We start from the raw sequence: 71159 nt of genomic DNA on the forward strand, positions 1-71159 counted from the left end.
GAGGAGGGCAGTCAGGTTCATGAATTGGTCAATCAGTCAACGAGCATTGTTAAATGTGTGGTCCAGAAGGAATGTCTACTAAAGTCAAATAGAACTGGGGAACCCTCCATGAGGATTCTATTAGCTATTAGCCACATATTAACTGAGTTTTAAACTGTAATGTTATCTATGTTTTATTGCATTTTTATTTATCCTGTCAAATATTTTCTGATTACATTTTAATCTGGCTCAAGTTGCATTGGTAGTATTGTTTGACATCACTAAATTCCAAAGACAGGTTGGCTGGACGACTGAGGACCTCGTCACTTCAATTTTCACTCCTAACTTCTGAACCTTGCAGGATAGCAGCACCTTCTGGTTATAGTTAAATATGTGTAACACTATGTCATAGTAATTTAAAATTTCAGCACATTGAAACTACAAAATAGAGGTAAGGAAAATTTTATCACAGACAAGCCCTCAATTTGTAACAACCCGTTAACTACAATTAGTTTGTTTTAAGGTTGGGGGAAGTATAATGGCCCTAAAATTTACTTGGTACCCTATTGTTCAGTTAATTTAGGGAGTTTATATTAGATTAGGGGTAGACAAACTACCACCTGCCTACTTTCATGCTGCCCCAAGAGCTAGGAATGGGTTTTTCCTTTTTAAAATAAAGTTTCATTGTGTTTAAAAATGTAAAATTCATTCTTATCTCATGGCCCATATAAAAGCAAGCAGCAGGCTGGATTTGGCCGGGGAAGTAGTTTGCTGACCTCCGTTTTAGATGAGAATTTACGATCACCCCAAACCTTCACCAGTTAGGAAAATTCCCCAAACCTTAGGCAGAGGTTGGGCTCTCTGCCTAGCCTCGATTCATTCATTAAACCCTGGACTTTTTGGTGGTTGAGGTCAAATTCAGTTTACTGGAAACATCTCTAAATTGCCTGTAGGACCAATGACTGTCCTTGATATAACCCAAAGATAGAGATATAACCCAAAGATAGATATATAACCCTAAGATAGAATTAGACCCCTCTCAGTTTCCTCTTCGGTCAAATGAACCGGAGAACGAAATGGCAAACCTATCCCTGCCAAGAAAGCCCCAGATGAGGGTCAAGTATTAGTTCATTTTATCCTCACTACAAGGAGGTGTAATAGCCTATTTTATGGTCATTTTACAGATGACACGGAGCCCAAGTGACTTGCCCAAGTCCAGGTGACTGGTTCAACTCCTCCTGACCCCATTTGGGCAGGTCAAATTTGGACTCAGGAAGATGAGTCTTCCTCTTTCCAAGCCCAGCGCTCTATCCACTGCGCCACCTAGCATGCAGTAGGAGCTTAAACCATGCTTGTTGGATGATAATGACTGAACTTATTTGCCCATTCCCACCAGCTCCTCTCAGTCCTCCATGGCTCATCATACAAAGCTTTTTTTTAAAAGGGGGGTGCAGAGGGGACAAAAATAGACAAAGAACTTAAAGCGCTTGGTTAGTCTTGCCGTGATACGATACATAAAGTACTGGAGACATTCATTGTAAGGAAATCTGGGAACGCAGACTTCCCGCCCTTGGGAATAGCCTGCGCCTGCGCCGAAGAGTGCCCGCCCCCTTTGGAATGTTGGGACGGTTCGGAACGCAGACGCCGTTTCCCAGGCAACACCCAAGCTGGCTTGAACTTCCGGCTTTCTTTGCGTTTCCTCCCTTCTACTCCTTCTGCACACGCGCAAAACGTCCCCGACCGTTGGCAAAAGCCGAGAGTTTAAAATGCCTCCTCGCGCGGGGGCGGGACCTCCCCGGAGAGACAGCCAGGGGGGCGGGGCTGGGTGGGGAGAGAAGGGCTCAGTCTGGGAGCGCGGGCCGAGCGGTCGCTGCGACGGCTCTCCATTGGCCGGGGGTGGGACGGTCTCTAGCGTTGATTGGTCGGCCCTCTGGGGGCCCCGCCCTTCGCCTCCGACGCCGTGTTAGTGTCGGGCGGGATTCCGGCTGTGTCCGCTCCCGCCCGGCTTGGTCTCGCTTTGCCGCTTCGGTTCCCGCCGAGCCAACGGGTTGAAGCCGGGCCCCAGCCGCCGCTGGGTGATCCAGCGGCCGCCAGGCGAGCCGGGGGCGCCGGGAGGAGGGGCCCTGCAGACCAAGGGGCAAACCGAGGTACGGCGCGGAGCCCCTGGTGGCTGGCCGGAGGCGCTCAGCTCGGAGGTAAGCGGCGACGGCCCCGGGGAAAGGAGGGGCTCGCGTGAGTCTTGATCCAATCCACCACTTGGCCCTGGCTCGGGCTGAGGATACCAGGAAAAGCAGACACAGGACTACTGCTCTCCGGGGGCTCCCCGTCTAAGTGGGGGACGGGGCCAGGCGGAGACGGCCGGCTGGCCGCCTGGTCTATACGGCATAAATGGGCCATCATCTGGGAGGAAATCCGGGGAAGCCCCAGGCAGAGATGAGGGAGAGCTGTCTAGGCATGGGGGACGGCCGGGGCAAAGGCGCGGAGTTGGGAGCTTGAGCATGGTGAGGCCAGTGTCCCAGCACGGCAGAAGACCGGACGGGGAGGGGAGGGGGATAGGTTTGAAGGGCTCTGAACTCCAAATAGAAGATTTTGTATTTATTTGATCCTGGAACTGATAGGGAGTCTCTGGAACTTACTGAGTATGGGGGACGATATGGTCAGACTTGAGCCATGGACTGGAGGATGGACTGGAGTGGGGAAGGACTTGGAGGGAAAACAACCAGCAGGTTATTGCAGTGGGGGCTTGCTCTGACAGCTGATGAGGTCACTGGGGGAGAGAAGAGTCCAGGGGTCTACCCACTGTTGGCGGGGGAGGGGGGGGGATGATCTTGTGAATCCCAACGGGGCATATAAGGCCTGTAGTGAAATGGGAGAGGGGGTGGGAGGAAGAAGAGTGATAATACTTTACATATCTCTCCCACTGGATTGTGGGGAAAGCCTTTATAAAACTTTAAGGGATAAAGAAATGTGTGTCAATTAATTGGTTAGGGAACTCCCTCTGAGCAGCTTCCCTCTAGCTTCCCTGTTCTTTATCCTAGGGATTAGCCTGCTCCTCTTCCCTCCCTGCCACTTCTCTGTCTCCTCTTGGGGTTCATCTTCACCTTCCTATCCCACCGAGGCTCCATCCTCTTTTCTCTCCACACCCTTTCTCTCAGTGATCTTCTCAGTTCCTGTGAGTTCAGTTATAATTTGTGCAGGTGATTCATAAATCTCTATATCCAACCTTTTCCCTCTCTTCTCTCCTGCATCACCAGCTGCCCGGTGGACATTTCCCCCGGATGTCCTTTATCCATCTCAAACTCATCCTGTCCAAAACAGAGTCCATCTTCTTTCTCCCCAAACACTCCTCTTCTGAGCTTTGCTAGGATGCTGTCCAGGGTACCGCCAGTCCCCTACACTCTCCACCTCGGAGCCATCCTTCACTCTTTACTCTTCCTCATCCCACATATCTAGACAGTTATCAGGTCATATTAATTCTACCTCTCCAATATTTCTCTCTATCTCTTCACTACCTCAGGCACGACCCTGGTTCAGACCCTCATACCTCTCACCTGGGCCTCTATCTCCCCAGTCCATCTGCCCCTGAGCTGTTACAGTAACATTCCTAAAGCTCATGTCTGACAGGCTGTCACTGCCCTGCTCAAGAAGTTTCAGGGACCAAATTGGTATAAGAAACACTGAGGAGATGACTTCTTCAGTGTAGTCTTCATCCTTGGGGTGGGAGTGGGGACAGGTATTGTTTATAACCTTCTCCTGCTGGACCAGGACCTAATGCAGATCAACCATAGCCTTCCTGATTGCCCTTTGGAAGCTCACAACCTGAGCAGCCTCCGGTGCTGGTAGTAACAATAGCACCTACATCCCAGTCCCCTTCCAGCAGGATTGCTTATCTCTATTTTAACCGAGGACAGCAAGTGATCTGCCTGACACTCTGTGGTCAGAGCAGTGGCTCAGATTCTTTGTGCCCGTCTACTGTCAATCAATAACAAGTATTTGATGCCTGTTAAGAACATGAAGAGGAGTTTATCCTGAGAGGCAGAGGGTTTTGGGCTGACCTGTGCCATGGGGTGTCCCTAGAGCCTGCCCCTGAGTTCAGCCTGTGAATAACCTTGTGCTGCATTGGGCATGTGGATTCATTTGGGGGTTATGTTAATTAGTATTCAAGTATTTAACTTGGTGTTAGTTGGTGACATTTTTAGAGTGGGGATTCTGTCTTGTCCTGTGGATTCACCCTATAAAATGGGGTTAACACATGCACTCTCCACCTCACTAATTTGCTGTGAGGAAAGTGTTATGTAAATCTTAGAGCCCTGTGTAAAGCACATGGAAGCTCCTGTTCCTGAGATGATTCTATGAAGTGCGGCTATAAAACAAGACTTCCCTAAGTTGCCTTTATAATCACACCTTCTCTGGGACATCTGGCTCCTAATTCTCTTTAGTTGATGGCAGTTAGGGTTTAAATAGTGTCTCTTATGTAAGAAAGAACCTCCCCCCATTCCTTCAAAGAGAGGGTTATTCCATGGGTGTAGAACACTATATATTGGTGACTTTAAGGGATTCATTGGTTGATTCTGATTTTTATTCTTTAAAAAAAAATCCTTTGCTTTATAGCAAAATAATGGTTTCATGGGTGAGGGAAGAATAGATGTTAAGATACCTTAATGAAAATTGATTTTAAAATGGCTTCTCCCATTTCCCCATTTTTGTTTTTTTCTTAGTGGGCAGACCTGTCATGGAGCCTGCATACGCTCTTCCAAGGCACCAGATGAATCCCAGGTATGTTGATGTGACACAGTGGTGCTCCCTGTACATGTTGCTCCCAGACATTGTGATCGTTTGGTCATTATCTTGAGTGATGCTTCCGTTTCTGTTCGCCTGAATTTAGTTATTGCTCTATATAAGAATTGTTGATTTCCAGATTTGTTTTATAGCTTGCTACTTTACAAACACTATCAAGTATGTCAGTTAATTCACTTGCACCTTTTCTGGGGTTTCAGGAGTAAACCAAGAAACCATCTTCCAATAAGGGTTGTTTGGTTTCCTCTTTGCTTGCTTTGCGCCCGTCTTTTTTTTCCTCTTGTCTTATTACCGTCACTGGCATTTCTAGTACTAGGTCCAGCAACATTGGGTAGACAGGATGTCTTTGCCTTACTCTTAGGTTGGGAAAGTTTCTTGTGTTTTTGGAGTCAGGGCTAGGGTTTGGGCCGACTCATAGCATAGGGCTTCCCTTGAGCCTGCTCCTGAATTCAGCCTGTGTGTTCCTTGTGCTCACTTCACTGGGCATATGGAGTTGGTTGGGGAGTTACCATCTTGGTTGCCCTTCTTGGGATGTTTACCAGCTTATGGAACAGGAATTCAAAAGAGAGAGAAGGCAAGATATGTAGATCTGGTAGTTGTCTGAATATGAAACCCATGGAAGCTGAGAGGATATACATAGAGAAGAAGGGCCAGGATATAGCCTGGCATTGTATCCACGGCTGTTGTTCATCCCTGGTTTAGAAGAGGACCAATGACATGACTTGCACAGAGTTTCTACCAGAGTCATGGAAGTCCAGTGGCTGGACAAAAGTCAGGGCGGCTAACGATGGTCCAGGATGCAGTGGATGACATTGGTGTCTTCAGTGTCTGACCCAGCTCCAGGTACTCCACAGCACCTGCTTACCTGCCTTCACAGCCATTGGAACAAATTATCCTCATTTGCCCATTCTGCCAGGAAAAGTCTTCACAAAGTCTTGGAGTAGGCGGCCCCCTGACTCACGGATGGGTTTGAGGCCCGTCAGTTACTCTCAGCCTGGCTTAGCCCATCTGCCACGGTGCTTTTACTGGGGTGTAGTCACTGCTCATACTACAGCTTTTTGGAGCCACAGCTAAGAGTTGGGTAAAGGTGGACACCAAAGGTAGACGAGCGCCCTGAAAAGGGCTTGGCAGCCCTGGAACCAGAGGGGCCGTTTCTCCCTAAACACCCCATAAATCTACAGTTAAGAGCAGTCTAGGGAAGGAGGCTGAGAGGGAGTGGCTCTATTGAGTGGTAGGAGAACCAAGGGAGATCCGTGTCATAAAAACTGAGTGTCTACAAAGATAGGGTGGTCAGGAATGTCAGATGCTACAGAAGGAGTAAAAAGAATGAGGGCTTAGAAAAGGCCATTGGAGTTACCATTTGAGAGGACAATGGTGACTCTAGTGAGAGCACTTTCATTTGATTAATGAAGTTGAAAGCTACATTGCATGGGGTTGAGAAGTGAGTGAGAGGAATGGAATTGGAGGCGATGTGAGGAGACAGTTTTTCTAGGAATTTGGTTCAGAAAGGGAATTATGGAATGGTGGCTCAGAGGAATGGTAGAGTCAGTTGGAAATTTTGTCAAGGTAAGGGAGGCCCGGGCATCTATGTAGACAGGAGGGAATGAGCCAAGAGGAAGGAAGAGACTGAAGATTAGGAGGAGAGGAGAGGAAGAAGTATTGTGGGAACCATCCCTAACTGGTTTCCTTAAGGAGAAAAATTCCTTTGGTGGCGGGGTGAAGGACACAGTGTAGTTTGCCAAGCCTCATACTCCCTGTGATACTAATCAAAAACACTGAAATGTATGTCCTGGGAGAAGTGAGACGCCCCCTGACTGCAGTATGAAGGGGAGGGTTGGATTTGTAGAACCAGGCAAGGAATCTCTTTGGACCCATCCTAGAGGGACGCTGAAATTTATAGGAGGAATTTGGGGAAATTAAAGTTTGGGAACTGCAGCATGGGACAGGTAATGCCTGTTCTCAGAGAGAGTTCTAGTTCTTGGGACATTATGTTTCTGGGCCTTGTATCTTTAGTTCAGTGGTAGGAGGAAGGGGTTGTCTTTGTTTAGGAAGGTTTCTTTTTGAAAGCTCTCCCTGTGTCTAGCCTGGGGTGGGGTTTTTTCTCTGTCTTGTGGGAAGTTAGCCCCTTCCCTCTGGTGATGGGGATGGGATTGGCTCAGTCTTTCTTTTTCTGGAGGGGTTTGTTACTTGGGTTGAGGTGGCCTCTATCTCTATCCATTTAAACCAAGAGAAAATCAAGGAAATATAGACAAATTGTTCTTGTCACTTCAAAAACTTTGAATCATGTCATAGCTCAGCCCCCAGTGTTCATAAAAGAGAATTATTTCCATACATAGAAAATTTTTTTCCCTCTCCTCTTTGTGAGAATTTCTTGACCTGAGTCCACCTTTGGCTCCCTGGACCCTTCAGAGGTCCCTGGCCTTCTGGACTCTGCTGTTAGCCTTCAATGGGATGGGAGGGGAGGGAGGGGCATGCCACCTGTCTCTTGATTTTCTCAGCATGTGGGAATAGTTGGGCACCAGGCTGATCAGCTGGTTTCTATCTTCGGATTCTCTTTGTGCCAGATGTTCTTGGTGTAAGGTTGCTGAAACAAGACCCCAGAAGGCTGATCAATTTTCTTCTGTTCCCCTCAACCTCCATCTTCCTCATTAAAGTCCTAATTAGATGTTCTTGGAAGGGCATCTTTGTGCAGCCCAGTTTATACCCAACACAAGCAGCTAATTTGTAGAACTGGAAACTGGGCCAGATGATATCTAGGCTGCAGTCCCTTGAGAGGTCTAATGTGGGCTAGATAGAAGATGGCCTCCCAAGGTGTTAGGGTAGGGAGTGTTTTTTGGGTTTGGCCTTAACTGGATGGATTCTGATGGCCCTGCCATGGCTGTGTTCCTTGATTCTAGCTAGGAATCCTATGGAAGCCTCCCTGCAAGAGAACCAGAGATGCAGAAGAATTAGGAAACCTATAACATTCTATTGATGTCCCAGTGTTGAAAATGGAGATGGAAGAACTTGCTTATGGTTTTCCGTGTTTTCACCCATTGACCTCTTATTGTTTTGTGATGCCAACCAGTGAGCTGAAGTTTTATCTCACCTGAACTCTGAGTAGTGTGGTTTTTGTTAAGAGGCTTTTTAAAGGAGATCTATGGGAAAATGTCCTTCAGGCTGAGCCGCATTAGTGCTCGTATGGGGGCTAGCAAAGGACACTTCAACCAAAAATGTGTTAAAGCCTGAAACGTGAACGTGGCTTGGTCCACAGCAATTGCCCCCTTTGTTTTTATCCTCGAGGGTTTTGCCTTTTTTAAATTGTTGGAGTGGGGTTTTTAGTTCAAACAGTCCTGTTGGGACAGCTCTTCTTGGGCTTCCCACCTTGGGCTTGGCCCCTGTGGGCCCTCTCCCGCCGTGCTCCTCTGCACCTCCTGGGAGACATCTGGGAGAAGGAGTTTCTCAAGGAATTCAGGATTGTCATTGTTTAAAAATACTTATTAGGGAAGAGAAACAAGGGAAGGGAAAGGAATAGGCGTTTGTCAGGAGCTTACTATGTGCCAGGCACCTACACAACAACCCTGGGAGAGAGAGGCAGTTATTGTTGCTCTTTTACAGTTGAGGAAACTGAGGCACACAGAGCTTACATGGTTTGCCTAAGGTTACGCAGCCATTTGAACTCATAACTCCCGGCCTAGTGCTTTATCCCCTGTACCACCCAGCTGCCTACTACAAGTCTGCTGTACCTTAGGGGACTTAAGTCGTTTAATCAGCTGTTATCTTAGCAGTCCGAGAATTAGTCCTTGCTTATAGATCAAGGATTCCAGTACATTTCTTCTGCTCATTCCTCTTTGCTTTAGATTAAAGGGGCATTTAAAAAGATGTCTTAACCAAATCTACATTTATTTGTACTTTGCTTAAAAGGTTTACTTCAAGCAAAATGGTACCATTCAGCTTTCCTCCTTCCAAGAGCATGCTTTGGGATCCAACCCCGATGGGAGATGTCAAGTATTTGCATCTCAGTTACTACAGGTATGAAATATTATCCTTTGGTTCTCTTTAATGTACTTGGGAGCAAACCAGGACAAAGAGGCCTTCTAAAACTGGTGCATGCTCAGGCCACTGCTTTAGCTTCCTCCCTTTCTCTGTTTCCAAAGTTCTCAGCTCAGTTTCCACGAATTCAGTCGTCTTCCCCTCTAAGAAACCTCTACAGCATTTCTGTTGTCTCTACTGCTTGGCTTATGTCTCTCAGGCCCCTGCTAGGCTTTTAGTACTGTGTTAGGCCCTGTGGAGGCTCTAAGAGCACAACACATACTCCCTACCCTCAAGGAACCCAAGCTAGGGCAGGAGAGAAGATGAAAGCCTCCTGGAAGGCGACAGCTCACAGTCATGGGTTCAACATGCTTGTACAGACTGTGGGCTTTCTGAAAAGAGGAGTGTCTGTGAGGACCCCAAGGGAGAGATTTAGAGTCCATAGGATTTTAACGAACTCTTTATGGCACATGGCATTGGGATAGGCAAAGAGGAAGGGGAGGGCATTTCTGGCAAGTGGAACAATCTAAGCATGGTGAGCCTGGGGCAGTGAGGAGACCACTCTACTTGGAAGGAAGGGGTGGGGTGTGTTTGGTCGGGCCTAGTGGAAACCTACGTAAGATCTGGAGGGGTATGCTAGGCTGAGGAGCTTAGATTTGGGAACTGAGTTTATGAAATGGAAAGACACTGGAAGATTTGTGCAGGGGTGTGGTGAGCGATCAATGTTAGGAAGGTTTGTCCGGTCTGGAATGGGTAGGCAGGGTGGATTGGGGGATGGCAGGAAACTGGTCAGGTGATGGTTGGAGTCATTTAGGCATGAGCTGATCAGACCTGCCCCAGAGTTGAGACAATGTGGGACAGCAAAGAAGGGAAGGAAGAAGTGGTGTTAGAGGGGAATGAAGCCAAGAAATGCCTTGAGATGAGATTTTGAGCCTGAGTGGTCCAGAGTAGAGTGAGAGGGGAGGGGTGTTTTTAATATATTCTATATATATTTTGGTGAGGCAGTTGGGGTTAAGTGACTTGCCCAAGATCACACAGCTAGTAAGTGTCAAGTGTCTGAGGCTGCATTTGAACTCAGGTCCTCCTGACTCCATGGCGGCCCTCTATTCACAGTGCCACTTGGCTACCTCCCCACCTTTTTTTGCATCTTATTCTTTAATATTGGGTTTGGTATGTTGAATTTGAGGTGAGCTTTCCAAGCAGAGGCATGAACTAGGCTGTTTGAGATTTGGGACAGGAAGTAGCAGTTAGAAAATTATCAGCAGAGAAAGGAGAGTGAAAGCCACATGAGCAAGAGTAGGAGGAGAAAAGTCAAGGTCATGTCTGTTGCAGGTGGTGTTGCCTGAGATGTAGCAGGAAGGTCAACGAGGTAACATAATGGTTGGATTTGGCCACAGGGCCATTTTTGGTCTTCAAGAGAAGACTCTCGGTAATGGTGGAGCTAAAGGGAGCAGCCAGGTCAAGTGAAGGTCCTTCTACCATGGGGAGATCTGGGCTTAACAGTGCCTGAAAATACATTTCTGATTGTGAAGTTAACATAGCAGATCTTATTCAAAACCAAAAGATCAAGATGGCAAATGCATTTAAATATTTTACAGGAAACCAAAGCTTGTGGTGACTGAAAAGGCCCTGCAGCTTGCTTATCGTCATGCTAAGCAGAATGACCCAAATTTGTCCTGTTTTTTGCTTGGGACTCTCTTAATAGATGAAGGTAATACATTAAAAACAATCCAGCATTTGGGGCTATGACTGGTGTCTTTGATGGGCTCTGGGGAAGGTTCATTCTGGTTTGATGTGCTGCTGAGCTCAGCACATCCTGGCTCAATCACAGTCTTTCTCTCCTCCCGTCTTTTGCCCTCAGCACGCCTATAGATACTCCCTCGAACATGCTAACTTCTCAGCTTTTCCACTTTCTCATTCTTCATGACCCGCTTTCCACCTCAGCTCCCATAGAGAGGGTCATGCCCTTGAATTTGCCGTCATGGACAAGTGCTCCATTTCCACATTCATGAAGTCTGAGATTGAGCTCTCTTATCCTCATCTTTTATCATTCTAGTTTCCCCTCTGCCTTGTGACCCCTAACCCTGTGCTCATCTTCACTGGGAGCTCCACGCCTTCCATCCCTCAGGCCTTTCCCAGGTCATCTCTTCCACTCTGGGTCTACTCTCCTCCCTTCCCCATCTTGACCATGGGATGAAACAGTCCGGCTTTGCTGTCCTCTGCCCCAGAGTCCCAAATGTGGATTACCTTTGCCGTCTCCTGCCTTGACTCTTATTGGTTTACTGTTGAGATGGAAAAAATCACGAAAATGTGCCAACTGGTCCGCTATGATTTCTGTTAAGTAATCTCACCAGGCCCTTACTGTGGTGAGGGATCCTTTTACACACCCCTCATTGACTCTCCTCCCAGGGCTTTCCTCCCCAGCCTCTCAGCTGCCTGCTGTGAGCTCCCTTGTTTCCCCTCCTCCCCTCATCACTCAGATGCCTTTCTGGCTATCGTCTTCATCCCTGTCTTACTCGAGGTGGCCTTCTCCCTGCCAAAGCAAACTCCTCCCCAGATACTCAGGACCCATTTCATTCTGATTTCTCCAGGAGATTGCCCCTCCTTTCATCTGCACTCTCACTTATCTTCAGTGTCTCCCTGACTATGGGCTGTTTTCCTGCTGCTTCCAAACATGCCCATGTCTCCCCAGTCCTCAAAAAGACCTCACCTGCTCCATCATCCCCGCTGGCTCTTGTCTCATACCTTGCCTTCCTGGAGAAGACCATCTATACTAGGTGACTCTACTTCCCCTCTCCTCATCCTCTGCTAAACCCTCTGCAGCTTCTGACATGTTTCCACACTCTTTCCACAGTTTTCAGTAATCCCTTAGTTGCCAAATCTAATAGCCCTTTCTCAATCTTTCTCTTTACTGACCTCTCTGCAGGCTTTAAAACTGTTGATTATCTTCTCTGTATTTTTTTCCCTCAGGGTTTTGTGACGCTGCTCTCTGCAGGTTCTCTTCCTCCCAGCCTGACCTCTTCTTCTCAGTCTCCTTTGTTAGGTCTTCACCCAAACCATGCTCACAAACCCCCAAGGGTCTGTCCTTAGCCTTCTCTTCTTGCCCTAGAGTATCTTAATTGGGGATCTTATCAGCTCTCATGGAGTCAATGATCCTAGTCCTGTTGAGGCTTAGATTGATTTATCCAGACCCAGCCTCTCTCCTGAATTCCATTATTACATCGGCACTAGCCTATTGGGCATCTCAAACTGGATGACCCATAGACATCTCCAACTCAACGTGTCCAAAATGGAATTCATTATCTTTCCCCCAGACTTTGTTTTCACTGTTTGGGGCATCCATCCCCTCATCACCCAGGCTCCCGGCCTCAGTGTCCTAATTCTTAGCTCCTCATACCCACTCGTACCACATCTCCAGCCTGTCACCAGGGCCTTCATTTCTGCCTTCCCAATATTTCATGTGTCTTCTTCTGTCTGGTGTGGCCCTTCACCACTGCCTGGGCTCTGGCAGCAGTCTGCTGCTAGATCCCTTGCCTCAAGTCTCACCACATTCCACTTGGTCCTTCATTCAGCTGCCAACATGATCTTCTTAAAGCACCCTACTCAGTTAACTCCAGGGACTCCCTGCTACCTTTAGCATCACTTGGAAAGTCTTCTGTCTGTATTTTAAAAAGATATAACATGACATGATGTAGTGTGATGACATAACAACCCCCTGCCTTTCCAAAGTTCTTACACCTTACCCCCTCTCCCCAGTATTCTGTAACCCACCAACACTGGCCTTTTCACTGTCCCTTGAATACATTGCACCTCCAGCTCCATGTCTCCTGGCCCCTTGGCTGACCCCCATAGCTGAAAAGTTCTCCCTCATTTCTGCCTCCTGGCTTCCTTTCCATTTTAGCTGAGATCGGACCTTCTGAAAGAGTCCACCCCACCCCACCCCCACACACACACCCTTAGTTACTGGTACCTTCCCCCATCACCTTCCAGGTACCTTCTCTGTCTTGTTTGTATGTAACTGGTCGAGTGGTGTCTCCCTCGTTGGACTGGGAGCTCCTCGATAGCAGGGACTGTTTTTGTTTCTTTGTATCCTTGCACTTAGCTCAGTGCTTGGTATGTAGTAGGGCTTAATAAATGCTTGCTGGTGAGGCGGCACTTCTTCGGATTAGCACAGTAAACACATATTTTGCATATTTATGTTTGGATTCTTTAGGTGAGGAAGGTGTAAAGCTGAAAATAGACCGCTTTGATCCTGGTCGAGAAGTGCCTGGATGCCTCAGAAAAGTCCCAACTGCTCCTCTGCCTGGAGACTTTGTGATTCCGTGTACAGTTAACACAGAGGGACTTTGTCCCACAGACACGATCATCCACAGCGATGCTGAAGACCTTAGCTCAGTCTTCAAGGTGAGTGGCCCTTCATGACATGATTGATCTCAATTAAGAGAGAGAAAGGAGCAAAATAGAAACTGGACCCAAAACAAGCTCTCTGACAAACTCATATCTGGTTCAACTTAAAATGAGGTTAAATTTGGTTTCTTAAGTAACTTTCTAGCAAATAAATTATCTATTTTCATTGGGGGAAAAAAACCAGAGATACCTGATAGTTGAAGAGTTTTGAAAAACTGTGTTCTAGAAACCATTTTCTAGAGCATTCATGGGAGTAAGGATGAGGAAGGCCAGTACTTAGCATGGCCTCTGACCCCTGAACAATAACATGGGAGCTTAACCCTTTGAGGTGAGGACTGGAGTTATTGACAGCCAGGTGGCTGGCTTCCCATTTCAAACAAGAACCAGGGCTTTCCTTGTCCCCATCCTTGCCATGCCCATCCTGGAGCCCAGGGAAGTTTCTGAGACATTGGTAGTTGTCCGTGTGCCCTCTCTAGCACACAGAGCTGCTCTTTTAGTAGTTTGACCTTGTCCTTCCTAGCAAGACCCTTCGTTTTCAACTCAAGATGGAACCTAGGATTTCGCTAGTGTTGCTTCTCCTTCCCTGATACAGATGGCAGCTCTTCTCTCACTTAGCATATGGTCTTTGTGGGTTACTGTGGCTGAGATCTGTGGTTTTGGCCCCGTCTTGGTGATGAGCCTCTGCCCTTAGGGAGATGGCCCCTGGGACAACAAAAATGGCCTGTCTCTGATCCATCCCCAAAGCCTTGGTGGCTTGGTTGGATTCACCCCACTGTGGCATAGGAAAACTCTTGTGGAGTGAAGAATTTGCCTTTTAAAATATGTGTGTTCTCAGTCTTTAGTAACTTAGTAAGGAGAAGCTCCTCCCTTCCTCCTGGAAATTACTTTGTGTAAGCCTGCTGGTTCTATTTGTATTTGTGGTGTTATTCCTCCTTCCCCCAGAGTATAAGCTCCTTGAGGGCAGGCACTGCTTCATTTTTGTCTCTGTATCTCAGCTTGATAAACACATTCAATTAATGTGTGGAATTGGGCTAATCCTCCTAGTTCTTTTGTCATTCCAGTCTGTGTAACCTTGTAAAGCCAGAAGAATGGAAGGCACATTTGGGAAGTGGCGAATAAGGCCCAGAGGTTAAGTCCAATCTCCAGTACTGTGTAAGGAAGGATCTCCCCAGCAGCATCTCTGACCAATAATCTGCTTGAACATTTCTATTAATGGGGACCCCACTAGGTCATCAATTATTTATTATACTGACCCAAAATTGGCTTCCCTGTAACTTGTATCCATTGATCCTATTTCTTCCTGCCTTTGGGAACCACACAGAGCAAGTCTTACTTATTTTCACTTGAGTACCCCTCAGCTACTTGAAAAATGTTGTGTCCTTCTCCAGGTGGAATAGCTCCAGACCCTTCCCCATTCAGGGGATGCCTTCCAATATGTTGGTCTTATTTAAAATGTGGTGTCCATGATTAAACCTGATTCTCCAGGTATGGCCTGACTAGTGCAGAGGACAGACAGTGGGACCATTCTCTGTGGAACAAGGCCATGTAGACAGGTTGGTTTCTAAGTGATGATAGAATATCTGGTGGAGATGTCCCACTGGTGGCTGGCAGCACAGGAGCGGGTAGTGTTTGTTAACTGCAGTATTTTTTGTCCCTCCTCTCCTGATTACGAGGAAGAAATGACAGAACTGAGAGGTGGCGGGCCCAGATCCCTTCGTGTTTCTTGATTGTGCTGAAAGCCAAAGGGGAGAGCAGCTCCTAAGTGTGCCCAGCTGTTGGGGCTGATGTTGACAGTGGTGTGCTTTTTCCTAGGCTCTGCAGCACCATTTATGCAGCAAAGAATCTCTGGAGTTCTGCAAGCTGCTCCCCTTGAGAGCAAGAGTCACCTCCAGGGAGCACCTGGACAACCTGCAGTTTGACTTCCACTGGGCAGCAGTGGCTCCAGCCAATTCTTTTCGATGTACGCCTGTGAAGCCTCTCCCCATTATTCCAACAGCTCTGGCAAGAAACTTGAACAGTCACCTGAATATTGCTCAGATTCAGGGGACCTGTAAGGGGGGGTGAGTCACAAGTCTATTCAGCTGAAAGTTTGTGTTGTCACAGGCTACCCAAATAACTGAGACAGTTTTCCTATAGTCCAGGCAACTGTGAAAGGAGGTGAAGGGAAATTACCTCAGTTTGTACTGAGTTTGGTGCTTTTTAACAGCCATGTATTTCACTTTTTCTCCAAGAAAAGTCAGAGTGGTAAAAGCATTAAATTTGCTTTCAAGTAGAGGCAGCTAGGTGGCGCAGTGAGTAGATCACTAGCCCTGGAGTCAAGAGGACCTGAGTTCAAATCCGGCCTCAGACACTCAACACACTAGCTGTATGACCTTGGGTGGGTCACTTAACCCCAGTTGCCTTCCCTTCTCCCCTCCAAAAAAAAAAATTTTACTTTCAAGTAGACACCACTCATATTCTGAAAATCATAGACTTAGGATTTGACAGCAAAAGGAAGCTTGGAAGTGGATGCTGGCAGACCCTCTCCCAGAGGGTGGGAGTCGAATGAATAGACTAAAGAGCTGGAAGGATGCCCAGGTTCATTAGTCTAGCCCTTAGCACCCAGAGAGTTCTTCTGCTGTTTAGCCTATTGCCCGGGCTCTTGGTTGGTAAATTCAGAGGTGCTTGGCCTAGATTGGCACATTTATAAAGGTTTCTGGGCTCTTCGCCTGCCTCTGAATCGAACTAGCCCAGGCCTTAATATGCTTAGGCCACCCATCTTAATGGCCAAACCAACTTCAGTGTTGGGGCTTTACCTTGCTGATCTAGATAGGCACCCAGGGATGGTGATGAGTTGATGAGGAGCACACCATCTGCTTGTACCTTCTTATGGAAGTAAGTGAGTCACAGGTGATTTAGATGCCATGAATAAGCACTGGGACTGTGTTGCTAGAATTGGGAAGAAATCTTGTTCCTTCATCTTCCTCCCTGAACCTCTCCACCCTTTACAGAGGGAGAAGCTTCCCCCAACAGGGGGAAGGGACTGACCCACACAGCATTATGCAGGGAGTCGAGTAGGGATTCAGGCCCAAGTCCTCTGACTATGAACCTGGAGTTCTTTCTACTATTTCTCATCAATTTGGCTCATTCACATACTTGGATTTTTAAACCATGTGAATCTGATTTGTCAGGAAACCAAAAAAAGGAAGGTAATTGGGGGAAAAATAGAATAAGTTCTCATTTCCAAGACATATAAGGAATTGACTTAAATGTATAGGAATAAGAGCCATTACCTACTTTTTAATGGTCTAAGAAATAACAGGCAGATTTCTGTGGAAGAAATCCAAGCTCTTAATAGCCATATTAAAAAATGCCCCAAATCCCTGGAAATTAGAGAAATGCAAATTAAACCTTTTCTGGAGTTCAGCTTTGCACTGGTTGTATTGGTAAAGTTGGCAAAAAAGAAAAATGACAAATGTTGAGGAGGCTGCTAGGAAACAGCCCGGTTGGTGAAAGGGTGGATGCTTTTCCTTTTTCTTTGATCTCTTTGGGATCCAGGCCTAGTAGCACTATTGCTGGATCAGAGTATGCAGTTTTATAGCCTTTTGGGAATAGTTCTAAATTGGTCTCCAGAATAGTTGGCCCAATTCACAGTTCCACCAGTAGTCCCTATTAGTCCCTATTAGTGTCCCTACTTTTCCACATATATTCCACTATTATGATGATTGTGTTGTCTATGATACAAATTTAGAAGGACACTGACTTCAAAATGTTTACAAAAATACAGCTTGGATACAAGTTCAACTAAAATTTCTACAAGTAATGAAGTAAGAGTTTAAAAAAAAGAATTGAAAATTGATTTTATAAATGAAATGAGAGTGTTAAAGGAAAGAACTGGAAATGAGAGTTAGGAAGGAAAAACTGGGAAAAATTAAGAGCTCAGTACAAAACAGACAAAACCATACCCAAGCAATGAACTCCTTGAAGGGAAGAGAAGAGAATTAGCATAGAGTGCCTACTATGTGCCAGGCTTTGTGCTAAGCTTTTAAAAAAATATTCTCTCATTAAATTTTCACAACAAGTCTGTGAGGCGTGTGTTATTGTTATCCCTATTTTATAGTTGAAGAAACTGAGGCAGAGAGGTTAAGTGACTTGCGCAGGGTCACAGAGCTAATAAGTGTCTGAGGCAGAATTTGAACTGAGATATTCCTGACTCTCAGCCTAGTTCTCTATACACTGAACTACCTAGCTGCCTTGATAATTAGGAAAGCCCAAACAGAAGTTAATGACACCATAAGACAAAAAGAAGTTTTAAAAAAAGTTAAAAGATGGAGAAAATTGAAGAAAATATGGGTATTTAATATTTAAAACACAAAACAAAAACTGGAAAACAGATCAAGGAGAAATAATTTAAGGTTCATTAGATTGCCTGAAAGTCATGATCAAAACCTGGACATCATATTTCAGTAAATCGTAAGAGAAAATTGCTTAGGGCAAAGTGAAAATAGGGAGCACCCACTGATCAGCTCCTGAAAGGAACCCCAAAATGGGAATTCCCAAGAACAGTGGAAGGAAAAGGCCTGCATGTACGAACATGGTGGCAAAGACCACACAGTCAGAAGCAGAGCCTGGAGAGGAAGGAACTCTCCAGTGGGAGAAGGGGCCTGTAGAGAGTGAATAATATTCTAGGGTGAGAAGGTAGCTGGGGTGAAAAGGAAGCAGAGATGAGAAAGATCAAAGGAAAAAATACTGGAAGCAGTCAGAAAGAAAGAATTCAAGTACCAAGGAGCCATAGTCAGGATCACATAAGATTGAACAACTACCCCATTAAGGGATCAGAGATCTTAGAATACAAGTGGCCAGACTCTGGCCTGTTTATATGGCTCCTTACTGATAGTGGCCGTTTTATACTGTCCTTTCTTGTCTACAGTTTGTTTCTCTAGTAGGTAAAGCGTCTTTATGGATAAAAGTACGTAAATCACAGTAGCTCCTATTTAAAAATGAAACAACGGTTCTTCTTTTTCAGGTATCTTACAATGGATGAAACACGCAAACTGTTACTGTTGCTTGAATCTGACCCGAAGGTTTATTCTTTGCCATTAGTTGGAATGTAAGTGTTGCATTACTTACGGAATGCATTTTTGCCAAAACACATATAAAAAGCAGATGTACTTGCAACAAATAGTAGTTTAAGAAGTGTTCTGAACTGATTTAAAAGAAAACAAAGAGCACCAGTTTACCAAAAGGATTTAGTTAGCATTTGGATCACCTGCCAAACCCAGAGAGAGAAGTCTATCAAAGGTCACTTTAATCATCCTGGGTTTTATGCTGTAGGGCGGTGTTGGGGCAATTCTCACAGGAACATATTCATTCAGGAAAGATTTATTGAGTACTCATGTTGCAGGCTGTGTTGGCAGCTCCTGTGAGGGACATGGAGGAGTATGCAAGACACAGTCTTTACTTTCGAGTTGATTTATTATCTAGTTCAATGAGAAAATATAAAGAGAAATAGAGGAGACAACCATGGTGTAGTGGAAGAAGAGTATAGGGCTTGGAGTCAAGAGATGTGGGTTCAAATTCTGACCCAAGCACAAACTTTATCTCTCAAAGATGCAGTCTCTGAGTCTCTAATGCCACTCTCCTTTTAAACTATTCTTTTAAAATTATTATTAGCTGCTTGACAAACATCAACAAACATGAGAATTTCCAGACAAGGAAGAACAGAAAACGGGGATTGTGTATGAAATTGTGAATCTCTATTATGTACAAGTTGGGTTTTTTGAAAGTATATATTAAATTTCATGTAGTAGTTCTGCCACTACCCTGCTTGTCAGTGTGCCCTTCTGAACACCTCTGTTCCCTTCTCTGTAGTTTAAGAAATTCCAATGATGGTTTTTTTTTCCCTTTTTTTTTTTTGAAGGCTGTCACTATGGCTTTTCTCTCCTCTCCATAACTCCCCTCCTCCCAAAAAAGTCCTCCTGTATAACAAATAAGTATCATCAAGCAAAACAGGTTCCTGTATTGGCCGTGTCTGGTGATATATTTGTCCTTCTGCACCTTCCAGCCAAGAGGTGGAGAGCTCAGTTTACCACTATCAGACTTGGGGAGTTGTGGTGGGTCATTGAACTGAACAGAGCTCTTAGGTCTTTCAGAGTTCAGTCTTGTAGTCAGGGTATAAATTGTTCTTCTGCTTACTTTACTCTGTATAGTTCATACAAGAATTCCTTGGTTTTTCAGAAACCATCCCCTTCATCATGTCTGGCAGCACAATAATATTCCATCTCCTTCATAGACCATGACTTATTCAGCCTTCCCTGAGTAGATGAGCTGCCCTTAGTTGTAATAAGCAGAGCCAAGATGATCTTGTTGGGGGAGAGGCCCAGAGGGGGTGCACAGCTTAGACACTTGGAGGGCAGTTCCTTCCAGAGTGGCTGCATCACCAGTGCCCCCCTGGGCCTGTCTGCCTGCAGCCCTTAAGTGGGGATGACCCTGGCACCACAGACCTCATGGGGCTCTGGTGAGATGTGCCCTTTGTATGCCTTAATGCACTGTAGAGATGTGAATGTCTGTTACCATACCACCTGTAATGAAGGACCAACTCCATCCTAGCCACAAGCATCTCTGGCTAAAGGAGCAGTTACTGTAGGATGTTGTAGGATAGCTGGGCCTTGATCTTTGCCCTGACGGATTTGGATGGTTGAGTCAGCAGATGTTGGGAGGGGCCCCCACAACGGGATGAGCAGAGTGACTGAGGCAGGCCTGGAAAGAGGTTTGGGGTGGGGACTGTGTACACCTGCGCCCTCTGGTGGCCCCGGTGACAGCTCCCAGTTGTTGATGCCTGCATTCATCTGGTTTAGATGAAAACTTGTTCACAATGTCACATCCAAATCTGGGCTGGTAAGTCCCATTTCTCTAGTTCAGAAGTTTCTTTCTCCTCTGATCCTTGATCTCTTTCCTACTGGCAGGGGTGGCCCTTAGGGGTTCCTTCCATAGGCCCCCTGCAGTTCTCCATCCCTCCCTCCCTCTTTCATCATCAGAATGGGCAAGTCACTTAACCCCAATCGCCCTGCCAAAGAACAAAATGAAAGAAAGAATGGGCTTCCAGTATTTCCTTGTGCCGAGGACCTGTTGGGTCTTCCCTACTTCAGGGTGTGTGGTTTTGTGGCTTGGGGTATTCCATCTGTGTGTGGGGGATTTGAGAATGGCCGTGATTGAATGATTCATCCCCAGGCAGCCAGAGTGGTGAGGCAGGCAGACACCTGCAGTGTGCTTTTATTATTGTTATGTATTGCACTCTTTTTTGTATGTATGTGTGTGTGTGTGTGTGTGTGTGTGTGTGTGTGTGTGTGTGTGAGAGAGAGAGAGAGAGAGAGAAAGAGAGATATCCTTGGCCCTTCTCCCACCAAGCCATGAGGGTGGGGGGACTATAGCTGATATGTGTCCCCAAGTGCCTAGCACAGTGCTTTGAACATGTTTCCTGTGCCTGATGGAAATTCTTTTTCGCCCTTTCCCCTTTTGCAGTTGGCTGTCTGGCATCACTCACATCTGTAGCCCCCGAGTGTGGGCCTATTGCCTGCGCTATGTGTTCAGTGCTGCAGTTCAGGAAAGGTAAGTGAGGTTTTTCCTTCTATCTGTCTTTAATTACCAGATGTTTATAGACCGAATTGATGTTGGAAGTGACCTCAGATGGTCTGGTCCACCCTGTACCTGAACAGGGCCCAGGTTGCTCGTTTTGTACAAAACTGGTGCCCAGAGTCCGGAGAAGTCACACCTTGTGTTCTTCAATCTAACATGTTAATAGCATGTTAAAGAAAGTTAGGAAAGGAGTTAATTAATCTACTTAGAACTAAAGCTTTGGCTTATGTATTGGAACTAGGTGCTACATCCTTCGTGCAGCTGTGGGATGGCAAAGATGTGGATCTGCTGTAGAAAGTCATTTGCAAAAGCCTGCCAGTTCCCTTCTCAGACCTTCATCAAGCATGCCTTTGATGCATGCTTGGCAAAGAGGCCATGTTTGCTGACTGGTCTCTTTTTAGATGCTTAGTCTCCTTGCTCTGGACCATTGATTTTCACTGATTAAACTTCCATGTGAAATTATTATTGTCAACATCCGTGTCTTTTTTCCATTCACTTTCTAATTTTTGGCACAATAGCTTATTTAAATTGTTCCAGATAGGGTTGTTTTAGTTGTATACAAAATCTTTTTCTTGTTTTTATTCTTCTAATTTTCTATCAGTTTTTATCTTTGCTCTAACAAGTTAACAGTGTAACTACATAGATAAGCGAGTCAGGAATGAATCCCATGTCAGGAATAAGTTGTTTCCTTATCTGTTAATATATCAGTTTGGGGATTTTTTGTTGTGTGAGATAATAGTCACTGTTTGCCATATCCAACACCTTGAATTTATTTCTTTTTTTAAATTAAATTTTTTTTGTTACATTTTAAGTTCCAAACTGTCTTTCTCCCTCTATCCCCACCCTGAGCTAGAGCAGGCTACCATTTGCCTTGGCCAAAGGATTCCTCACCAAGAGGCCAGGCTGTTAGTTATGTACCTCTCTGGACTTAGCCAGGATGGTCTTTGAAATACAGTTAGTCTGTTGCCAGGACCATATATTGATTCAATTCCACCTATTTGAATTTGCTTCATATGTATACTGTTATGTAGCACAAGGGCCATAGCTGGATGTCCTGAGTTAAAATGCTTCCTTTACCTGTAACTGTGTGGAAAAAAACTGGGGGAATTTAGTGGACTGAGAGATTGAGTGTAAGTATTTGATCCACCAAGACAACCACCAAAGCCCACGTGGTCTTAGGTCAGTTGAAGAGGGCCAGAGTTCTCAGAACAAGGGGGTGCCAGTCCCTTCATCCTCTGCCCCAGCAGGGCCAGGCCCACTTTTCAAGAAGCTAGGAGAAAGCCATGAGAGAAGTGCATATCATTAGTTGTAGCAAAGACCTGATAAAACAAAGAGAGATGTTGAGCCTAGAGTGGCAAAGACCTAAATCAGAGTGGAATAGCTGTCTTCATTGTCTGGGGAAGGGAGACTGGACTGGGACCATTGGGCCACTGGGCAAAGTCATAGAGAGACAGAAATAGGGTCAGTGTGAGGAAAAGCTTCCTAACCCACTTAGCCCAAAATGTGTCTGAAGGACTTTTGGTTTGTCAATTCATGGGATTTGGGAGCTGTGAAAGGCCTTAGAAATAACCTAATCCCTCTCATTTTACAGATGAAGGAGCTGAGGCTCCAAGAGGCTTTAAAAGTAATTTTTATGTTCTTTTAATCACTTTGTTACTGAAATAAAGAGATTCGAAATAATTTGTGATTAATTACATGAATGGAATTTCTTCATCATCACCGTCACCATCACAGACCATATTTCTTACTGGGTTGAAAAACATTAGAATTATGTATAGTTTTCTTGGGATATATATATGGTACTAGGGTGTGTTATGGGTGTCAGTGGGTGTGTCCATGGATGCCCAACAGGCCTAAAAAGGCAAGCTTCAGACTGGGCATTTACAGCAATTTTAAGTTGCTGCTATTTATTTATGTATGTATTTATTGTTTATATTTTATTTTTCAGTTGCTGTTATTTAGCATATTTTAAAAGGTCTATTGAATAATGTTGGTTGAGTAAATTAATCATGAAGAGTGTAATAAGTATGCAGAGATCCACCCTGAGCTTTAATTAATGACAGTATTTGGTCAGTCTCATTAAATTGGGTAACTTCTTTGGAAGTTGTTGAAGTATACTTTCAGCATACTAGATTAATTCTCATCACGTGGCATGTTATTTGTAGGGTTTTTTCTGAATCTGGGAGTTTTGTCATCATTCTCTATTGCCTGACACACAAGGAGCCTGAATTTTATGAGTGTGTTCTCCAAAGTGGCCAGGGAAGTGACCTCCGCTTTCAGTTACTGACCAACAAGGAAACCGTACATCTTTTCAGAGTAAGTGGTTTGGTTACTTATCGTTGTTGTCCGGTCGTTTCAGTCATGTCCGACTCTTTGTGACCCCATTTGAGGTTTTCTTGGCAGAGATACTGGAGTGATTTGCCATTTCCTTCTGCAGCTCATTTTCCAGGTGAGGAAACTGAGGCAAACAGGGTGAAGTGATTTGCCCAGGGTCCCCATGTCACTTGGTATTTATGGTAGCAGTTTAGAAACATAAACCTGATATTTTGACCTTTAAGAAATATCTTTAGTATTAAATCAATGTTCTTGGCTGTTCAGGACTTACTGCATTATTACTAAGTCTGTCCACTTATTGTACCTTTGATAGCCCTTCAGGTACATGACTGAGGCCAGAACAAAGAACATCGTTCTCTCCATAGACCCTTGGCTTGGCTTTTCTGAAAATGTCTGTGGCAGCCTCTGTTCTATGGAGAGGCCTTTACCGCCCTACCCTTCTACAGCTCTGACAGTGTTGGAATATTTCCTATCAAATTAAAGGAATTGAGGTTTTTTTATTTCAACTTAGGTCAGTGTGTTATTTTGCATAATTTAAACCCCACAGACCAAAGCAGTGTCTAGTTAGAGCATGCCTGGAAGAAGAGCTAGGAGTGGTGGACAAGATGTCAGCTGCTGCCAGCCCAGAGAAGAGCTGCCTGGCTTCCCCAAACCTCATTTAGCAAAACCCCAAAATTGGCCCCCAAACCAACAAGAAGCTGTAGCAAGTGACTTCTTGGACCCCAGCATTGCACAGAAAGTCAGTAAGCCATCCATGGGAAACGGGGTAACTAGCAAATCTAGTGCCAGTGTAGGCCAGTAAGCCTATGGGAAGGCCCAGAGCTCTGTGGTCCAGAAGCAGCCAGAGTGAGGGCTCTGCTGAAAGAGCTTCATGGTGGATGTAAACCAGTAATGGAACTACTGGGAAGTGGCAGCTACCATTGCAGGTATGGTGCTTTAAGATGCTTTAGAGAGCCCTAAAAAGCTGGGGTGTGGAATCTCAAAGATCCAGTGGGGCCCAGCTTGAGGAAGTGAAAGTCTGCCCAGGAGCCCAGGACACCCAAGGTGAGATCAAATTGGGTTCACACCTCACCCAAGAGTGTAGCTGGGTCAGAGCCTGGCCATGGCACAGAGGCACAGAGCTCTAGGTCTGGAACTAAAGCTGCCGAGAGGGATGAATCCAAGCAAACAATGTCCAGCATAAGGAATTATTGAAAATCTGGGCATCCTCAAAACAGGAGAGGATAATTCCATAAAAAATGTGTGTAGAGACTTGAAGGAAGATGTGGATTTTCCACAAAAACCACGTGGATTCCTAGATGAGACGAAGCAAGAGAAATATACGAAATAGCAACTCCTAAGCAGAGCATCCGAACTGCTTAGAAGAGAAATTGGTGAACTTCACCCAAGTCATGGGCTCCTGGAAAACTAGACCAGATCCTCTAGAGACCAGTGACTCCATGAAACTGCAAGAAATATTCCAACAAAATCAAAAGATCATAAAAGTCGAAGAAAATGTCAATTGTCGGTTAGCAAAGACAGTGACCTAGGAAGTGTATCAAGGAGAGAAGACTTTCAAGTCATTGAGCTTCCTGAAAATGATGGTTTTAAAAAAGCCTGGGCACTGTATTTCAAGAATTGACATGTTAAAGTTTTCCAGATCTCACAGAAGCAGAAGGCGAAGCAAAGATAGAAGATGTGCAAACATATACACACTCTCACTCACTCTCTCTCTCTCTCTCTCTCTCTCTCTCCCCCCCCCCCCCCTTTGTAATCTCACTTCTAACCTCATCCATCACTTGGCTGAAACTTCCATCTCCGGAGTTACCAGTGATCTCTTAATTTCTAGATCCAAAGGCCTTTTCCTTGACTTTTCTGTAGCCTTCAGCACTGTTGACCACCCTCTCTTTGGAGATAATCACCACCCTCCCCCCACCCCCGCCCCTCACCCCGGGTTTTTTGTAACAGAGATATCTATCTGACTAATCCTTTCCAGGGTTCTTTGCTGGCTCACCACTTGTATCCCACCCCCTTACCCCAAGATTCTGTCCTGGGCCTTCCCTCTCTCCAGTCTCTCTTGGTGACCTCATCTCCATGCCCATGACTTCTAGATCCCTGTATTCATCTCTCTTCCCTCTTGTGAGCTCCAGGCCTGTATCACCATCTGTCTGACACAGCTTTCAAACAGAATGTTCTCTCAACTGGACTGCCTATTTCTATTAAGGCTACTGTCGTCTTTGAGGCTCAAAACCTCCACTCTTCCTCATCTGATGATATTATCGAATGTATGTTTGCTCCAGCCTCTTATAGCTGTCTCCTTCTCTCCACCCCGCCCCCCCCACCCCATATCTACAGCTTCCGCCCAAGTTCAGATCCTTGTATTCTTGCCTGGACTTTTGTATGCACCTCCCAGTTCATCTTATCTCCAGTTTTTCCTCCATTTGCCAAAGCACAAGTCAGACCATGTCCCTGTCTTGCTCAGTGAACCTCAATGACCTCCTAGGATCAAACTTTTCACCAAGCATTTAAAGCCCTTCACAACCTGGCTCCCTGCCACTCACCTTTCCAGCCTTATCTACATTACTTTGGGTCCAACACTCTGTGCACTCCGTGGTCTGGCCAAAGTGGCCCCCTTCCGTTCCTCCCTCATGACATCCCCTCTCCTGCCCTTTGCCCAGGCTGGCCTCCCTTGTGCCTGGAATATGTTCACTCCTTACCTCCTTCAAGTCATCCCTAGTCTAGCAGAGCTCATCTCAAGCACCGCCCTCTCTACATAGGAGACACCCCCTGAGCCCCAAAGTTGGCAGAGCCTCCTCAGAGAAATGACCTTTTATAGACTTGTTTTCATGGTTGTCTTCCCCAAGAGCACATGTCTCTTTTAATCTGGAATCTCTAGTGCCTGACACAGTACCTGGAGATCTCTATGAACAGACTTCTCTGTGGGGATCCCTGGTGTCACCTCATAGATCTTGTAGGAAGAAATTTGGAACCTCCTCGTTGGTCAAGTTATGGGGGATGACTCTAGCCATGAATCATAGGCCAGTTTTTATTCATGTTAGGGACTTATTTCTAGTTTGAAGCTGTTTGCCATTTACACGTGTTTTGCTTAATCCCATGCTTGCTGACATATAGCTTTAGAATTATGCAGATCAGTTGTCATTTTAATGAGTTATATATTGGGGAGTTTTCCCCCTTGGAACAAATGGATCAAGGAAAAAAAAGGTTGTGCTTACTTGAGTTGGATCAGTTCCTTCTCCCTCCTCCCTTTCCTCCTTTGCTCTATCTCCCTCTCTTTGTCTCTCTCTGTGTCTCTGTCTCTGTCTCTCTGTCTCTGTCTCTGTGCCTCTCTCTCTCTCTTCTCTTATTCCCGGGTGGCAGGTAGGTACATGGCTGTCTTTGGTTTCTCGGAGCCAGACCAAGCCTGGGCCTCAAGGGTGGCTGTGGAGCAGGAACACTTCTCTCCTTGTATCCTTTTTGTGGGAAAGAGCGCTCCATCAGTCACCAATGACTGTCTGTAACAAGCAGAAAGCTGAGGGCCTGCCAGCATTTCTGTTCCTCTAACACCTCTGATTTGTCCATTTCAGAATGTTGAGCCTTCCCAGAAGAGCTCTCTCCAGTTTGAACTGAGCTCAGAAAACGCAACTGCAGAGGCAGTGTTCTTTAACCAAGCCTCCAGGAATCATGCCATGAACAGGTAAGGGATCCTTTTTTAGTACCATGATATTAAGCTGTCATATTGAAAAGTTAAAAGCCCAAATCTCCAATCTTTCCTCTAAACATTTCTGGTGACAATGCCCCCTGTCACCTTGTAGCTGTTTTATGAATATTCCTTCTATATATTCGTACAGATGTAGATTTCTCTTGACAGAATTAAGCTCCCAGAAGGCAGGCACTTGTGTCTTTGTGTCTGTGTCCTCAGGCCCCAGCCCACAGAGACTTAGCAAATGCTCAATGGTGGATGCATGGATTGACTGAGAAAACTGCCTTGGAATGTGCCGTGCTGATCAGAATAGGCATGAATGGATATTTCTTGACTTGAATCTTTTTAGCAGTCCCCATTCTTACTGTGCTTTACAGGTTACAAAGCACTTTCCTCACAACAGACTTGGGTGTATTGATTTGTACCACTTTTACAGGTAGGAAGAGTGAGGCACAAACAAGTTAAGTGACTTGCCCAGGGTCACTAGTCGGTAAGAGTTAGAGCTGGGATTTGAACCCAGATTCATCTCAGTCTTGATTCAAGTTCCAGGTTCTTTCCACTACATTTTTTTTTTGTATTAAATGTATTCTTTCACTTTGACTAGGAAATTAAGGGACTGCCTTTTGCCTTTGTATGTATCTAGCATAGTTTCTGGCATACAGTAGGTGCTTATTAAATGCTTGCTGACTTGGCTTCTTTAGCAGGTTCTGGAAGGTCTAGTAAGGCCTCTTTCTCAGTTCTTTGACTATAACTTATACCTGGTCCTTAAGTCCCTTAGGACTATCCTATTACTTACACTGAACAGTCATGGGAGAGGATTTCTTGCTGCTTGTTTGATTGGTCTTACCTCTGGAGACAGTGTATGGCATATTGCTCTTTTAAATCTTCTTCTGCCATCAGGGCTTCCCAGAAGTCGTCCCCGGGGCAGCAGCTCTCTGTAATGGACCATGATTCTGGTGTGGAAGATGAAGATTTGTCCCCAAGGCCAGTTCCTAATCCTCACCCAGTGAGTCAGAAGGTATTCTAGCCAGGATGTGGGGTTGGGCTTCCATATGGTGCCATCCTTGCTGGAAAGTCAGTGCCCAAAGGGCATTAAAGAAGCATCCTAAGGTCTTTGTAAGGGCAAAAGCTGTCAGCATGGTGTGTCCCTTCCACCTCCTTATCTCATCATTGCTGCTGTTCCCCTTGGAAGCAAGGCTCCCTGTTTGTGTGACCTTGGACAGGTCACTTAGCCTCTGTGGTCCTCGGTTTCCTCTTCTATAAAGTGGAAATGGTAATACTGGCACTAAAAGAACTACAAAAATGGAAGCTGGTCAAGTTAGAGAGGTGGGATAAGTTCTCTCTGGAGAAGGTGATGGGGTGTGGGCATCAATTCTGGCGTGGGGTGTAGATTAAATTACTCCAGTGAGAGGCTGGTTTTGTTTCCACCTTCTTGACAGCATCGCTCTGGTGGCCACTTCTTGGCCTTGATGAAGGCAGGCCTGGTGCCTAGTGACCCTGTCCTGAGGGAGGGCAGGCAGTGCGGGGACATCCATTTAGACCATGCCAACCTCTAGCCCCTTGAAGATGTGTTATCTGGGATTTTTGTGCTTAGTGGCTGACTGAGTAAGGTGATAGGTCCTTAAAAAAATGATTAATTCTGTCTCCATACCCCGCCCCCCCCCCCCACCAACCCCTTTCCCCTTTTTATTTCCAGGTATCTACCATCCATCCTTCAGTTCCTGAGCTCTCTCTGGTTTTGGATGGTAGTTTTATAGACTCAAGCCCACCACCCAGTGATAGGAAAAGGGCCAATTGCAAAACCAACCCTTCATTGCTGCAGTATTCAGGACAGATGAGCTCATTTCCTCTGCATTGTAACGAGAAACAGAATCCCGTTCATGAAGCTGAGGAGCCTTGTTTGGAGTGGCTCCCAAGTCAGTCAGGCCCGGGAGTCCCTTCTTCGAAACCAGCCAGAGAAAAGCAGTTGCCTCCCCAAGGCCGAGCTGGCCCCCCGACCAGGAGGTCTTCAGGGCCACTTTGCTCATCTCCACCATCTCCCTCAGGGCCCCCCAAACCATTGTCTCCTGAGACATCATCAGTGCAGAAACCAAAACAGTCTCCTGAAAACTGTAACACTTACTCGGATGGAGATGCATGGCAAGGGGCCCTTCCTGTACCATGCTCTGTGCTGCGTTCCATGCAGGCCTCTCCTTCACCACAGTGGCTCCCCCGCGGTTTTGTTTTTTCACCCCAGAATCTTGGCAGGCCCACAGAACTTCAGGGGCCTGCCTCCCCAACCCCATCTTACTGCCCCACTAATGTTTGCTGTCAGCATCATGGACATCTGCAGTGTGGTCAAATGAACGTTTGGTCAGGGATACATAAACACGGACCCTTTCAGGAAAGCCAGGCTAATGCTTTTCAGGATGGTGCCTATCCATTTCATCCGAATGCCTGTCCAGCTATGTGCCATTCTTCAGGCAGCCCCATGATCCAGAGACAGCCAGGGAGCATGGGACATTGTAGCACTTTAGACTTACCACCTGTGGGGAGACTGGCCTCCTACTCCAGCAATCCACAGCCTTGCCCAACATGCATGTCCACACCCAAGATGCAAGCTGATGATGGAATGATGGGGTTATCTCCAGATGCCTACCGGTTCCTTAAAGAGCAAGACCGACAATTGAAGTTAATTCAGGCTCAGGTTGGTTTGGCGTAATTAACTTCTCTAGAAAATGAATGCACGTTGTCCTTTGGTCCTTGTGTTTTTGCTTTTAAGGGACGCCAATCTCTTTGGCTTTGCTTAAAATAGTTGGGGGAATTGAAGGAAAAATGTTTAAGATTTGTTTCAAATTTTGGATATTCTAGCTAACCACGAACTCTTTTCAAAACATGTCCTCCTCCCTGTTCTGAGCACCACGTCTCAGGAAGAGCATTGATAAGCTACAGAGTAGTCAGGAGAGCAGCTGGGCTAGGCAAGGTTCTTGAGCTCATGTTTCGTGGGGATGGGTTGAAAGAACTGGGAATGTTTCCCAGGTAGAAGAGAAGACCTGTGGAGACATGATACCTGCCTTTAAGTATTTCAGTCTTTTTAAAATGCCTCCACACTCGGTGCTGGGGCTGTAAATGCCAAAGTGCCTGCCCTGTAGTGGCTTACATTGTCTTAGGGTGATGCAGCACTTGGGGGACGGTGGCATCCTAGGGAGCCTCAGCTTGCTGGCCCCGGGGTATCACAGGGGAGCCACAGGGCAGTAGGCCGCCGTGCCCTTGCCAGTAGCAGTGATCATTTTATTTGTTTATTGATCACTGAGCAGGAGATGGAAGGGAGGGAAGGGTGGGAGTACAGGTGGTGCCCAAGCTGGATGAGCCCTGCCCTTGTAGGGGATAGCCGGATGGACTGGAGCCTGGTCTAGGGCTGCTAAGGGAGGGCAGAGTTCACTCGGGTGCCCCCAGGTCGGGCAGTTCTGCACCATGGTGAGTCCTGTTGGTGAGTGGATTGAGTTTCCTGGGATGGGCAGGCAGGATTTCTGAAGGTCCAGGTCTAGAGCATCACCCTTCCTGGTAGGGAGCACAGACAATGGCAAAGGTAGATGTCAAGGTTTTTTCCTGGCTAGTATTTGAAGGGTTGCCATATGGAAGAGGAATTAGATTAAGTCTGTTGGCGCCTGAGGACGCAGACAGCCAGGAGTAATGGATGGAAAGGAAGGGATTAGCATTTATTAAGTGCCTACTATGTACCAGGAGCTGTGCTAAGCACTTTACAAATACCTCATTTTAATGGGAATTGCCAGAGTGGCAGATGTAGGTTTGATGTCCTGAAAATCTTGCTTATGATGATAGCTTGTTGAAAGTGGAATGTCCCCTGGCCCCTCTGCCATGAGGCACTTGTATCCCGCTGGTGAGAAGCTCCTGGATGCCCGCTTGGCAGTCTGCTTGGAGAGGGATGCGCTGGCCTCGATGGCCTCTGGAGGCCCCCCCAAACTGGAGAGTCTGTGCTTCCTTGATTCTACTACAGCAAACGTGCAATATTTTCCTCACGGGGTAGGTTTTGGTGGAAGTCCAGAGGAAAAATATGATAGAAGAAAGCTTTATTTAAAGTTTACATGTGCCAGCTCCCATTAGTAAGGTGCACAGTGATGATGGACCTTGGAAAAGAGAAATCTGGTGCTAACTTTTTACAAAACAATTTAACAGAATGAGTCAGTGTAACAATCCATTAAAGTCATTGAAACAAAAGTCTCACCAAATCTAAAAAGTTTTAATATAAGATGGTCTTCATTCCACAACCAAATTCATGATGGTATTATTAACCATTCGCATTGGCGCAGAAATGCTCATGACCTGGCACATGTTGGTGCTGTCGGCCCTTCTGCCTTCCACCTCTGGCTCTTTGCCCAAGGGGTCTCACAGGGCTGGGATGTGCTCTCTCCTCACCTGCCCCTGTGGGAGCCCTGACTGGGCTGAAAGTCCAGCTCAGGGGCCATGGCCTCCTCAGGCTTTCCCTGACATTGTATGGAGGAACCTAGGCCAGATGTCAAGATGGGAGCCAGGCATCTAGGGCAGGGGAAGAGGGAGCAAGAAACAGGGCTGAGTGACCATTTGTCAGACATGTTGTAATGGGGGTTCCTTTCAGGTGAGGCTAAGGACCCTTCCAATTCTCGGAATTCTGGGATCCCCCAATTACTAGCACTCTCTGTCATGAAATGACATTGTATTTACTTGTGTATGTGGTCTTATTCCTCCAACAGAATGTAAGCTCCTTGAGGACAGGCCCCTCTTTGTTTTCCCAGCACAGAGTACAATGACTGGGCATACAGTCGGCTCTTAATATATGTTTGTTAAGCTAAATTGATCGTAGTTGATATATCCCAGAGTATTTGTAGGAGACAGAATATTGGTCTTGGAGCTGGATGACCCAGGTCCTCATCCTAACTCTTCTCAGTCCATTTCTGCCTCTAGAATACAGGCCTTGGGCCAGACAAGCCCTAAGACCCCTTCTAGGCTTAAAACCTGTCACCCTGTGGAAGAATATTGGGATACATGCTCATAGTATCAAGGAATAGGAGACATTTCTTTGTGGATGAGTCTTTTTTTCCCCTGGCCCATCCCAGGATCAGGAACCCGTCCATTAGGACCTTGCTCCAGTGTAGGTGGGCATCTTCTCGGCTACTTGGATTGGCTGGGGTACCAGGAAGCTAGGTGACCAAGCCAGGTCGTGAGGTATGGTGCGGATGTAGGACTGGGACTGGGCCTCCTGCCTCTGAGGCAACTCTTCCCACTGGGCCCTTTTGGGTAAAAGAAGGACAGATATTAAATTTTTCGTCATTCCAGCCTCTCCATAGAACCCCAGCATGATTATATTCTCTAGTTCTTGAATTTATTCTGGGGGGACAGAGTTGGGATCAGAATCAAGATAAGGGTAAATTCATAGTACTGTGTTAAATTGAGAGGCAGCTCATTGGAGTAGAAGGAGCTCATGGTGAACGAATGTGTTTCCTGGTGGGTTGGGCTGGATCCGTCTCTGAGAAGTGCTCAGTGCGTCAGCTTTTTTCAATCATCGGACTCAGGTCACCTTCTTGCTCCCCAGTTAATTCCTCTGTTTTTCGCTTGGTACAGATTCAGCGTTTGTTAGAAGCGAAGTCTCCTCACCCTAGCCCCAAGGCAGCTGGTGCTGATGGCACCATGCAGGCTGAGCAGCAGGTAGAATTTGTTTCGATGGAGGCCCAGGCACCTTCTGGCCTGCACCTGAGGAAAAGTGTGAGCATCGCTGTGAGCACAGGTAACTCCTCATTTTGTGGCTTGGAAGAATCATTCTGAGTTGTTTGTACAACACACCATGCTGAGATTTCCAGGTATGGAGTAGAAATAGGATTAGAAAGAACCAGGGTCAGGATTTGTACCCAGGGCTACTGATTGAGCCAGTGGTTTTGCTGAGCAAACCTTTTGAGAACTCCAGGGGTGCCTGACTCTGCCCCAGGTTATCCCCAGTGCCAAAGCCCCAGGGGCTGGTGATAATGGCTTCTTCTCAGGCCACTCAGAATTAGAGAATTTCAGTGTTAGAAGAAGTATCTCATGTCCAACTTATATCCATGCAAGAATGCCCCCTTCCAGCATCTCCAACAAGTCTGTCAGTCAGTGACCATTTATTAACCACCTACAGTGTGCCAGGCCCTGTGCCGGTTCTTGTCCTCATCGAACTCACGGCTAATAGGAGAGACAAAATGCAACCAGCTATGGATAAGCAAGGTGTTGTTGTTCAGTCATTTCAGTTATGTCCGACTCTTCATGATGCCATTTGGAGCTTTCTTTGCAAAGATACTGGAGTGGTTTACCATTTCCTTCTCTAGCTCATTTTATGGGTGAGGAAACTGAGGCCAACAGGGTTAAAAGTGACTTGTCCAGGGTCATGCAGCTATTAAGTGTCTGGGGCTAGATTTGAACTCAGGTCTTCCTGACTCCAGGCCTGCATTCTGTTCACTGCAGCACCACCTAACTGCCCAAGCAAACTAAAGACAGGATAAACTGGAAGGCAGAAAAGGAGAAGAGAAGGGAGGGGTAGGGGAGAAGTCTTCAGTGAAGGGGTGACAGTCCTTACCTGGAGCCATCATGGGCATGTTCTCCAACGGTTTGCCTCTGGTCCTCTCCACTCCACATTCCATCCTTCAATGCCTTCTTTCTTCGCCCTGGCTGTGGTCACTCCTGTGCAGGGTCTAAACTGGGCCTACCCTGGGAGCCTCAGGGCTTTTCCTCCACCTCCTCCTGTTGGCCTCCAGGAGTCTTATACTCCCAGGATCTGAGGCCACACTTTAGCAATGGTGGCTTCCTCTTGACTTTCTTATTTCTCTTTGGGGCCCCACAGCACCCCCCCCACCCAGGACCTCGGGCTCAGCTTGGATCTCCCCTCTCCCTTCCCTCTCATACCTAGGCAGTTCTGGAGGCTTGGTGAATCCTCTGCAACATCCCTAACTTCTCTCCTCTCCTCTGTTCCCACCCGAGACTCCTCTCTTGTGCCCCTGCCCTAGACAAGCCTGGGTTAGCTGGCCTCCCTCAAGCAGCTCCTTTAGGTCAGAGACAAAAAAGAAAGGATTCGGCCTTCAGGAGCTCACCTTTTTAACAAGGGGGACAGTGTAGTTGAGATGCCCGGAAACAGAGAACAAACCAACCGAGGAGCACTTTGGGGGGAGAGGGCCTCGGGAGATGGGGGGCTCAGGGAAGGTTGGGGCTCTCTTGGGCAAGTCTGCCTCCTGCCAGTCATCCTCAAGGTGGTTTTTACTTTCATCTGGAGGTGGCCACACCACTTGGTCAGGGGCTTGCCTTCTGCCTCCCAGATAGAAGGTCTGACTCCTGCCTGATCCCGAGCCTTCTGCCATCCGGGGCTGCCAGACAGGCCAACAGGCAGTGGAAAGAGTGATGACTTTGGAGCCAGGACTATATTTCCTGATCTGCCATTTCCTAGATGTGTGACATTGGGCAAGTCCCATTCTTTGGCCCTTGTAAAATGAAATGGCTGGACTAGATGACCTCCAGTGGCTTGTGTCCCCAGCTCCATCGCCTAGCTCTTCTGTGCTCCACACAAGCTACCCTATTCTCTTCTCCCAGGCAGTAGTGGAGGGATCACAGAGATGAGGGGAGCAGGGGTCACCTTGGCAGGTCTTAATGTGAATGGGCAGCAGAAATGATGGATGGAAGGGGGAGCTGGTGTTGTCTTCTCACCAGATACCTAAGAGCGGAGTCTGGAAGTTGGGCAAGGCCTGTTTCAGTGTCTGCTGATCAGATCTGGGGCTACAGCAGGACTCTGATGGCTGAGCCTCCTAACCTCGAACGCGTGCACACTTGTGCTCCAGGGGCCATGGAGACTATGTTCTTGGTTCCTGGTCAGCTTAGGAAGGTCTGGCTCCACAATGGGCAGGGCAGGTTAGGGCCGCCTGACTCAGGCTCCATTTGTGGCAGGTTTTTCTGGTCCTGGCTGAAATTCAGTCTGAGCAGCTGGCATGAGGATGTGGTGACTGGAGGTGGCCCGGGAGCCAGAAGAGCTTCCTAGCTGAGGCTTGGGTAGGAGGCAGTAGCAGGTGGCCTGGTAGTGTTCCTTCCCTCCTTCCTCCCTGGATCTGGTCAGTGGACCAGGGCCCTGGCTCTGCTGCTAGGCACATTGTAATCCTGAGCCAGATGGGCTGTTGGTCATAGGCCTCACACTCCTTCCACATCCTAGGACCTGGGTGGTTTGTGGAGGTCATCCCTCCAAAATAGTGTATTTAGGAAGGATAACCTAGAGGCATCAGAGTGGGCAGAGCCTGCCTGGTCTTGGCACAGGAAGACCTGAGTTCAAATCCAGCCTCTGATACCTAGTAGCTGTGTGACCCTGGGCAAGTCACTTAACCTCATCTGCCTCAGTTTCCTCAACTGTAAAATGGCAGTGATAATAGCACCTCCCTCCCAGGTTTGTGAGTAGTTAGTATTACTTTATAAATTTCGCTGAAAGTTGTTCAGAATTTGTTGAAAACAAATACAAAATAGTAGATGAATTCAGAAAGTTAAAATACATCAGTCATTTGCGAGCTTTAATTTTCTCTCACGACCACAGCTGGATTGTTGAGTTTTCCTGCTTTGGGGTAGCATTCTCTTTAATAAAGCAGTGACACATAGGGCACCCTAAGGCCACAGGGGGGCGTGAGGAGTGGTTGACCTTTCATTGTTATTAAGCAGAGACTCGATGTGATGTCCTGAAGGTCTCGTTTTGTTCTGGCAAACTTTCTATGGACGCAGTGTAATTGTTTTATAAAGATGATGCATGAAGGGAAAATTTGCAGAGACACCCTTCTCAGCACCATCCGTGGCTTTTGTTCCCAGGGGCCAGCTTGTTTTGGGACTCGCCAGCTGAGAATCAAGAGCCTTCGGCTTCGCTGAAACAGGACGACTCTGAGCTTTCAAGTGGAGACGTCCATTTGTCTGTGGATGTCAATAATGAAGGGACAGATCGCACACGGACTGCGTCTTCATTAAAAGCAGTTGATATTCCGAGTTTTGACGAGAGCAGCCATGTTGTCAGAGAAGAAACAGGTCCATCCTCAGCCTTCTCCAGGTGAGGCCTTTCCAGTTGATACCTCTGTTTCTAATCCGTTGTTTGGTGTTTGAATACACCTCTTCATTCAGGGCCAGCCCAAGACAGGGCCCAGGAGGTGGAGGTCTAGTGAGGGAGCAGAAGGGAGCCCGTTAGGGCACTCGCCGTATGACCATGGCTGTATTACTTTACTTGGCTGTTGGGTGCCTCAGTTTCCTCACGTAGCCTCACAGCATCGTTGTAAGGAAACTCATAACTTGGCCCAAATGTGAATTGTTAAAACAAATGACAAAGGACACCATCTTTGGCCCTTGGGGGGGGTAGGATGTATGCAGAGATGTGTAAGGGTGGTCTTGATAATAATATCTAATATTTAGATGGCATTTTAAAGTTGGCCAGACTTTGTAAATGCATCATCTGGTGATCCAGCCACTCTGTGAGGTGAGTTCCATAGGTGTTATCCTCATTTTGTAGTTGAGGAAACAGGCTCACCGAGGTCAGGTGGGGTGTCCTTGGCCACGTGGTTAGTACGTTCTGGGGCAGGATTCCAATCCAGAACTTTGTGACTCCAAGCCCAGTGCTCTGTCCACTGCATTGCTGTGCGTGGGGACAGCCAAGAGCCCGGGACACATGGGGAAGAAGCCTTTACTTTGGCATGGGGTGGAGCTTGTGTTGGAAGAACTTCTTGGAAAGAGGAGCCCCCAAGCTGAACTTCAAAAAGCTTTGGTGCTGGAGGACCTTTGCCCTGCCTCCCTACAGAGGGCTTGGCCTCCAGCACAACTTCTCACCTGGTGAGGTTCTTGGTGAGTCTTTTCCTGCAGATTCCTCTGAGAGTGTTCCATTGGTGCTCAGGCCCCCTGAGTACCCTGTAGCCTTTCCTGTGGGGGAAATGTGCCAGGGCTTATGTTCTGATGGCACAGCCTTAGGGAGCGTTAGTGGAGGAACTGTGTTTGTATGAAAAGAAACAAGATGGTTTTAAAAATTAAACACTCTCTACATATTCTGATCACTCAGTGAGAGTGAGGGGATGTGAAAGGAGGTCCTCTGGAGGGGAGGAGAAACCTATCAAGGCCCAATTAACTTGGTTTAGTTCCCTCTGGCACCAGGTTAGAAACACTGTCACTTGTATCTTACTGCAAGGGTCAGTCTTTGTATGGGATGATTGGGTGGGTTGCCCAAAAGAAAAGATTTACATTTCTTCCTTCAAATGAGTGCCCAGCTAAAGGGCAGGAACTCTGCTGGTCTGCCTTACTTTGAGGCCATAGAAGCCAACCCCTCATTTTACAAATGGTGAAACTGAGACCCAGCGTTAGCCAGTAGCAGAGCCTCCAGGACCAGAACTCTAGGCCTCTGCCCTGCTTCCCACCAGCACCCTCCTTCATCAGCCTGCAGCCCATGGGACCCAGGAGCAGGGCTGAGAGATGGGGGTTGGGGGCTTTTGTTCTTTTCACATGATGCTGTAATAGACTCCCCGCAGATAAGTAAACCAATTTCTAGAGGATACTTGTTTGTAGCAATTAGATGTACATATCACATGAGGTAACCAGGGAATGCAGCTTAATCATTTCACGGACCTCTGCTGAGAGATGCCTCCTTTTGGCTAGGAGCAATTCCAGGCAGGACCTGGAGCCTCCTTATTTGGAATAATACGTATATGGAGGGACAGGAAAGAATTCACACTGGCCTTCTTTATCTTACCTAATTTGATCCTCTAAGCTGTAAACCTTTTTCCAAAAGGAGCTAAGTCAACTCTTACTCTCTTCAATTTGGGTTATGTGTATATGTGTTTTTTAACTTTAGAAATCTGTTCTGTAGTGCCATTAATAGAATATAGTTAATTACTTCTTAGTAGCAATTAATCATCTGTATTGATTTCTAGCAGCACACTTGATACAAATCTAATCTTCCCCAAGCACAGTGCACTGATGGGGATCCTCACTGGGTGCCCATGTCGCCCACATTTGTTTTGGGGGTCCTCGAGGGAGCAGGCCCAGGTCTACAGTATTATTCATGCTTGTGGCTTCCTTTGCTATGTGTACATAGATGACACTTGGGGGTGTGCACTCCCAGTGACCCTCGATTGGCTCACTGTGCCGCCTCTGTCTTCTTGATGTGAAAGCAGGCTCTGTAGCGAAAATTTCTCCAGCCGAATGCCTTAAAGCTTGATTGGTTATTGATTGCCTTGTCCCAGTGGAGGAGCGTGCATGGTGTTCAGAGACTTTTTCTTTCTCGTTTTCTTTTAGAAGCCTCGCTTTGACAAATGTACTAATATTTGCCGTAGTTTGAATCACCTTTTGAATTTTTTTGTCTTTAATTCTCTTGAGACTTCAAATATTTTCATTTTCTGACTTTTTATTCTATCTCGTCAAACTCTAGCTTTTGTTTGCCAAGTCATACATCAAAATGTTTTGTACACCCCGAGGTCATTTTGCTACCACATTCTGAAAAGCTGTTGGCCAGTCTGTACCGGGATGTTAAGGGTGCTTCTTGTCCTTGTCTCGTTGTGAGTGACAAGCCAGAAATCCCACTCCTGCTGCTCCCTTGTTACTGATTGCTGTGGGTTTTGTAGTTCAGAGTGGAACCTGAGATTCTCCATTTTTCATTCCTTGTGCTGTCCTGCACTGCCTGTGTTCATTGATTTAGTTATTGGTTGTAGGGTCATTTGCTTACTATGTTGCTTGGAGGCATTAGGTGCCGTGTGCCTGATTAAAACACCAAGATCAGGCTCATGTCCAGGACTGCTCAAGAGTTCAGGTTGTGTCCTTGTTATGTCCTTCTCTACCCAACTTGAAGATCAAAAGACAGAATGTCTCCGTCACAGCCCTTCATGACCAGCCCTCCCTCCTTATAACTGACTCCTCAACATGCCCTCTTCAATCCAGCAACGTGGGCCTCCTGGCTGTTTCCCTGAACAAGACCCTCCTGCTCTCATGTCTGGGCATTCTCTGGCTGAGCCCGTGCTGGCATGGTCCCCCTCCCTGTCTCCACCTCCTGGCTTCCCTCTGGTGATTATGTCCTTGTCAGTCCTGCCTGGAGCTTGTTGGTGCAGAGCTGTGCCTGCTGGCTGGGAGCTCCGTGGAGGCAGGGGCTGGCACATAGTAGGTGCTTCATAAATAAGTTTACTGACTGACTGACTGAGGCAGGGTTTGAACCCAAAATTCTTTAACTCCAAATCTGCTAGTGTCTCTACTATGCTACACTGCCACCCTGTGGAGAAAATGTTATTTCTCCAACTGGGTTTTTAATATGCTGAGCCTACATCTCTTTGATAATGAGGGTACATGTTATATTTCAGAAAATAAAAGCTTCTATTTTTGGTCAGACCAGTGGTCCAGCCAGCCTACTGTTTGGCCTGACAGTGGCCCAAGGGGAAGTTTGCTAGACAAACACTAGGGTTGTCGGAGTAGGCCCAGTTTCCCTTTTCTCTGCCCTATTAGAATCTGTGAAGCCTTACTTTAGCATAACCCTTTGTGAGCCTTGTTTTCATTTTCAGCCTCTGGAATCCCTTTGAACTAGTCCGGTACAGAGGTGTTTCTTAGTGGGTCACTGTCTCCCTGGTCCTTTGGGCCAGTTTAGTATACCTAGGCCGGGGCACTAGGCTCCATACTGGAGACACAGCGATGAGAAACCACAGCCCTTTCTGAGAGTTTACGGTTTAATGGGGGGGCTGTGACACACCATGAGGATGTGACAGGGGCTCAGTCAAGAGCCAAAGTGCCCTAGGACAATCTGGAGAGGAAGCGGTCACTTGGGTAGGAGGCTGGGGGGGGGCGGGGGCGGGGATCCAGAAAGGCTTCATTGTACACGTGGCAGCCAAGCTGAGATTTCAGCAGGTGGAAATGTCCAGGGAGTTTCTTCCAGGACTTGAGGGGTGACTGGATTGAATGGCTAGAGGCAGAAGATGCTAGGACAATGCAAGTATGAATGAATGAAGCCTTTATTATTAAGTGCCTTCTCTATGCCAAGGGGGAAGGAGAGAGGAACAAACATGTTTTAAGTGCCTACTATGTGCTAGGCACTGTGCGAAATACTTTACAGATATCTCCTTTGATCCTCACAGCAACCCTGGGAGGTAGGTGCTGTTATGATCCCCATTTTACAGGTGAGAACACTGAGGTGCATATCAGTTAAGTGGCTGGCCCAGGCCCACACAGCTGGGAAGTGGGTGAGGCTGGCTTGGAGCTCAGGTCTTTCTGACTCGGGGCCCTCCATCTCTCCACTGCTCTGCCAGCTGCCTCCTGATGTTGAGGGCACTAGGCTGGAGGCACTTCTGTTCCCAAAGCCCCTGGGCTTCTTCTGGCAAGCTCCAAGGGGGGATGGTGGTCAAAGTGCTGATAGTTTGACTTGCCAGACACACACCGCCTCCTGTCTCCCCCTCAGACTCCCTTGTTGCTTCAGCTGGGTTGTCTTGGCTGCCCTGTGGGTGGCAGATTGTTGACGGTTGATGGGGATGAATGGCTTCTTACCTCCCCATGATGGCTTGTGGGGCCTGGGGTGGAATCAGGGGCTGCCCACTCTCCCAGGGTTCTTCTGCCCATCTGCCTGTTGGTGGCACTTGGTCATGTTATATATAGGACGATTCAGTTGTAAGGTGGATGGAAAGACCTGCTGGTCTGAAAGGTAGAAGGGGGGTGAAGGAGGCAGAGGCCAGGGGTTCTGAGGGTGCCTGCCCAGAACAGAGGGTAAGAGTGCTCAGGTCTGGAGGTTGCAGTGCTTGACCAGATGGGAAGGATACCACGACAGGGCAGCTAGTAAGGCCTGGAAGTCTCCTATCTTAAATCTTAAAAAATGCCATACAGCTAGTAAGTTTCTGAGGCTGGATTTGAACTCAGGACGATGAGTCTTCCTGACTCCAGGCCCAGGGCTCTATCCACTGTGCCACCTAGCTACCCAGTTCTCAGTTTATGAAATGACTTCTTTTTTTAAAATGGTATTTTATTTTTCCAATTATTTGTAAAGACAATTTTTAACATTCATTGTTATAAAATTTTCCAGATTTTTCTCCTTCCTCCCTCTCCTCCCCTTTTCCTAAAACAGTAAGCAATTTGATATAGGCTATATATATGCAATCAATGTAAAACATTTCCATATTGGTCATGATATGAAAGAAGAAACAAACCAAAAGGGAAAAAACACAAACACACAAAATAAAGGGAGAACAGTCTTCTTTGATCTTTATTCAGAGTCTGGCAGTTCTTTCTCTGGATACGGATAGCAGTTTCCATCATGAGTCCTTTGGGATTGTCTTGTATTATAATAATTATAATTACAAATCTTGCGTAATACAACATTATATTACTGAGAGCAGCTAAGTCATTCACAGTTGGTCATCGAACCATGTGGTGTTGCAGTGCTCTCCTGGGTCTGCTCCCCTCACTCAGCATCAGTTCATAGAAGTCTTTCCAGGCTTTTCTGAAGTCCACCCACTCATCATTTCTCATAGCCCAGTAGTATTCTATTGCATTCATATACAAGCTGGGGCTTGTTCAGCCATTTCCCAATTAATGGCCATCGCCTCAGTTTTAAATTTTTCACCACCACAATAAATATTTTTCTGCATGTAGGTCCTAACAAAATGGATTTTTAAGGCCTTCCTATTCTAAAATTCTGATCCCATGAAACCCTGCCTTTTAGAGGAGATCAATGACATGTATTAGGGAGCGTCCTGATCATCCGCAGCAGCATCTGTATTTTACAGATGTGAAGGGAGGCCCAGAGATGGGAATAGTAATCTGAATAACTCTAGTAATAATACACATAAAAAAGCAGCACTTCAGTTTGTGAAGAACGTCACAGGAGTTGTCTCCTTCGATGCTCATAGCCACCCTTTAAGGTGGGCACTACTGTTAGCCTCATTTTACAGATGAGGGATGTGCCCAGGGTCACTCAGCCACTAAGTGTCCGAGGCAGGATTTGAACTCAGGTCTTCCTGACTCCCAAGTCCAGCCTTCTATCTCCTGCAGCGCTGAGCTGCCTGAGGTTTCTCACAGAACTCGTGGCCTCACCTCCAGTCCAGTGCACTTTCTTCAAACACTGTTGGCATCCGATGATTCTTCCCCATCCCATTCGAATCCCCCGGAAAGCTGGGACTGTGATGGTTGCCTTTTGTCCACTTCATCATTCGTTTATCCTGGAGTCTTAGCGATAGTCAGGCTCCATCTAGTTTCCTTTGGGAAGAAAGAACTTGGGGAAGAACCATGTTCTGCATTCTGCTATTTGGCGCTGGGGCACTAAAAGTCATGGGTGTGACTGTGAGGGACAGAGCTCTTAGCTAAGCACTCGGGCAGACTTTGACTCTGAGGTAAGGGGTGGGGAAAAAAAAGCTTGACGCCTGCTGGAAATCTTCCTCAGGTCAGGTGGTGGCAGGATTAGATCCAGGTTCATAAGGCCTTTTATCCACAGGGTGCCTGCCTTCCATTAGATGGCCTGGGGTGTTTTTTCCCAATCATGTTCCCCAATGAATGACTTCGTCCAGTATTTACTGGGGTATATACTCCCACAGCAGATAAAGACTCTTGCAAAGCCCTACAAAACAAGGAAGCAGGACAGGTAACGCCTCAGAGCCCTCCCTGCGCATCAGAGGGAGTGGCCTTGGCTCCAGAACTGCTGCCCTTGGTCTTAGATGTGGGGCTGTGTTCAAGGGGCTAGAGACCACTGACTCACTGACACTCGGCTTGGGCCTCTCTTTTCAAACAGTGTTTCCCCGGCAGTAGGGAAGGACCCAGATGTACCAGGATTTCTTCCAAATCCCATGTTGGGAGAAGGCATTAGTGGAAGCTTACCTCCAGGACCCACAGAGGGGGCTGACAGCCAGTCCTCAGTGGCAGCAGTGGGTGAACCCCAAGCCGAGTCAACCCAAGTGAGGGAGCCCTTGCTGCCTTCTCCATCGGATGATCAGAAGTTTTACCAGAATTTATTGGTAAGAACAGTCTCTAATGACATCCTGTTTGTGATGTAAGGTTACTTGTTTGTCATGGAATAGCTCAGGGATGGGGAACCTTTGGCCTCAAGTCCAAACTTGTGAAGCCAAAGGGCTGCACTTGAGGACCTAGAGGGCCACATGTGTCCTTGAGGCTGCGGGTTCCCCATTCCTGGAATAGGTGACAGGCTTGCTGAGGTTTTTGGCTGCAACAGTTCGGAGGCTTGTCTGGCACCAGCATCCTGCCTTTCTCTGTCCCTGTGGGGTCACAGATGCCATTTACTCTTTGCCTATAATATATACCGGGCAGCCAGGCTCAGGGACTTCCTCCCCATAATCATATTAGTTATCAGGACCACGTCACTTGGAAACACAGGCTTCTCTCTAAAATGTGAGTTTGGCTTTTATGAGTCTGAACCCAGTTAAACAAAATTCAAATCCAGGGAGAGCTCACACATCTATAACTTGCTTGCTGGGTCTTCTTGACTCTAATTCTCCCACTGTGGAATGGGATGGACAATACTGGCTTCCCTGGGAGCTAAGGATGCATTTGTTGCTTTTGCTTTGAGATTGGAGGAAGCTAAATGCTGGGTCAGTTACTATGTCACTCACCAAATGCTATTTGGATGTTCTGCGGGTCTGGGGGACCTGGACAGAGAGGGCACAGGCTTCAGCTCATGGCTGGGGGCTCCTGCTCAACAGTTCGTTGGGGTCCCTTTGGGGGCCTTGTTCTCTCAGCCTGGGCAGGGAAGTGAGCAGGAGAGTGAACACGGTTGATTTGTTCTTTACTTTTTTTCTGACAGCACTTTTGAGATGAGTTTTTTTGAGCTCTGAATCTTTTGTTTCCATTAGGGTCAGGTAAACCACCTGTTAAGTACTTCTTCCAAAGACAGTGAGCCCACGTCCACAAGAGTAGCAGTGATTCCCAGCCATGGTGGTGATGGAAGAACCAAAAGACCTGACCCCAGCCAGATGGACAAGGACAGCATCCTTCACGCCACTGTTAAACAGCTGAGAAACCTTGGAGTAAAAATCGACTCCCCAAGTAAAATGAAGAAAAATTCACATAAAGTGGACCAAGCCAGGTAATCTTTTTGTGTCTCTAAGATAAATAAGTAAGTGTCCAGGGTATAGCAGTCTTGTGACAAAATAGCCAACCTGTCTTTTACTAGGGACGTTGTGATACAATGATCATTTTAGAACTTTATGGCCAAGAGCCCTTGAAAAGGGCCAGAGTGGATCTGATTCTTCAAGCTCCTCCCATTGTGACCTGCTCACATTTGGGGAAAGGAGGACTGGGAGACCGAGCAGCAACTTTGCCTAGACTGGCTTATTCACTGTCCTGTGATAAGGCACATGGAGTGGAACATGGCCTTCATTTTGATGATCAACTAACCAGTATTTCCAAGACCCTTCTATTTCCAGAAGGCGTGGGCTTGCCTTTTGGGGTGCAGACACTTTGGCAAAAGGATCCTATTTCTTCCCTGCTTCCATTTTCTTCTGATCTAAAAGCAGAACAGGAAATAGAAATGGAAATTCCTAGAGAACCTTTCAGTACCATCAAAAATGGCTTTAATTAGTTTCTCAAGGAAGTGAAAATAGAGGTTAGAATACATTCAGGGTGTGGTTTCCTGTATTTTGAAGTGAGATTTTCCACCTTGTGATAGTAAATTATCCTGTGATGGGATAGAGGCTGGCAGGCGGTTCACAGCACATCTGAAAGGCAGTAAGCCGGGCGTGAGAGTGGTTTTAACAGTCTTGGTGAGAAATAATTCAGTGGATTTTAGGTGTATGAGAATCTTACTTTTAAGGAAGTACTTCCATTTTCATTTGGCTACGATTGTCGATACTCTCATCATGATCCTCTGGGATACCCTCCTCCCTCCAAGGCCCAGCTCTGGCCCCTCATCCCCCAGATGACTTCCCAGGTGTCCCGAGATGACATTCAGCCCTTCCTGGAACACTCTTCCCACCCATCCCCATCTCCAGACCTTCCTCAGCTCCCACTTTCTCCCAGAGACCTTCCCAAGCTGTTGGGGCCCACCTTTCTCCATGTCTGTATGTAACTTGTGTCATCTTCTCCTATCAGAACAGGAGAACCTTGAGGGCAGGGACTGGTTTGGGAGTTTTTGTCTTTCTTTATATCCCTAGGACTTAACACTGTGTCTAGCACACAGTGATAGTGGCCAACTTACTTCGATTAACTTTGAGTTGTCCCTAACTTATGAAGGGGCTGTGTTCCACCCATTGGTTTGTAGGTCCTTTCTTCACCTTTGGCAAATCGTTTTCTCTTTCTAGGCCTTCATTTCCCTACCTGTAAAAGGGCTTGGACTAGGTGATTACTGAGGCTCTGCCAGTTCTGATGCCAGCTCTCATTCTGTAACTCAGAACACATTTCCCTATCAAACAATACAGATTTGATAGATTCCCAGAATCTCACCTCTTCTTCCCAGCTTGATTAAAAGAAGAAAGGGACTGGTTTTTGTGTTTTTGTTTTTGTCTTTGTGTGTTGTGTCCCTAGAATCTACTACATGGTAGGTACTTAACAAATGTTTTTTAATCCAATTGACCAGTTGATCCATCAGTAGGCATTTATTAAGCTCCCACTATGTGGTATCTCGCACTGGAGATACAGTATAAAGAATGAAACAATCTTTGTCATACATATTTTATGTACATAAAATATGCATCACAAATCTAAAGTGGATAAGTACAGACCTATACAAAGTAGACCAACAGAGGGCATTTTGAGAAGATTGGGAAAGACATCATGCACAAAATGGTGCCTGGGCTGCATCTTCAAGGAAAAGAGGCCCTCTAGGAGGCAGAGAGAAGGAGGGAGGTGAAGAAAATGTCCCTGAACTCTAGTTCTAACGCTACCTGAGAGACTCACTATGGGTGGTGTTTTGGGGAAAAGCTTGTTCCAAATTCCCTATGGGGGGCATACAGGATGCACTGCTGAAAAGCTTCCTAGCTAGGAGAATCATCCAGTAATGGAGCAGGCTGCCCCAGAAGCAGGTAGTGAAGGCCTTCAGCTGGAGGCTGGTTGACCACTTGTCAGAGATGCTGCAGGGAGGTTCTTGGTCCAGTACTGGTGGGACTAGAGGACTCGTGAGCCTCATCCAACTTGGACCATTTAGGAATTCAGATTCCTGAGATTTTGGTGGTAGGAAAGAAGAGAAGGGGCAGAGATATCCCCAGCAGTGGTGGGAAAGAAATGGGGACTTGGAGTTCTGGTGGCTCATGTGAAAAAAACAGGTTCTTAGCTTGTGGAGCCCTTGAAGACATTGCCAAGTCCCGGCCTCCTGGGGATCTTCTCTCTCCTCCTCTCCCCGCTTCCCCCAAGCAGACCTGTGGCCCCTCAAGGCTGAGGACCATGGCTTCACATGGTTTTGTATCCTTCCCCTCCTGGCCTCCCACCACCACAGAGAGGAGAAATTCACTCAGCAAAGAGTTGTTAGTGAATAGGACCTTGTTTTGGTGGTACTTTATCTTTCTCATTTTTTGTTTAATAAATGGGGAAAAAATATATATATATATGGGGAGAGAGAGAGACAGAGAGAGATTATAAATGTGCCTTTTAGCTTCTCCCTTGCTTTAGTTACTGTGAGGCTTCCCATTTGGTAAAAAAAAAAAGGGCAAAGTAGCCAGTTAAGATGAGCACCAAATAAGCCACAAGGTCAGACATGGACAGTGAGAAAAGGCCCATCTCCATCATTGCCCTCACGGGAGCTGTTCTGGATCATCTTCCCTGGGGGCATCAGATGCTGGCTCTTATTCTGAAGGCCCCCTGCGCCGCTTGCATTTCCATGGTCTGGAGATGGATCCAGAGCTAATGTGTGTGTGGGGGGCAGGGTGGTTCTAGCACATTCATTTCTGTTCATGGCTTTCAGGGAGAGATGAGGAGGGTCTCCTGCTGTGCTTTACATTGAAATTGTCTCATGCTTTGGTGTGGAGTGGGAGTGATTTGTTTGGCTTTCTGACTAATGAGCCCCACCCCGATCCTTCAACAGAAAACAGCTCTATCTGTGTTTGAAATGAAATTTACTGAATGTTTCAGAGCAATATCGACTCCTTCACAGATTTATATAGATCTGCAATTTATTTTAGGACTCCTTTAATGATTCCACAAAACAGGAAGCACTTAGAATATTCAAATCTCAGTTCTCTTTGTGTAACATTTTGAGTTAGAAGTTTTGAATACATGCATGACTGTCAACAGGAAATAGACAAAATATGTTTAAAAGTGAATATCCCTGTGATACAGACAACATGGCTGTGTCTACAGAAATAGTCAAGATAATTTGCTGACTTGGTGTGTGGTTTTTTGCAATTATTTTATCTCATCTTAAGAACAGAAAAAGGTGATAAATCTCCAGAAATACTTACTAAGGAGACATCCCCCAAAAAGGAAATATTTTAAAAATTGAACATCTCCATTGTACATGTTAAAATAGGCCAATGTCTTTTTCACTTGGGAACCAAGAATCCCAGAAGATTGACAGGAAGGGCCAAGATGGTGTGATAGAGACCAGAGCTAGAGAGGTCTAGGCTTCTATAGATTTTATTTACACACACACACACACACACACACACACACACACACACACACGTTCATGGTGATATGAAAGGGTAGATGCATTGGATGAAGAAACCTTCTCTATGTACCTGACTCTCTTAGACTCTCAGGGGAGGAAGAGTCCCTAGCAGTCAGTGTCCTCCACTCCATACAGTAGTCTGCTTTACGCTGGCCCTCTTGGCAGTCTGTTTTGTCCAGGTTCTTCCAGAGAGGCAATGTGGTGTAATGGGGCAGAGTTCTGAACTTGGGAGCAGGATCCCAAGGTCTGGGTCACAGAAGCTCAGAAGAAGCTGCCTGATCCAAGCCCCTGTAGTCCTCAAGTCCTTAAGCAGCCTTTTTAGAAGCCTTTCAGTGAGGGGAGTGGCCAGATTCTGACCTCCAAGCACATCCTCCTCCTCCTCTCTGACACACTCAGCCCCTCAGATACTGGAGGACCGTCCTTGGTCTTCAGTACCCTCCTTCAGGCCCCTTCAATTCCTTTCACTCATCCTCACATGGCATGGGTGGAGATCTTTTATTTCATTCTTACAGCAGCTCTTTATGATGTTAGACATCTCTAAGAAATAGTGAAACTCTTAAGATTATTCTAAAAGGAGTGCCTTATGCCTCCTATCAGGCCAGCTAGGTGGCAGACTAAGTGGAGAAGAGCCCTGGGCCTGGAGGAATCAGAAGCTGTGAGTTCATATCCAACCTCAGACACTTCCTACCTCTGTAACCTTAGACAAGCCACTTTTCCCTGTTTGCCTCAGTTTCCTCATCTGTAAAATGAGCTGGAGAAGGAAATGGCAAACCATTCCAGTATCTTTGTCAAGAAAGCCCCTAATGGGGTCACAAAGAGTCGGACACACTGAAACAGCTGAATAACAACATTCCTCCTATGTCCTATGTTCTGGGCCTCTTGAGTAATGCAGCAGTTAAATTTAATTAGAATAAATACTAAGTTTTGCACTTACGGCCAAAAAACATCACCTTCACCAGTCTGCAGTCTGAGTCTATCAGTTCTTTCTGTAGGTGGATAGCATTTTTTCTTCAAGATCATGGGGGGAAAAAAATCAGTTTTTAAAAACACCAGTCCTGGATTGGGTGGAGAGGGCCATGGTGGGAACTGAAATGAAGAAGGAAAGATATCGCTAAAAATTTAAAAAGAGAAAAGGCTACCTAGCCAGACATAGAAAAATGAATGCTTACTGTTCAGTCACTTTCCAGTGGAGTCTGACTCTTCGTGCCCCATTTGGGGTTTTCTTGGTGAAGACACTGGAGAGGTTTGCTGTTTCCCTCTCCAGCTCATTTTGCAGATGAGGAAACTGAGGCAAACAGGGTCACACAGCTAGTCAGTGTATCAGGCCCGATTTGAACTCAGGAAGATGAGTTTTCTTGATTCCAAGCCCAGCACTCTATCCGTTGCGCCACCTGGTTGCCCTATAGAAAAATTGCTTAGTTTTAAAAACCTGATTTTTCAAATACAATTTTTTTTAAAAATAATTTTTACAAATTACCCCTGCACCAGAGATAAGAGTCTGGGCCAGGTGACTTTAGTTTGTATACAGCATCAGGGTGGTTCCTGGGCATGCCTCCACATCACTGTCCTCTGGCTCTTCTGCCTTTCTTAGTCCCAAAGCCTCCCCTCTTTCTAACCATCCTTTGCTGTTAAGGGCTTCACCATCCAGTCACTCAGGTTCGCAACCTGACTGTCATCCTTGATCCCGAACTCCCCCAGCCCACAAATCTAGTCTGTAAGGATCCTGCCAGATAGAAGCAGTCCTATTGAAATCAGGGATTACTGAATTATCTAATCACACACAGTTAACATAAATTTTATTTCCTACCCTCATTAAATAATCTAAATGACTGTCAATAGAAGAAGCAGAATGGGGTGTTGTGGGGTGCAGACCCAGACCAGAGCTCAGGTGGCACCTTGGCCAGTGGACGGTGCGGGTGAGGCTGCTTTGAAAGCCCGTCACCAGCTCCCACAGGTGGAAACACCTTTACTTACTTTAAGGAAGAGAGAAGATGGCTGCTGTTGGCAGAATAAGGCTGGCCACCATCCTGCTACCTATGGGCTAATGCCTATGAGCAGGGAGAGAGAAACTCCCTCAGCAGGTGGGGACAGTTCACCTGGAGCCAGTGGTGGGTCTGGTTGTTCCACTCCCAACCCTATGGTCTCTGACTGTACCTCAGAATGGAGATTTGACCTGAACTGAATCTCTGGGAAAGTGAGCTGAGTCTCCCCTGTCTGTCTAGGCCATGTTGAAGATCTGGACCTTTCAGGGACAGCCTGCCCTGCACTGAGTGAGGGCATGATGCGCTTCCCAAACATTCTCATTACTGTTAGGCCTGAGGCACAGACTAATGGCTTGTTCTTGTGTGTCTTTCAGTGTATTGGCGTGCATCAGTCCTGAAGCAGTCATCTCCGGATTAAACTACATGTCCTTTACTAACGTCGGCATGAGTGGCTTAAGCCCCAGCGGTGCGGATCTGAGCATGGAGGCCAATGCCATCGCTCTCAAGTATTTAAATGAAAATCAGCTGTCGCAGCTTTCCTTCAGTCGAGCAAACCAAAATCTGCCTGACTCATCCTTCAGCCTTCTTCATATCAACACAGACAAAAACATGGTGGGGCTCAGTTTGATCTCACCAAACATGTCGTTTGCGACCAGAAAGTATATGAAGAGGTATGGGCTGATGCAAAGCAGTGACAGTAGTGAGGACGAAGAAGAGATTCTAAATACGACAGAAGGCAGAGAGAGTGAACATTCGCTGGATCAAACCTTGGCTTCTGGCCCCGAGCAGTTTAGCTGTCAGAAGGATAGCCCTGGAAGAGGCTGTGAAATTCTAGATTTGAAATGCTACAACCCGGAGTTGGTGGACACACAATGGCTGCCAAAGCCTGGGGTGCCTGTGTTAAGAGACATCACAAATGAAGTGGCCCAGCCAAGAGCTGCATCGTCATCCGAGGATGAGTCCTCGGCCTTCATCCTGAAAGATTTGAAGAAAACCCCCTCAGTCAAGTTACTGACCGGCAGGGCTGAGTTCACTCAGCATCCTGAGAAGGGAAATCAAAGGGACATTCAGGTGTTTCCTGAAAGTTTGCAGCCGTCTGACACTCTCCGAGAGATGAATAGCATGAATTCAGTGGGCATGTTCTTAGATGTCAGGCGTCTCAGGCAGCTGCCCAAGTTATTTTAGGTATTTAAGGAACTGCTAAGTTTTGTTGGATAGAGGCAGAAGACTGGGCTGAAGGCTTGGTCCTTGGAGAGAGTGAGCTGAGTCACTGAATTAGGTCACTCCAGAGCCTTCTCAAACTCATCTCTGCAGTGGCCAAGCACTGAGCCTAGCAGATAGCCAGCTGTTGGGGACAGAGCATGGGCTCTCAAGGAGGACCCCTCTGCAGTCAGAAGAATGATGCATCTTTACAGCTGGAGGTCTGGGCAGTGAACGCTCACCCCAACTCTTGGCCGGACTTGTTCTTTTATCATATAAAATCTTTTTATCCAATATCTTGGCAAAGGTTATTTACTGTCAACTTGTGTTAAAGTTGATTCGGGTTCAGCTGGCTCCCATCTCTGCATATGCCCTGAATTACTTTGAAAGCATCATGAAATAAAGGTAACTCAGCCTTGGAAGGAGGAGCACAACCATTTTAGAGCTAGGGAATTCAGCTTCTCTTTTTTCTTCTGAAAATACATTTTATTTAAGGCCTTTCCTTCAGTCTTTCTTCTTAATTAAGATACTTATATCTTAAAATCCTGAGGCCATTAAACTATTGGGATACTGCTTGGATGAGGCTTGTGTGACATTGTCTCTTCAGTGTGTTGCTCTGATATTCTAGAGCAATTCATTTATGGTGTGTGTGATTTGCAAACTTGGGAGTGAGTTTTTCAGGTGTTTGAATTTAATAAAAATGTGCAGGCTGTCTGCCTTGATTGCCCGCTAGAACAGCCTTGTCAATCTCTTTGTTGGGAAATAACAGCCTTCAAATTGGTTTAAGGAACATTTGGCATTTTTGAATTGATTTGTGAAAAAGCCCACTTTCTCGTGAGATGTTTTCTGCCCTTGAGTTAAAAAGAAAACGTCACTGTGTCTTCTTGAAGCTCGGTTACCAGCATGTCCTGGAGGGAGTAGTTCTCTCCTCCTCCCCCCTTAAGGTGAATAAATTAAAAATAAAGGCAACATAACTGCTGGTCCCTATAAGCTTCCAATTTGAGGACTGTGTTTGGTAACAATCTGACAAAGTAGGATTTCAGTTGATTTAGTCCATGATAAAGACTCCTTTCCAAGGAATGTGTTCCGTTGGTCCGGGTAGACAAACATGGGCCTATTAAAGCTGAGCATCATTCCCCATGCTTGAGATGATTGGTGGTCTCCATCTCCTCCACCTTCTTATGCTATCTTTCTGTGGGAGGGATTTTTGTCTGAGTTCATGTAGAAATCTTCATGAGAAGGGCTGCCGAAATCTCTATTAAAGTAAAATAGAATGGAGCTGCCTGCACCTGCACAGCTTGAAGTGTGTTCTGCTTAATCTCAGTCCTGAAACAAACCTGTTTCCTGTTTCCTGAGTGTGGGCTCCACATGTGCGGTGCAGGATTGGAAAACGCTGAGAAGAGTTTGGTAAAAAACAAACAAACAAACAACCTGACAGTCCTGTCCGATAGAACAAAACCTTTTCAACCTTTTATGTTGAGCTTGACCAGTGAAAACAGAACCTCAGACCTTCCAAGGCTAACTCTATCCCCTGGCTTGTGACTGTCAGATCCAAGAGATTTGAGGACTTAGGAGCCCCCCAAAGCATTGTGCTAAATATCAGCATGTCCCCCAAAGCCCTGCGTTGCAAGAAAGTAGGACGCTTGTGTTAAATCTTGGATCAAAGAATGTTTCTGCTGTAGGAAATGACTCATTAAGTCAGTTTGTAATGGGCCACCACCGACCATTCCCTCTCAGCCCCTTAAGAGGAATCCTGATAGAGCACCCTGGGCTGGCAAAGGGGAGGATAAAATGCTCCCTCCGAGGCACAACCACCACCTCTGGGGAGCAACTGTCTCCAGCAGCTGCCCTGGCCAAATGGAATGGTCACACCTCAGTCTTTTTTCTAGACTAGTCTAACCTGACACAGATAGCAAATGCATTTAAGCTTCCCCACCAATGTGTCCTTTATTTCAAGGGCCCCTCAGGTGCCACCTCCTCTGAAGTCTTCCCCGACCTCTCCCCTGCTGGCCTTGTCCCCCCTACTCCTCCACATCTAGTCCCAAATGTTTTGGCAACAAAGGGAGAGGTTGCTTTCAACTGGAGCCATCAGGGAAGGTTTCATGAAGAAGGTGGCAGGATGTTAGGTGTATTCTCAGTTGTGTAACTTTCCTAGGTTTAAATTGTCCCTAAATTGCTAACCCTTGTCAATGAAAAAAAAAAAGCACATATTAAATGCCTTCTGTGTACAAGGACACAAAGACAAAGCCCTTGCACTCAGGGAGCCTCTGTCACACTAAGGGGTGGGGAGGTACAAGCCCTTCATTCTCCTATTCTTCCTCTGCAGTCATTTCCAGGTGTCTGCCCACTGCTAGAGCCTTCTGTCTGGTATCACCTTCCTTTTACTCTATATATCTTGTATGTAATTATATATTGTCTTGCCCATTAGACTATGAGCTCCCTGAAGGCAGGAATTAGTATTATTTTTGCCTTGTTTTTTATCCCCAGTGCTTCACTATGAATGCTTAATACCTCATGCAAACTAAGATTTATACAGATAAATATAAGAATATGACGGTGGAGCCAATGCCCCAAATGAGGAGGGTCCAGACAGGCTTCTCTGGGCGATAGTCCCTCAGCTGAGCCTCAGAAGCACCAAAGGTTTCTAAACAAAGCAGAGATGAGGAGGGAGAGTCCATTCCAGGCATGACGATAGAAGAGGAAATGCTGTGTGTGGTTGATTCACATCAAACGCAAGTTTAGCTAGAGCCTGGAGTATGTGGAGATTAGTGTGACATCATAGACCCTAAGCCAAAGACTTTGTATTTTATCCTAGAAGTATTAGTAAGCCACTGAAGATTCTTGAGTAGAGAAGTCAACTGTGCAGAGAATGGGCTGGAGAGAGAAGAGGCTAAGCCTGGGGGAACTTTAGGGAAATACTAGATCCTTTTCTGCTAATGGATCATAACTTCTCATCCAAACAGGGATTCTTTCTCTACTATCCCTTCCTGTTTACAGGGATCATTCTACCCGTTTGAGTACACTCAGTGATGGGAGGACTCACTTCCAAGGTGTCCCATTCTGTTTTTGGACAGTTCAGTGTGAACTCGCTTAAATTAAGCTGGACTCCGCCTCCGCTTGTGTTTCAATGTGATTTCATCACTGTGAACACTTCCTTCATCAGTGCAAATCAGAACCCCTAACACCTTAGCAGATACTTGTAAATGGTAGTCAGAAAAATAAAAATTGTCTCCTATTGCTTCCTTAATAAGAGCTGACATGTACCTGTATAGCACTTCAGATTAGCAAGACACTTTACATTTGAGCCCCACAGCAAACCTACATGGTAGATATTCCGGGAGTGATTGCCATTTTATGGATGATAAAACAGCCTCAGAGACCTGAAGTGATTTGCCCATGTTCACATCCTAGATCAGAGGCAAGATCTGAATCCAAATCTTCCTGACTCTAGGTCCAACATTGTGATGTGCTCCCATCCTCCTTAGTTTGCTAACCTGCTCCTCACCCCATTGAATTGAAAAGGGTTTCTAAGATGAACTCACGATGGGGCATGATGGACAGACATCTGAGGCGGAGGAAAACCTCCATGTTCTACAGCTTGTCATTTAGGTAGCCTGGGTGAGCGTTTTATGCAAACCAACAAAGGTGCTATTTAAGAAAATCCAATGCTAAAAACATGACATACAGGTAAATGGATGATTCATAGAATTATTAAAGACCTGGTGGCCTTCTAGTCCACTCTGCACCTGAATTAGACTCTTCTGTATACCCAGTACTTAGCACGGTGCCTGAAGAGGTGCTTAATTGTTTATTGACTGACTGCCCACCTAGAGGTCACTGAGCTTTCACTTAGAGACCTTGTGTAAAGGGGAACCCATTCTCTTCCCAAATAGCACATGGCTTTGAAGCAGCTAGTTGTTAGAAAGTGTTCCCTTGTATCAAACCAAACCTATTTCTTTTTCATTTTCTTTTCACTGGCATACCACATTACTTAGCTCTGCCTCTGGACAGGCAGAGCAAGTCTGATGCTTTGTCCAGGGAACACCCCTTCCAGTACGTGTACACAGCTCTCACTTCTCCCCAGCCTTTTCGAGGCCAAACAGCCCTAGCTCAATCCTCAGTCGCTAACCTATTTACTCGATTACTTTGTTCTTCAGTGCATCACTGTCCTTTCTAAAGCGTGACACCCAAAATGGACCATAAGACCCCAGATGTGGCCCAACCAGGGCAGCAAGATTATCACCCTCCAGTTCTGGATATTATGTATTTTTAGTGGCTAAGTTTTTTTTTTCTTTTGGTGGTGAGGAGAGAGGACTGCTGTATCACATTATTAACTCGTAGACCTTGCAGTTCACTAGACCCCAGTGGCTAAAATTGCATTTTTTTTTTTTTGCTACCATGCATCACAATATTGAAACATTTGGCCTTTCCATTCACTAGTCTTTCCCCCAGCCCCCTCCCCCCACTTTTTTTCAGATGAATGGCTGTCTAACATACCTCCTCCTCCTCTACCTTGTATTTGGGATTCTTGGGAAATTGGTTTATTTAACCTAAGTCTAATACATTTATCCCTGAACATTTCATTGTAGTCAATTTCTCACTTTTTTAAAGGGTCCACTACAATTTTTCTTTAAGTAGTGAGACTTCCTCACTAATTTCCATTTCTAACTACTTAGAGAATATCTCCACTTGCATATCCCATTATCAGGTCAAACACAATGTATCTAAAATCAAACTCCCCTTCCTTTCTAAGTAGTGCCTCCTTTCCAATTTCCCTATCTCTTTTGGCGGCACCACCAAGTTTATTCCCTGAGACTTGAAAGTTTGGCGTTATCTTCTAAACCTCCCTAACTCCATCTGTAACATAATAACTGCCACTTTTGTAGCACTTTCTGGTTGGAAGAGTACTTTGTAAATGTTTCATTTGATCTTCACAAGGACCCTGGGAGGGGCGGCGCAGTCCTTATCCCCATTTTACAGATGCAGAACTGAGGCTGATATGTGTTATCTTACCCAGGGCCACACAGCTATTGGCTGAGATGGGATTTGAGTTCTATTCTTCCCATGCCTAAATGCAGCACTCGATTCCCTTTGCTGTCTCACTGACGTACACATTGTCTCCCTAGTTCTGTTGCTGTCTCCTGTGTTCACCTCTTTCTTTCCGCTCCCATAACCTGTCCTCTGATGCCTGAATTATGACACTCTAGCAAGTCCTCAGTCTCCTTTTCTTCTCCCTTCTTTTCATCCTGCACAGGCTCCAGACTAATCTTCCTAGAGGCTTCCTGCCATATCACCCCACATTGAATCCAAATGCCTCCCTCTGACTTTCAAAGTCCTTCACAGTTTTGGTTTATCAAACCTTATCTCATTGCTCTCCACATAGCTCTACCTAGGCTGATTTCCTTCTTAGTTGTTTCCCATTAACACACACACACACACACACACACACACACACACACACTCATTCCCACTTTCCAATATTCTTTGGACTTCCCTTCCACCTAATCTTCCCCTATCCAAATCCTCAAGTCCAGGAAGTCTTCGCCGACCACCCTAGCCCACAGTCAGCTAGCTTTCCCTTTCCTGACTTCTCTGTATGTGTCTCTGGGTACTTAACTCATTTAGTACATCATTCAAATTCTGTTTGTACTCCTTTCTAACTTCTTGAGACCATGTACTTGTCTCCAGGGGTATAAATCATCTCTTCCCAAAGATTCTGAGCGCCACGAGGCCAGGAGCCCCTGGCCGCACCCCTCTTTCCCATTCAGCAATCCAACCAACATCAAGAACCTGCAGGGTGCAGCAGACTCCGGAGAAGGGCAGTTTAGATGCCTCGTACCAATAGCTGGCATTTTCTGTACATAGAGTACTTTAAGGTTTGCAAAGCACTTGCTTGTGTTTATTGGATCCTCACAACAACCAATGTGGTGGGAGGTAAGATGCTATCATTATAGCATACTATATTATGTAACCCAACTTGCAGATGAGAAAGCTCAAAGAGTTTGTGACTTGCCTACAGTCACACAGCTAGGAAGTGTTCCAAGCAGGATGTGATTCTGGTCCAGTGCTCTTTCTGCTCTGCCAACAATGGTGTACTTGGTCTACTAGGGCAGTGTGACACATAGACAAATCTACTATGGAGAGGCAGCCTCATGAAGAAGAGCTGGGTTTGAGTCCTATTTCTGATACCTATTGGCTGTAAGTCCATGGACAAATCACTGTTGGTGGAACTGTGTGAACTGATCCAACCATTTTGGAGAGCAATCTGGAATTGTGCCCAAAGTATTATAAAGCCACCTATGCCCTTTGACTCAGCAATACCACCACTAGATCTGTTTCCCAGGATGATGAAGGGAAAAGGAAAAGAACCTAACAAAGAACTGAGAGAAATAGGAAAGCTTTCCCAAGGAGGTGGCACTCTGAAGATGATTTGAGCTGGAAAGGAATTCAACCACCTTGTCCACCTTAGACCTGAAAGAGAATCCCCTGAAATAACAAGAATAGCTCACGTTTGTGGCATTTCAAGGTTTGCCAAATACTTTACAATCATCTTGTCTGAGCTTCCCGACAAATCCAGTGAGTTGGTGTTAAAACCAAAGCCTGTATGAAGTGACTTGCCCAGGGTCATTCAGCTCCTAAGTCTCCCAAGCAGGTTCCAAACCCAGGTCCTCCTGATTCTGAGTCCAGCTCTTTCCCCATGATCTGAGCTGCCTTGGCTGTATAGCCAACAAGTGGTCGGGCAGCCTCTGTTTGAAGACCTTCAGTGATGCCTCATCCCACTTCCTGAGGCAGTGAATTCCACTTTGGGACACCTGGTTTTCCTGTTTTTCTTTATATCAAGCTGAATTGGCCTTTCTGTAATTTCTGCTTGCTGCTGCTGCTGGTTCTGCCCCACTGCAGCTAAACAGACCCAGTCTGACCCCTCCCCCAGACAGTTGAAGGCAGAAGTTACATCTTCCCAGTCTTTTCTCCACGTAAAACATCGACTGATCCTTGTATGAGATGAACACAAGGCTCTTCGCCAACCTGGTTGCTCTTCTTTGGACCCTAGCTTATCAGTATCCTTCCTAAACTGTGGTACGCAGACTTGAAGCTAGTCATTCAGATATAGCCTGGCCAGGGCAGATGACAGTACCTTATTCCTAAAAACTATAGCACTTAATGAAATCTAAGATCATGTTGGAGAAGCTAGGTGGCGCCACAGTGCACATAGCTCTGGGCCTGGAGTCAGGAAGACTCATTTTCTTGAGTTCAGATGTGACACTAGCTGTGTGACCCTGGGCAAGTCATTTCACCCCATTTGCCTCAGTTTCCTCATCTGTAAAATAAGCTGGAGAATGAAATAGCAAACCACCCCAGTATCTCTGCAAAGAAAACCCCAAATGGGATCACAAAGCATTGTACATGATTGAAATGACTGAATAACAAGAATACATTAGCTTTTTTGGCTGCTGAAGCAGACCCAGCTCACACTAAGCCTGAAGTTTGCTAAAACTCCTCAGATCTTTTGTGGCCAAATTGCTTTCTAGCAGTACTTCTCTCATCTTGTACTTGTGATAGTGACTTTTAAAATCCAGCTATAAGACTTTTATATTTGTCCCTATGAAAATCCAGCGTGATGAATAAAAGACTAGCCTTAGAGCCAGAACACCTGGGTTCAAGTCTCATCTTGCATAGATACCAGCTGCATGAATATCATCCAGTCCCTTAAGCTCTTAGTGATTTAGCCAACTCTTTAAAAGATGGTAAGCTGCTCTACTATATCATTTGTTTTTATCACCTTCAGTTCCCAACATATCCCTCCCTCCTTTCCCAGAGAGCCATCTCTTATAACAAAAAATAAAGAAGAGAAAAAAATTGCCCAGCAAAACGGACCAACACATCGACTAAGTCTGAAATTATTTTCAGTGATCTAACTCATATTCACTGCCTCTGCAAAGAAGGGAGGGGTAGAGTCTCACATCTTTGGGGTCAAGTTTAGTCATGATAATTTCATAGTATTCAGTTTCAAAATTTACATTGTATATCTTTTTCTCTAGTTCTGCTTACTTCACTCAATATCAGTTGTTCATATAAGTCTTCTCATACTTCTCTGTGTTCTTCATATTCATCATTTCTTACAGGGCAGTGATATTCCATTCTATTCATGGACCACATTTTGTTTAGCCATTCCCCAATTCACAGTTCCAGCAACAGGGAATTAGTGTGCCTGTCTTTCCACAACAACAAAGATGACTCTTCTCTTTTGCCATCTTTTTATTTATTTTTAATTGATAATTTTTAGTTTTAGTTTACAGTTCCTCAAGTATTTGAATTTCAAATTTTCTTCCCTTCCCTCTCCTCCCCCGCCCCACCCAAGAGAACATGCAATCCGATATAGGTTCTACACATACCTTCACACTAAACATATTTTCACACTAGTGAAGTTGTAAAAAAGAATTAGAACCAATGGAATGAACCACCAGAAAAAAAGAAACAAAACAGAAACAAAAACAAAAACAAACAAACAAAAAAAGAAAGCAAATAGTTTACTTCCATCTGCATTCAGACTCCACAGTTCTTTCTCTGGAGGTGGATAGCATTTTCCATCATGAGCCTTTTGGAGTTGTCTTAGAATCTTTTGCTCTCTTTGCCAGCTTGGTGGGTTCTCCTCATATGAGTTCTAAATATCTCCCCTTCCCAAGATAGCATGCAATCTTATATAGGCTATACATGTTCAATTATCTTAAACATATTTCCACATTAGTCATATTGTGATAGAAGAATCAGAGCAAAAGGGAAAAACCACAAGAAAGAAAACAAAAAACAAACAAACAAAAAAGAGAAAATAGTTTGCTTCAATCTGCATTCAGACTCCATAATTCTTTCTCTGGATGTGGATAGTATTTACCATCATGAGTCTTTTGGAATTGTCTTGGATCATTGTATTACTGAGAAGAGCTAAGTCTATCAAACTTGGCCATCACACAATGTTGCTGTTACTGTGTACAGTGTTCTCCTGGTTCTGCTCACTTTACTTATGCTTGTTGGTTTCTGACTGATTGCTCTGACATCTCCTCAGTTTCTTCTGTAACTCAGTGGATTTCATCCATGTCTTGCTCCCTAACTGTGGGGGGTCTCCCCAGTCTCTATCCTGGACTCTCTTCTCTCCTTTTATACACTCCTGCTTACTGACTCCATCAGCTTCCATGAATTCAGCGATCATCTCTGCAATGTCAAATCTATATACCCAGCTCTAGCCTCTGTTCTAGCCTGGAATCATCAATTGCCTATTAGACATTTTAAATTGGATGTCTTGTCTTTCTCTTTGACCTCCCTGGGGTATATACCTAGCAGCAAGATCTCTGGGTCAAAGGCTATGAACATTTAAATGTTTTGCTCTGAAGGCTAGTTGTACAAATAGTCATAGCCGCGCATTTCGGTGGCGCTTTTTAGTTAACAAAGCAATCTATCCCTAACCATTCAATCAAGTAGATTGTTTCAACGTTGTTTTCCAGTTTTACAGATGAGGAAAATGAAGGGAGCTGAAGTGATTTGTCCCTTGTCAAAGCACTAGAAGGTATCAGGGTTGGGACTGGAACCCAAGTCCCTTGGCTCCTAATATATACTTTTGGCAATATCTCAAGTGTTAAGTGAGTATATCTTCTCTGCCAGTGGCAGTAGTAGGAATAGTCATAAGAGCCACTATTTCTATAGCTGGAGCAACTAGGTGGCACAGTGCCAGACCTGGAGTCTGGAAGACCTGAGTTCAAATCCAACCTCAGACACTTACTAGCTACGTGACCCTGGGCAAGTCACTTCATCCTGTTGGCCTCAGTTTTCTCATCTGTAAAATGAGCTGGAGAAGGAAACAGCAAACCACTCTAGTATCTTTGCCAAGAAAACTCCAAATAGAGTCATGAAGAGTCAGACATGACTGAAAATGACTAAATAACAATTTCTCTAGCACTTTAAGGTTTATGAAGCACTTTACAAATATAGTCTCATTTGATCCTCCCAAGAACCCTGGGAGGTAGGTGCCATTATTATCCCCATTTTACAGATGGGTAAACTGAGGCAGACAGAGGTGAAGGGACTCTACCAAAATGGGTGCATAGGTGAGAACAGGGATGAGAGGGATCTCAGAAGTGTCCTGGGAGTAACGTGAAAAGAAGCCGACCTAAGACTCAATTAATTCCATTTTCTTTTTTTTAAATGGGGACTAAGGGGTTGGAACACATGAACTCCAAGGGGCTTTTGGCCAGCTCTAGTCATCTCTGAGCCTCGTGTACACACACACACACACACACACACACACACACACACACACACACACATCCCTATATACAACACACATACACATGCTATTATACATCTCTATAAACTAACATACTATATCAGTATATTAAATACTATATGTGAATATACTACATATCCCATATAATAATGTAGCATATACAAATATGCTGTATATATAATATACCGTACTAGTGTATATATTAATATACATATATACTCATATCCTAATATATCTCCGTATTTAGTACTGTGGGAGCTCTAAGGAAGAAGTTGTAGACCTTCTTGGAAAAACCAGGACCAGAAATAGGCTTAGGAGAATGGGTGGCATTTGGATAAGCCAAGAGGAGGGAGGGGGAGGGAGCTTTTAGGGAGTGACCTGGCACTGGTGAAAGCTGCTGCTGATGTCACCCCCATTTCCTGGCACCCTGGGCTCCTGGCTTAGAATGATGGCTCTGTGGTGTTCCTGCATTCCTGCCCATCCCCCGCTGTCTCCACCAGAGGGGCTTGGAGCTCCCCATCTCTGAGGGGGAGGAAAAAGAGGGTGAAAGGAGGAGGAGGAGGAGGAAATCCTGTTTTCCCATTTCCTGGCCAGGGGAAAAGTCTGCCAAAATGAAGACAGGAACACAATAGTATGGGGCTAGGGTTAGAAGTAAGAGAAATTGGTTTCAGATCTCCTGTCCCATGAGCTTGTAAGGAGACTGGAGTCCTGGGAGGTATGGGAGGGAGGAGATTGGAGAAACAAAGGGCACCTGAAAGGTCAAAGCTGGGGAGGGTGGACAGAGGTTGCTAGAACCGTTGGCCTTGGGGTCGAGAAGACCTGAATTCAAATCCCGCCTCAGACACTTAGCTGTATGGTCTTAGCCAAGTCACTGAATCTCTCTCAGCCTCTGTTTCCTTGTCTGTAAAATGGGGATGATAATAGCATCTGCCTCACAGGGTTGTCGGCAAAATCAAATGAGAGAATATTGGCAAATTGCTTTGCAAACCTTAAAACTGATGTAAGTGCTCACTCTGATTATGGTCATAGTCACGTCAGAGCAGGAAGAGGCGTTTGAACATAGAACATGGAATATCAGATCTGGGAGAGACCTGGAGATCATTGTGTCTAACATCTTCACTTTCTGAGAAGGTAAACTGAGGCTCAGAATTGAGTGGTTTGATCAAAGGTGCCCAGTGAGAGGGGAGGAGAGGTAGGATTAGAACTCAGGTCTCCGTGCTCCCAGTTCAGGCCCCTGCACCCCTGCATTGTTGGCCCCTGGCATATGCACACACATGCATATGCTCAGTTCTAGCTTTGGAGACAAGCTCCATTGTCACAAAATGGCACATGTCAGAGCCCACTCAGTGGCCACGGAATGGGACAGGACATCAGGATAGACAGTATAGGCCTACCCTGGAAGCCTCCCCGGAGGTGGTGAAGTTGGAGCCTTGGGTAGCTTGTGGTTTAGGTTGAAAGTGAGGGTAGTGGGCTTGTTCAATATAAGGCCCTTCCACCAGTGCTCAGCACAATGCCTGAACCCATCATAGCTGCTTAATAAATGTTACTTGACTGACTCCATCCCACCACTTCAGGGCTAATCCTCCTGGGGCCTCAGCTGCTTCTTTCTGGAATACTGATCCCTCTCCCTTCTCTCCCCACCTTCCTCCCTACCCAGACCACCCCAGGACATGAACCCAGGAGGGAGCCTGGCCCAGCACCTGGCTGGTCCAATGTCTGGGCTGCTCCAGGAAATCTCAGAGACTCCAAGGATGTGTAATCAGCTTGTGTGAGAAACCCTTATCGAGTCTATATGGAGCTGCCACCTCCTCTAAGCTTGTATTGCATGCTCCTTTCTGGCTATCTTCTTCTCTGTCTCCTTCTCCATCCTTCCTCTAGGTCTCTCTCCTTTTTTCTACTCTCTTTTCTTTTTCTTTCCTTCTCTTCCTTCTTTGTCTCTATCTCTTCTCTCCCTGTCTTTTCTCACCCACTTCTCTCTCCTGTCTCTGTTTCTGTCTCTCTTCTCTGCCCCTCTCTGTCTGTTTCTGTCTCTGTCTCTCTCTCTATCTCTGTCTCTGTCTGTCTCTGTTTTTTCTGTCTTTCTGTCTGTCTCTGTCTCTCTGTCTGTCTCTGTCTCTCTGTCTCTCTCTCTTCTTTCTGTGCTTCTCTCTGTCTGTATCTGTCTCTCTCTCCTTCCCCCTTTCTCTTTCTTTCTTTGTTTTACTCTGTCTCTATCTCTGTCTTCTACACCTCTCTATGTCACTCTGCTTTGCAGTGTCTTTCAGAGTCGCTAATTCTGAGAAACGGAAAGGACCTCAGAGGTAATTTAGTCTAACATGTAGCTGAACCTAGAGCCTCTCTCTTCAGCACTCTCAACATACAGACATCCAGCCACTACTTGAAGACCACCAATGATGGAGAACTTGCTGAAGCAGCCCATTCCATTTTTGAAAAGCTCTCATTGTAAGGCATCCTTTGTTCCTGACCTCAGGGCTGTGTCACTGCCTGCCTCACTGCTTCACTGCCTCACTGTCTGCCTCACTACTTCACTGCCTCACTGCCTCTCTGCCTCACTGCCTGACTCACTGCCTCACTGCCTGCCTCACTTCCTCACTGCCTTTCTGCCTCACTGCCTTGCTGCCTGCCTTTCTGCCTCACTGCCTCTGTGCCTCACTGCCTGCCTCACTTCCTCATTGCCTTTCTGCCTCACTGCCTGCCTCACTTTCTCACTGCCTTTCTGCCTCACTGCGTCACTGCCTGCCTTTCTGCCTCATTGCCTCTGTGCCTCGCTGCCTGCCTCACTGCCTCTCTACTTCACTGCCTGCCTCACTTCCTCACTGCCTTTCTGCCTCTCTGCCTCACTGCCTCTCTACCCCACTGCCTGCCTCACTTTCTCACTGCCTTTCTGCCTCTCTGCCTCACTGCCTCTCTACCTCACTTTCTCACTGCCTTTCTGCCTCACTGCCTGCCTTTCTGCCTCACTGCTTCACTGCCTGCCTCACTACCTCACCGCCTCACTGCCTGCCTTTCTGCCTCATTGCCTCTGTGCCTCACTGCCTCTCTACCTCACTGCCTGCCTCGCTTCCTCACTGCCTTTCTGCCTCATTGCCTGCCTTTCTGCCTCACTGCCTCACTGCCTGCCTCACTGCCTCACTGCCTGCCTTTTTGCCTCACTGCCTCGCTTCCTCACTGCCTGCCTCGCTTCCTCACTGCCTTTCTGCCTCACTGCCTGCCTCACTACCTCACCGCCTCACTGCCTGCCTCACTTCCTCACTGCCTTTCTGCCTCACTGCCTGCCTTTCTGCCTCACTGCCTTTCTGCCTCACTGCCTTTCTGCCTCACTGCCTCCCTGCCTGCCTTTCTGCCTCCCTGCCTCCCTGCCTTTCTGCCTCACTGCCTGCCTTTCTGCCTCACTGCCTCTCTGCCTCACTGCCTCACTGTCTGCCTCGCTTCCTCACTGCCTCACTGCCTCTCTGCAATGTACCCACATCATTCTTTCTTCTGCCCCTGGAGCTGGACAAAACAAAGCTAATCCATCCTCTGCATCACATCCCTTCAATTACCTAAAAACCACCCTCACCCCCTTCTAAATTTTCCCTTCTTCAGACTACATATCCCTACCTCCTACTGATACACCTCTCCATTTTTTTTTGTTTACCTCTCAATTTCCCATTCTGGCTTAAGTTAGGAGATATTTATAAAAAGCACTTAGCACAGTGCCTGACACATAGTAGACACAACACAGATGCTTATTCCCTTCCCCATATATTTGTGTCTCTCTGTCTCTTTTGGCCTTTCTTTGAATCTGAATGTGTATTTCTTTTTCATTCAGTCTTTGTATGAGTATACAGGGGAGGAGGGACAATCACACACATGTGTGAATGTCTATGAGTGTATAAGGCATACCCATAAAGCAGTAAGATAAGTTTCCTGTGTGGCCTGTGGCCTCAGTCTCATCCCTTTATAGTCACAGGGCATCTGTGCAGCTGGCTTCCACCCCCACCATGTCCCATGACTGTGCATGGATGATATAGACAAGCCCTACCCATGATCTCAAAGCAAATATTGCCAACACTCATGAAGTGCCCATAGTTCTCCTAAATTGACTGTAGGAATGAAGGGCATGAGGAAAGACACATGGATTGAGATAGGAAGAAAACAAGGAAACAGATGAGGGATAGAGAGAGGAAGTGACATCAAGAAGATGGAGACAGACAAGGAGAGAGAAAGACAGTGAGATGGAGTCAGAGACAAGAGATAAGAGATAGGGAGAGAGAGAGAGACAGGAAGGACAGAGAGATGAGAAGACATAAATATGGAGACAACCCGGAGATAGGAAACAGGGATACACAGAGAGATGGAGGGAAAGAGACAAGTTGGAGGTGAAAAGTGGAGATAGGTAACAAGCATAGATACGTCCTGGAGAGACTGAAAGCTACAAAGAGGAAAACGTGGAGGGAGGTGAAGACAGACAGGAGCTGAGAAACATTTAGAAACCCAGCAAAGAGAAAAAGACAAAGACATGGAGACCAAAACTGGAGACAGGAAATGGAAACAGGAAAAGAAGGGAAGACACAAAGAGATAGAGTCAGATAAATGACAAAGAACAATGTTTTGCCTTAATTTTCTCACCAAGGTGTTTTCCCATCTCTTGGCTTCTCTGAGTATCAGTCTCCCATAATTAACTTAGAAAATTATAGAATATTCAATGTGACAGCTAGGAAGGATCTTTGAATAGAGAACAGAAAATTTAAAAGGCGGGAGGGGCTTAGAACTTAGGACAGAGACCATCAGACCTGAGAGGGATTTTAAAGATTGAACCTCATTATTTTACAGAGTAAGGACCTGAGGAGAAAAGATTTGTCTAAGTTTGTCCCATACCATTCCAGGCTTCTTTTTCAGCAATATTGGAACAGTCCCTAGCTCCCATTTGGGGCTGAGCAGATAGTTAAGTGAATTTTAATTTTATTTTTTAACTAATAGTTTATTTTCTCCCAGTTGCATGTAAAAACTGTTTTTAAAACATTCATTTAAAATACTTTGAGTTCTAAATTTTCTCCCTCCCTCCCTCATCTCCTTTCTCCCTGAGTTAGTAACCAATTTGATATAGGTTATAACATGTTCAATCATGCAAAACATATTACCACATTAGTCATGTTGTGAAAGAAGACACAAACCAAAAGAAAAAAACCCCACAGAAAATTAAATAAAACATAGTATGTTTTGATCTACATTCATACTCCATCAGTTCTTTCTCTGGAGTTGGATAGCATGCTTCATCACGAGTCCCTTGGGGTTGTCTTGGATCATTGTATTGCTGAGAATAGTGAAATCACTCACAGTTGATCATCATACAGTATTGCTATTACCATCTGTACAATGTTCTCTTGGTTCTGCTCATTTCACTTTGCATTAGTTCATGCAAATCTTCCCAGGTTTTTCTGAAATGTGTCTGCCCATCATTTCTTATAGCACAATAGTATTGCATCATGTTTGTATACCACAACTTGTTTAGCCATTCCCCAACTGATGGGCATGCCCTCAATTTCCAATTCTTTGCCACCACAAAAAAGAGCTGCTATATATTTTTGTACAAAAAATGGTCCTTTTTGTAGGACATTTGAAGAGTCACAGGAATACAGCTAGAAGGGGCTTAAAAGTCCATCTACTTCAACCTGTCATTTAACAAAGGAAAACATGAAAGGGGACTTGTCCAAAAGAGAGCAGGTGGTAAGTTAGGATTTCAACCTGGAGCTTCTGACAGCACATCCCATGTTTTTCCAAATAAGCCAGCGTGTCACCACCCTCATCATTTGCCGCCTTCTTCCAGTGACCAGGACAGGACACCATAGAGGTGTATGCCTGTCTATACAGCTGTGGTACAAGGCCTTGCTGGTTTGGGGCTCCCCTCCACCCTTCTCTGGCTGCTTGGTGAAATATACATATGTAATATCAATATCCATACAGATGAATCCAGTCGTTGCTGGGCAGATAGCACTCCTGTCCTCCATCCCCTCCATCCACCACCCTTCTAACCATCTGCCTGGATGATGATAATGGCTTCCTTTAAGGTCTTCCTGCCTCTATTCTCTCCCTCCCCCCAACCCAGGCCTTTCATACCTATGGATCTGGTGATGCCACATCTCTGCTTAGACCTTCCCGTTGCCCCTTTAGAGAACTTAAAAATTCCTCATCTGGCGTTCTCATCTTTCCCAGCAGTTCATCAGTCTGCCTGTCTAGAGAGGATCCTGGTATTGCCTTCTGCTCACTACATCCTGTAGCCAAACTGGAGCCCTGAATGTGCCAAAGGCCCTCCCAAGGCAGCTAGGTGATGCAGTGGATAGAACTGGGTCTGGAGTCAGGAAGTCCTGAGTTCAGCTCCAGCCTGACATTTGCTAGCTGTGTCACCCTGGGCAAGTCAGTTAACCTCTGCCTGCCTCAGTTATCTCAACTATAAAGTAGGGATAATAAATAGTACCTACCTCCCAGGCCTGTTGTAAGGATTAGATGAGATAATAGCTGTAAAGTGCCTGGCACGTGTTAGACACAATAACTGCTTGTTTCCTTCTTTCTTTCCTTCCTCTTTGCCCCACCCCCCACTGTGTTCTAGGACTGGGATCCTGTTTTCTGCTTTCTTTGCCTGTGGCATTTCTACCCATACATTTAAGCCACCTCCTCCAGGAAGGCTGCCTTGATCCCCTTCCCCCAAAGACCTCACAGGGACACTTTATTTGTGCTCTGGTGTACTTCTGCAATTTGTTGTGGGTTTCAGTTTTCTAAGGATTGAGGAGGGTGGCACCCAGTTTTATCTAAACTGCATCTTCTGCTTCTGCCACTAAAGAGCTCTGCACAAAACAGGGACTTAAATAGGTGCTGGTGGCCTATTCCTTTGCAGAGCTGGGAGGTCCATAAGTATTGCATGTTGCACATGTCTTCAGACTTTTTCAATATATAGATCAGTTCAACTGATTTTTCCTGCACTTTTCCCTTTTTTGGTCCTTAAAAATACTATTTCTTATATGGGATGGCTCTTAGAGGGGGAGAGGGGGAACAGTGTGGGATATTAGTGAGGTAAAAAGGCAGCTAGGTGGTGCAATGAGTAAAGCACCAGGCCTGGAGTCAGGAAGACCTCAGTTCAAAATTGGCCTCAGACACTTACTAGCTGTGTGACCCTGGGCAAGTCACTTAACCCTATTGGCCTCAGTTTCCTCATCTGAAAAATGAGCTGGAGAAGGAAATGGCAAGTCACTCCAGTATCTTTGCCAAGACAGTTCTGGCACCTATGAAATGCCAAGTCCTTGGCTTGCTGACAGTTGATTCTAAAGAGATACTATGATTGTAAAATTCCATGAGTCTAAGATCTGAGGGGAAAGTTTGTTAGGAGCTGTGAGGAGATTCCAGGTTGAGCTGGGACCTACCTCACAGGGTTGTTGTGAAGTTCAGATGAAATGATATTTGTGAAAAATGGCATTTAGCACAGTGCCTGGCATACAGCAGACACAATATAAATGCTTATTTTCCTTCGTGAGGGAGAAAGCTCCACCCCCTCTTGTAAGGGGCTGGTGCTGGTACCAGTGTTGCCTCCCATCCCTGCAGTTGGAGAGAGGGAAGTTTAGGATGGAGAATGGGAAGCCCATATTGCCCAGAGACTGAAAGGGTCTCCCACGAGACTGAGGCCAGTCTAAGGTGGCCTTTTAGGAGACACTGACTGTGCGATAGTTTGTTAGGTGTTCTCCCAAGAAACATTGAAGGCAAGGACTGCCTGCCTGGTTTTGGTCTGAATGCCCAGGCACCCACCAACACACTGTCTGGCACAGAGCAGGATCTTGATAAATGTTTGACGGCCCTCTGTGCACAGGGCATTTGCCTGAGGCCTGAGTGGACAATTGCTTTACCCTGGATCATTCTGCACTGAGGGTGGGGGTGGGGTGCAGGTCGTGGTGTTCTTGGAGAGATCCTGGGTGTCCTGGCCTTGGGGGAACAGCTCCTAGGAAAAGCAAACATCTGCTAGAGAGGTGTAGAGGGGCACCGGGTGTGGGAGGTTTGACAGGATGGGGCCCTGACCCTCTCTAAACAGCTCCCGCTTCCGGCTGGACTGAAAGATAAAGGGGAGAAGGGCGGGGAGGAGGAGAGGGGAGAACTGGGGCTCTGCGCCTCCCCCCTAATTGGACTCGCTTTTGTCCGCTAGGTCACGTCCGGGGTCAAGCTGCCCACTGGTCCATCCATCCTCTCCGTCTGTTCCTGTCCTGTCTGTCTTCCTGTGGCCCACCTGGGAGAGGGACTGGGCTGGGGACAGCCGGCTCTGGGTGCCCCGAGGAGCTGAAGGGTGGTGGTAGGCGGGGCCCCATGCCTCCAGACTTGACAGTGGCTGTGAGACGTTGGGGTGGGGGAACGGGAGAAGGGAGATCACCCTTTGTCTCTCCCCCACTTCCTCCCTCCCCTCCCAGTCCTCGCCTCTGTCCATGGTCCTGCGGAGAAGGGAGAGGGGGCCGTGTTTCCTGGCGTGCCCCTGAGTCTCACGTCACCGCCCGCTCCCCTCCTCCCGGAGGTTATTTTTAGCTGCTCTGCAGGGGATCTGCCGGTGTTTCCTTTTTTCCACTGGCGATGGAAAGTGAGGAGGGAGTTAGGTGTCGTCACGGGCCCCGGAAATGGCTGAGGGGGGAGGGAGAGAGATGGACAGAGACCTAGCCGTCCAGACCGTGGCGCCACTGGCAGGACTGGATGGGGGAAGAGGGGGGTGGGGTGCGGGGAAAAGCTCGGAAGGGTCAGTGAGCATCCTTTGCTAGAAAGGACTTTGTAATCCACAGAGGAGCCTAGAAGTCCTAGGCTGGGCACAACCCTGCCTTTTCCCCTATTCCTGCCTCCTGCCAACTCTTCACCCCTCTAACCACTGTGAGGATGAAAGGCCATAGAGAGAGGACATAGTTATCATAATAGCCATTGTTACAGACATTCACTGGCATCTCTTATGTGTAGGGCCTTGGGAGGAACTTGGGCAGAGGCAGAGGCAGAGAGAGGAGGAGGCAGCCTAGTGGATCCCTGCCTAACCTATCAGCTTCAGTGTTTCCACTGGCCTCCTGGCCCTACTAATAAAGCATGGTGGGGAGTGGGGGTGGGGGTGGATGGGGCAAAGCCGCAAGTTGCTTTAATCCACAATAATAAGAGATTTTAACCCCTGAGAGGGCCAAATGTGGTGCTGATCAAGATCTGAGGGGAAAGATTATTACCAGCTGTGGGGAGATTCCAAAATGAATGACCACTGGAATTACATTTTAAGGGTGGGGGGCCAGTAGGAATTCAACAGATTGGGGATGGGGCAAAAGGATGCAGAGTCATAGCTGGACTTAGAGATTTGTCTTGTCTGACAGGCTACAGTGTGCCTGGTGGTCAGGGGTGGGAGATAAGCCTGAGAAGATAGAAGGGTGCCAGATTTTCTAGGGTCTTAAAAACTAGGCTGATGACCTTGAACTTCATTCAGAATGGAGGAGGGAGCTGAAGAAAGGTTTGTAGCTAAGTAGGGGCATAAAAACTATGTATGTGGAAGATTACTGGGACTATGTGTGTGAAGACTGGATTGGAGTGGAGAAGGAGGGAGGGATGATCTGCTATGAAGCTAATGAAGGTGGCAATGAGGGCTTGTATTAGGTGATAGTGGTAGGCATTAAGAGAGGGGACAGCAGATGCTAAAGCAGTGAGAAGGAATAGGCAGGAGCCTATAACTGAGGGGAGAGGAGAAACGAGAGCACAGGAAGAGGGAAAGACAACAGCAAGGTCCAGGACATGAGAGGCCAGCTGAATGGGACCACAGACAAGAAGAGAGAAGTCAGGAGTGGAGTGTTGGGGAAAGACAAGAGCTCAGGTTAGGGAGGGTTGTTTGGAATGTGGTAGAGGTGCCATGGGAGGTAGGCAGCTAGACATGAGGAAGCGTGGCATCTGGAGCTCAGAAGAGGCAGTAGGTCTGCAGACCTACTGATGATTTGCATAATAAAGTTTGGCTTTCTTGAAGCAGAGGGTGAACATGGATTTCATATGTAGCTGGGAAAGATTTCAAGAGTCAATCTGATCCAATTACCTCATTTTATAAAGGTGGAAACTGAAGTTAAGTGTCTTGCCCAAGATCACACAATTTACAAAGAATTGTAAAAAGAATTTAAATCATGTCCTTTGACTTCAGCTAATGGGAGGGAGTGTAATTAACAACTACTGACATTCTTGTAGCACTTTATCATTTGCAAAATGTTTATTTACTTTCCCTTGTCTTTCTCCCTCCCCACCCCTCTCTCTGTGTCACTCTCTCCTCCTACCCCTTTTCCCCTCCCCACCCTGTTTTCTCCCTGTCTCACT

At 46.3% G+C, this 71159-nt stretch overlaps 1 protein-coding gene across 1 annotated transcript; it reads left to right on the forward strand.

Annotated features, from left to right (window-relative positions):
* Positions 1-2149: 2149 nt before the first annotated feature.
* On the forward strand, positions 2150-51221 carry STIL (STIL centriolar assembly protein). Its single transcript, XM_036753386.1, has 17 exons — positions 2150-2174; positions 4698-4755; positions 8680-8787; positions 10386-10498; positions 13001-13191; positions 15007-15254; positions 18200-18283; positions 20695-20781; positions 22974-23124; positions 26706-26815; positions 27722-27839; positions 28518-29507; positions 32420-32582; positions 35651-35882; positions 42558-42780; positions 43633-43865; positions 49735-51221. Exons 2-17 carry the CDS (start codon positions 4712-4714, stop codon positions 50543-50545), a joined length of 3906 nt encoding a protein of 1301 aa, XP_036609281.1. The 5' UTR covers positions 2150-2174; positions 4698-4711; the 3' UTR covers positions 50546-51221.
* Positions 51222-71159: the final 19938 nt, after the last annotated feature.

The sequence above is a fragment of the Trichosurus vulpecula genome, chromosome 4 (genome assembly GCF_011100635.1).
Source record: "Trichosurus vulpecula isolate mTriVul1 chromosome 4, mTriVul1.pri, whole genome shotgun sequence".
NCBI lineage: Eukaryota > Metazoa > Chordata > Mammalia > Diprotodontia > Phalangeridae > Trichosurus > Trichosurus vulpecula.

Excerpts from the sequence above, each read along its gene's own strand:
- STIL (XM_036753386.1), top strand. The coding sequence starts at position 4,712 with ATGGAGCCTGCATACGCTCTTCCAAGGCACCAGATGAATCCCAG. Across the intron at positions 13,192-15,006 it reads ACCTTAGCTCAGTCTTCAAG|GCTCTGCAGCACCATTTATG; the intron begins GTGAGTGGCCCT and ends GCTTTTTCCTAG. Across the intron at positions 35,883-42,557 it reads CCATCCTCAGCCTTCTCCAG|TGTTTCCCCGGCAGTAGGGA; the intron begins GTGAGGCCTTTC and ends CTTTTCAAACAG.